A 72,089-nucleotide genomic window follows, 5' to 3' on the forward strand; every position below is an offset into this window, starting at 1 on the left:
TCCCAAGGAGTCCTACAAACTCTTCTAGAACAGAGAGGTGAACCGTGGATCTCGATCTAAAACAATGGAAACCAGGATGCCATGAAGTCGTACAATCTCTTGCACCTAAAGCTCTGCTAGCTTATTCATAAAATAACTGACTCTAATTGGAACGAAGTGCATAGTCTTCGTCAGCCGATCCACTATTACCCTGATAACATTCTGTCCATGCACCGCTGAAGGCAACCATGATACAAAGTCCATTGAGATATGCTCCCACTTCCACTTAGGGATATTAAGTGGTTGCAGTGGTTCCGCTAGCCTCTGGTGCTCTACTTTTACCTACTGACATGTCAGGCACTGTTCTACAAATTTGGCAATTTCCCTCTTCATACACAATCCGGCATGAAATCTAAGAACTCCATCCTCATAAACATTGAAGTCTGGTTGCTACTCACTTCGTACTTTCTCCAAAATTTCCATTAAGTTTGCGTCTCTCATCTGAGCGGCTTTAATTTTCTCCTATAAGTTTGGTTGAATGATCAAATTAGCCACAATTTCCTATGGATACCCATCCACTAACTCTACACACAACCTCTCTATGTCCATCTTAATTGGATGCTGTGCAACAATAGCTGAAACTGACGCACCCACCGATTTCTGACTCAAAGCATTAGCTACCACATTAGCCTTTCCTAGGTGGTAACTAATGGTACAGTCATAGTCCTTTATCAATTCAAGCCATCTTCTCTACCTCGTGTTCAACTCTTTTTAAGTGAAAAAATATTTAAGGCTCTTATGATTAGTAAAGATCTTGCACTTTTCACCATATAGGTAGTGCCTCCAAATCTTTAATGTAAAAACTACAGTTGCCAGTTTGAAGTCGTGCATTGGATAGTTATTCTCATACTCCTTGAGTTGGTGAGAAGCGTACGCAATAACCTTTCCTTGCTGTATCAATACACACCCAAGTCCTTTCTAAGATGCGTCATTGTAGATAAAAAATCCACCCTCTCCTAATGAAATGGTTGACACTAGGGTAATGACTAGTTGTTGCTTCAACTCTTGAAAACTATGCTCGTATTCATAAGTCCACTCAAACTTCATATTCTTCCTTATAAGCTGCGTTATAGGACGTGATAGCCTAAAAAACCCCTCAATGAATCGGTGATAGTATCCTGCAAAACCCAAGAAACTTCTAACCTTGTGCACGTTCTTCGGTCTCGCCCAGTCAACTACTCCCTCTACTTTGCTCAGATCCACTGAAATTCCCACCCTGGACACTACATGTCCCAGAAATTCAACCTGTTCTAGCTAGTACTCGCATTTATTAAATTTAGCGAATAGTTTCTTTTCCCTAAGTACTTAAAGTACTAGTCTCAAATAAGCTTCATGCTCTATAGGGCTCCTCGAATAAACTAAGATGTCGTTGATGAACACTACCACGAACTGATCTAAGTACTCATAGAACACCCTATTCATCAGGTCCATGAATAATGCAAGTTCCTTCGTCAAACTGAATGACATAACCAAAAACTCATAATGACCATATCTAATACGGAAAGCCATCTTTGGTACATTCTCTGATTTCATCTTCACCGGATAAAACCCAGATCGCAAATCGATCTTAGAGAAAACCCATGTGCCCTTTAGCTGGTCAAACAGATCGTCAATATGGGGTAACAGGTACTTGTTCTTCACTGTCATCTTATAAATTTCTCGGTAGTCGATGCACATCCTCATCGAACCATCCTTCTTTTTTAAAAATCAAAACGGTGCTCCCTAGGGTGATAAGCTCGGTCTGATGAACCCCTTTGTCAAGAAGTTCCTGCAGCTACTCCTTTAGCTCCTTTAATTCAGTTGGATTCATTCTGTATGGAGCCTTAGAAATGGGTGTTGTCCCTAGTTTTAATTCAATGGTAAACACCACCTCATGATCAGAAGCAAATCCCCGTAAGTCCTCAGGAAAAACATTCGAGAACTCCCTTATCTCTGGGATATCCTCCTGGTTAAGTCTCTCCTTCGGTGCTTCTTTTACAAATGCAAGATACCCCTGGCTACCCTCCATAGGTAACCTCTTTTCCTGAATTATTGAAAGAGTTTATGGTGCAGAGCGTACACATGACCCGATGAATTTAAACTCTTGCTCCCCTGGAGGTTTGAACACTATCTCCTTCCTATCGCAATCGATACTCTCATTGCTGGATGCTAGCTAGTTCATCCCTAAAATGACATCGAACCTATGCATGTCCAAAACAATTAAGCTAGTAGGTAGCATTCTCCCCTGAATCTCCACTAGGTAGTCTCTGATCACCTTACTACACACCACAAGTGACCCTGTCGGCGTGACCACACTTAACTCGGCATCTAACAAGTGAGTCTCTACCCTGCACAATTTAACCAATCCCCGAGATACGAAAAAGTGCATTGCACCTAAATCAAACAACACTACAACACTATTTGGAAAAATGAAAATAGTACCTATCACCACATCACCGACATTCTCCATATCTCCCAACATAAGCGAGTACACCTGCACCTGGGCGGTGCCCCTCTGGTGACCACCTCGGGGTGCCTGGTTACCTCCTTGATACTGATGCTGTGGAGGAGTGTGAGGCAACGCCGTGCGGAAGTTTTACGACATATGTCCGTCCCCACTACACTGGTAGCAGCCAACTAGTCCACCCTTACACTCACCCCAATGTCTCTAATGGCATCAGAGATAGGCAGGATGTGGTGGATTCCCCCGATGGGCTCGATATCCCATCTCCTGCCGCTGGCCTGTAAAATTTCCAGGCCTTCTCCATGAACCCTGGTTGGTGCTAATCTGAAATCCCTAATGCAAGGGCCTTTTCTTCTAGTTTACTGCTCTCTCACCCTCTCAAATATTGGCCTTAACTGCCATGGCCTTGTCCACCAACTCAGAAAAACTCTGAGTCAACAACGCCACCACTTGTGCATGTATTCCTTATCTTAAACCCTTCTTAAACCTCCGAGCCTTCTTTGGCTCATCTGGGATCATGTATGGAGCGAAGTAGGATAGCTCCACAAACTTGGCTACTTACTGTTATACGGTCAAGTGTCCTAAAGTCAGATTTAGGAACTCCTATGCCTTAGCCTCCCAGGTAGCAATAGGGAAGTACCTGTCAAAGAAAAACCTCCCTGAAACGGCTTCAGGTTATAGCCGCACATCCTGGCCGCTGTTCCTTCACTAGTTTTTCCGATCTCCACCACTTCTTCGCTTCCCCCTCTAATATAAAAGTGGCATACCGCACATTCTGCTCCTTCGTGCACTCTAGCACACCCAATAGTTCCTCAATCTCCTGAACCCAATCTTCCGTTGTGATCGAGTTCGCTCCTCCTACAAATGTTTGTGGAATCTTCCTCATAAACTACTAAAAAGTGCAGCCCCAACCAACTGATGGTTGATCTTGCTTTATAGAGTCCCTCCGGTTCTCCTTTCTAGCCTGTCGTACTATACTTTGCAGCACTGCCGAGGCATCGACACCATCCTCACTGGAGGTATCCACGTGATTATCCCCTCCAGCCACGGTGTCCTTTTCCCTGGAATCCATCTTGAAGATAGGACAAAAACTGACTTAGAAATTCCACATTTATCATGGTTGATGCAAGTATGGAATGGAGAAACAATATAACACGCGAATTTGTAGCTAAAAGGAATTATTTACACAATCTTGCCTTAAAACCATCGATGGTTTTTCTAGGGGGTCTCAAAACCATCAACAAAAAACTTGAATTACATAGACCTTTTTTGAAGAAAACTTGTGACGATTTTATATTCCCTCATAAAATCGTCAACAATTTGCCTCCAACAAACCAAATTATCCTCTGTTGCTCATATAAACTTAGTCAAATTAACGTATCGACCTCTAATCACAACACCGGGACGAATACATACTCGACCTAACATTCCTACTTAATTATCCAAGTTCCAGTCTCTCAAGCTAGAAACGAAACAATCGATGGATTTGTCATGGTTTTCCTGAAATCGTCATTCCAAGAAAAACATAAAATACCATCAAATGATCACCGTCTTTAAGCTTCCATACCCAAACTAACCTAATCTATCCATTCTTTTCCTTTTCTTATCTTAACCTATACTCTGGTAATCATCCACTAACAAAGTCTGCATAACCTAGAAAACCTAGGCTCTGATACAACCTGTTATGCCCTGACCGACCATGTGGGGCCCAAGGTGCTACTTTAGTGATGCCTGTGTACCTGATTCCATATTCATTATATAAATGTAGTTAAAATAAATGATACATTCTCCCAAAGTACATTACCAGAGTTCTAAACTACCTTTAAAAACAAATGTCTCCAAGTATCCAAATTACAGACCATAATACAATTCAAAACCCAACTTAGTCCATACGACCATATTGCATATCCAAGGACATCAAATATAACTTAAATACATTAGAGTTCTTATAGACACTCACAAAAACTAAACTAGCTATCACCCCACCTCAGAGTTCACTAAGCACGATCGCAAGATGGTCCTGACAAAATGATTTGTATATTGGGGTGAGACACTTCTCAGTAAGGCAGATTAAGTTAATATTAGTTTGTTGCCAACATGAGTTTTAGTGTATACAAAATATCATTAGTTGTTAATTAATCATAGTTATAAAATTATTCTCAAACCATACTCTCTCTCTCTCTCTCTCTCTCACACACACACACACACACACACCCACACACACACACAGACATATTTATAAGCGAAAGTTCCCGACGATAGGGGAGATTACATGCCCATACATGTAGCTCTCCTTTGTTCTAATACGTTATGCAACCTGGTGTGGCAACAATTAATACTTATCAGGGTACACACTCGTCTTTCTCAGTAACCCCTCGGGCATAGAGTTTACTTCTTCATAAACATTCATGCATTTTAATTCATATACAAATATTCACACCTTTATAGTTGAAAAATATGCATTTGCTTCCTCAATATAAGCCAATTCAATAAATAATAACACCATTTACATAAATTAACATATATGCGTAAAAGACACTCTTTAAGACTAACACACCATTTACTTCCCTCGTGACCTGGGTTGTGCAGCCTGAAGGCTGGACTTATGCCCTAGGGGATCAACCCAGACAGAGTCAAAGTAACCATTTACAAGTGCGTCTGTAGGCATCCACAACCCGGTCCGATAGCCTTACCACATCTTGGTCTGGTCCCCAAGAAAGGTACTTCATCCTTACGTAGGCTAAACAACTGAGACCACCCTACACCTCTCAGTACAGTGTGGGCGCACATGGTCTCATAATAATTCCCTAGCAACGGTACCGTGCTCACAATACAACTATTCCTCAGGGTTCTTAAACCATATCATGCAATTTCGATAATAAAAACTATAGTATAAATCTCATTTCATATAGAACCTGCCATTTAATAAAATCCGGCCCCCAACCGTTATATCAGATCCTAGTATTTTGCAAAGGCAGTTCCAGTTTGTTTCACAAACAGTTCAGTATTTTCACAACTATACCCAAATTCGGTTATACAATAAACCATACAGATTATTCATCTGTAGTACAATTTTAGTATTTTGAACATAACCGTTTAAACAACCAAGAGAACACAGTATGCAGTTCGTAAGATAAAACCCGATTTTTCACCGTTCTTTTTATCCAAAATACCATATCATATATCTTATATTTATAAAGTTCATTTTGAACAGTCGGTTTTCGAAATAACCTTTGAAATCAAGTGTATATATATATAAAGCAGTTTAATCGGTTCAAACTAAATAAAAACTTGACTTAACTTAATCCCTTTACCTATTCCTGAGAAAGAAACCGATTCCATTCAAAAAATGAAAAACCTTAGCTTTTCGATCCCACCGCCAAAAATGAACCGGCAAGCTGAGAAAAGGGAGGAGAGTGATCGAAGTGCCAGAACGGGCTCTAGGTGAGCCTACAGGAGAGGGAGAGTCACAAAAGAGTGAGAGTAGAGAGAGAGAGTCCAAAAACCCTAAGAGAGAGAAAGAGTCCAAAAACCCTAAGAGAGAGAGAGAGAAAGAGAGAGAGAGAATTTTTAAGTTATGAAAAATAATGTGTTGCTTAACCCTTAAGTAAGCAAACTTGCAGGAAAACCCTGCACTCACAAAACCATCAACGGTTTGGCAGTTGATTGAAAACAGGCAACGATTTTTCCCAAGCTCTATAAAACCGTCGACGGTTTGGGTTCTGCCAAACCAATTTCCTTCATTTTCCTTTCTTTTCCTTTATTTCTCTCTTTTATATATATTTTATTTTATTTTTTGGGTTCAGGTTTTTACAACAACCCTCATTCAAACCTGTTAGCTTTACTGTGATCCCAAGAGGGGGGGTGAATTGGTATTTTTGAAATTTATCTCCTAGGTATTCCTCCTAACAGCAGTATGTTCACAAGCCTATGGTCAATCTAGTGTAAATAATGTAAATATACCAGAAATTAAATAAAGCAGTTTAAACAATCACACAAGCACTAGAAAGCAGTAAAGAGAGGATGACACGTAGATATGTTATCAAGGTTCGGCCAACTGCCTACGTCCCTGCCTTGGCTAATGAGCACAAGGATTATCACAATAACTTGCTCACTTAAACGGGTGGAGCGGCACCTATACAAACTAGGTCAAATTATCACAGGGTTGACCTCAACCTTTACCAATCCTTACCGAGCTGGATTACCGCCCCCTCAGGCCACGCCTGGAATCTCTCAGATATACAAACAAAAGGTACAATGTATGGGTGCTTTCACGTAAAGCAAATTTGTACCACAAATGCGCACAATATCACATACACCACAGATGATTTAATAATGTAAGCTTAGTGTGGTCTAAGTAGTTTAACTCTCAAAGATGTTTTCTATTAGTGTAGTGAGTACGTGAGAGTATCAATAATAATTTTTGTATTTCAAAATATTCAGTCAAACGTGTTCACACAAAATATCAAACAAGCCTCAAGAATATCAATCAATAGAATATCTCAATCATATGAATATGTATATGCTTGGATTGCAAGATATATGTAATCTTTGTATTTAAGCAAATGATATAGACTTGAATGGATATTGCCACAAAGATTAATATAACACTCACAAATATCTTTTCACAAATATATCAATAGGAATACGACAAGATATTTGAGTACTTTTGAAAATATTTTTGCAAGCCAAAACAAATACAACCTTCTTAAGTTATTGCAATGAGAATGCAACACTCGGAAGTTTAACAAGTCTTCTTAGGATAAGCTTATTAGCAAAGCTTCCTAAGAATACTTAGGTTATGCTCTCGTTAGAAAAATCGATTCACACACTCACCAAATGAGAGAGCAAACCTCTAACCAATAACACTCAAATACACTTACAAATGATATTGAGATGAAGTAGGTAAGTTTAAGTGGATTTGGAAGTAGTATAAACAGTAGGGAGTATTTAGTTTGAGAGAGAAATATGATTTTTGATTTTTTCTAATCACTGCTTAATTCTCCCAAATGAAACAGTATATATAGACATACCAAAATATTTGACCATTGGGGACCTATTAGGGATTGTTGGAAAAGTTAAATGACATTTTAACCAATTTAACCCTGTTTAAAAACCTTTAACCCGCGGTAAAAATGATGGCAACTTGAGAGGTCCGGTCGACCAGATCAGTTTCGGTTGACCAAGTCTCATATGGTTCGGTCAACCAGGGGAATATTGAACTAAGGGCTCGGTCGACCAAGAGAGGGCGATTTCCCAAATTTCTGAGGTTTGGTCGACTAAACCATTTTGAACTGCCTAGTTCGGTCGACCAGACCGCTGGGAATTCTCCCGAGGACCCTCAAGTCGACCAGGTAGTTAGAGTACAAAGGGTCGGTCGACCAGATGGTCAAATTTTTGACCCAAGGAGGTTTCGGTCGACCAGGGCCTTTTGAACTACCTGGTTCGGTCGACCAGGTGGTCAAAATGTTGACCAAAAAGGGTTTCGGTCGACCGGGGCTTTTTGACCTATTTTGGTTCGGTCGACCAAGGCCTTGGTCAACTGTTGACCGAGGCCTGATTTTGATCGATCAGGTCCAAATGAACTGAATGTGCTGGTTGACCGAAAGTGCACCATGTGTGCATTTCGGTCCAATCTGGAAGTATATAAACCCTATTCAAGTGCCTAATAAACAAATGTGTATATGTGTGTGTCCTAGGGTCACTTGAGGTCCAATTTGAAGACACCGAAAAAGTCCGGTGTCGGTCGACCGAAGTTCATGCTAAGGTCATTTTGCATTATGATTTGATTTGAACTTACAACATAAACCATGCATGTGTTGTGTGTGCTTATTACAAACCAAATGTCCTAGTTACTATTATAGACCAAATAGACCACTAAATATGTTACAACTGACTGTACGAACTGGTTTTCAAACTTTGAGCTTTCTCGTGCCATTGATGATATCCTAATATGATCCTGCACATGAGCTAAATATTTATTAAATACAGGAGTATTTGTCATTATCAAAACCAGGCATGACCTATAAGGTCAACAAAACCTTTTCTGAAATTAGGAATAGCTTCCCAAGAGGGGGGGGTGAATTGTCTTTTAAAACTTTCTTTTTAGTTCTTTTTTAAAGTCCTTAACTTCTTTTAATATTTAACCAATTTTTTGACTTGTTTATCTATTTTTTCAATCAAACAATAACTTGGTTTCTCTTAAACAATAAACAAGATGACTAATAAAACATTCAATCTTCAACCACACAAATAACTAAGCTAGTCAAGCCTATCAACCACAATGCTCAAACCAACAACCAATTTGATTGCCAAATATAAATTCACTTCAGCACTATTAGATTGATGAAATTATTCAAGATTTAGCACTTTCTGAAATATAAACACAGTTCACTCAATCTCAAGTTTTATACCATACAATCACAATATATTAATGGTATATGTAACTTTCAACTTTTCTATTGTTTTCAGCCATGTAGTAAATGCAAGTTTGAACAAAGCCCTGTATATATGAAAATGCTTCTTCAATGTGATGTTCAATATAAAATCCAATTGGTCTTTCCAAACTTCAGAATTCAAATAAACTCTTAAGTTAGTTTATCTTTGGGATGTTTAGCCAAGTAACGTACTCCCGTATGGTTTCCGCAAAGAATGGTTCAACCAATGTACTCTCTTTCGGTTTCCGCAACCCAAATCAAAATCAAACTTTAAGATTTACTTGATTTCCAAATATACGTAGTTTATATGATTTTCAAATTTAAACCATCCACGCAATTTAAATATGTACTGAAAATAAAGAATAGGGAAAGAGAGAGTGAGACAGAGATTTTTACAAGGTTTGGCTTATACCCAGCCTATGTCCTCGCCTTTGGCAAACCACCAAAGGATTCACTAAACCTGTTCCGTTGACGGGTGGAACAAAACCTTTACAAACGATACCCCACGCTCAAACACTCTTTCACTAGTCTAGAGCCCGCCTTTCCAAACAATGTCCCCTCGTCCAGTCACTCCTTTAGGCTAGAGCCCGCCTCTCTAAGCAATATCCCCTTGCTTAGCCAACGATCCAAACAATCCTTGGAACGTCAAAGAACTACAAGAAATAAGATATAATATGCGTACAATATACTCTCACAAAGAGCAAGTTAGTACAAGTTCAGCACTATATACTTCAATGTAAAATATCAATATGAAATTGAATGAAGCTCAAATGTAGAATTCACCAATATCCTTCTTAGATGAGGAATAGTAGTAGAAATCAAAATGAAGAATTAGCACTTTAGAATATCTCAGCAAAAGAGATTTGCAATGAGTGAACAAGAGAGCTTTCGAAGAACAAGAGCGCTTTCAGCTTCTAAAACAAAATTTTCAATTCATTGTTTTTAATTTGCAAAACCATATATTTATAGGCTTTCAAACTTGTTTCCTTGTTGCTAAAGTTTCCTTAGATAATTTCCCAAGTTTTTTTAAAGTTTGGAACCCAAGCAATATAAGTTTGAATTTTAAAACTTTTGAAAAATATGCCCGTTAACAGTGTTTAGATGACTGAACTTTCGGGTTCAGTCGTCTGAGGAGGTTCTGTCTCTTTAGAAAATTCAACAAAAAATCTTCAGAACTGAACTTAATCTTCAGTCATCTGAAGTTATTCTTTAGACGTCTGAAGTTACACTTCGGTCGTTTGAAGTGGTTTTGTGTGCTGTTCAGTCAACTGAAGTTCCTCTCATGAACAGTATTCGGTTGGCTGATAGCTGTGACCCTACTTCAATATTTTGGCCCTAAAGTTTTCGGTATAACTCCAAATTAGGTGTTCTTGGTGTCAAAATACAGTTAAAATAAAATCCTATAACGTTCATGTTGAAAACTTTTTAAAATAAGGAGGTTTTGATAGTGAACAATGCACCTCAATGCGGATGTATAAAAACTTACAGCATTTGGAAAAGCCTCCTTTTGGTGCTTTTCATTCCAAAAATAATTTTAACCTTTTTGAAATATCTTTTGACCTTATAAAAATATTTTCCAAGTATTTTAAAAGGTATCTAGGTCCAAGAAGTTAACTTAAGAGTTTCATAATATTTCAAACGATATTTAAACATTAAAGTACTTACACAAAGACTTCTAAGACTTTTCTCATTCTAGGTTCTTGAGTCTTCATGCTTTGTCCTTGGATTGAGTCCATCTTTTCTTTAAGCTTTCATTTTCTTTGAGCTTTCTCACTTTGCCTTTCTTTGACTCTTTTGACTTTAATATTCCTTGACTTTCAACAACTCATTCATGTCCTCATATTCTTCAAGGTTTAATATATCATCTTTAAATCCGTGCTTTGACTCTTTTAAGTTTCATTTGATCATTGTGAGCACTTTGACCTTGCTTTCTCATATATGAGCCCTGAGACAACATTACTCACACAAATATGTTAAATTCCATTTGTTTGTTAGCATCAAAATAAGATAACAAGATTTTAAATCTTGTAAGGCCAACATTTTCTCCAAGTTAGAATGTGAGAATAGCATGCACTATTATAACAAGTCAAACTCATTTAGGATCTTATGCTTACTTATCATATGGCATCTTTGTGCATATTGTAACATCATGCAAATATTATTACAGGGTTTATTTTTTGTCAGCACATTGGAAAATATTTTTTCTAATAAAAACAAAAAGGAGTACTGACTCCTTGGATATATTGAGTTTACTTGTGACATACTAACAATGACATAGAGAGCACTTCATGGAAAGGTAATAGTTCATCGATATTTGTACAATTCACTAGCTAAGCAAAAGTGTGAAAGGTATTTAGTCAACTTTTTCCCCTTGCTAAACATACATTACTTGATAAGATTAATGAATTGTGTTGCCTCACTATTTATAATATGACTTTTGTGTTCACTCCATGTTTGCTTTCTGCTTACTGCATATTTTGTACTCAATGGTGTGAATATGTTTGTAATTTACTTTCGACTGATTGGTTAAACTTATGTGTCATAACTACTATTATGCGATCTTTAATTTACAAGGTGTGAAATATTCAATTATTAATAACTATTCATTAGGGCGTTTTCCAGATGAATAATCTCTCTTTCTATGCTCTATGTTATGCACTAGTCAGCCTTCATAAAAAATGTTCATTCACTATGTTTCTCTTTTGCAAAGGGCTTATTAGAATGTAATCGTTTTTTAGGTAACCTGCCAATCATGTCAAATATGTGCACGTGGCACAAACTTGTGAACATATCAGGTCCAAGTTAAACATTAAATGCAAGAAGAACAAAAAATGGGCAAAGAAAACAGTGAATGTCACAATAATTTTTTACCACAAAAATTAAAGTACCTGTTAAAAGAAAGTGACAATATTTTTAGATGTCGCATGATGGAGGGTTTCATCACTACCATCATAAATTTTTTCTTTGACAAACATGAAGCTTTTTTTATGCATTTTCCATCAAAATTTTCTAAGAAATTAACTACACTAAGATTTTTTATTTTTTTTACCTGAAAAAACATCTATTTGCATCCTCATTTCAATATTTTCAACTGTCATTTTGCGAGTATCCTCATTTTTAAATACGTGCAGTCTCCCATTCACACCTGATATATTTTTTCTTAATCCATTATATAATACATTCACAACATAGAAAAAAAAACTTACTAAATAATAGAATGCCAAAGCACCTAATGCTCAGGTTAAACTAACAGTTGCAAGATCAATGAAAAAATTTTAAATGAAAATATCTATGTTTATAACAGTATCAAATTATATGGACAATCCATTATCATACTTCAGCCAGAACAAAAAAAAAAAAAAAAGACACACGAGTATACGCACACAAACACTAAAAACTATTTTCTGAGCTTGTCCTGTCAATCAAACAAGCTTTTTCTACCCAAAATTTAAAAATAAAATAAAATGACATGCATGCATAATAATATATGCATAAATATATATACACAGACACACATAGCACACATTCTGGAAACTATTTTTCTGGACTTTGTTCCAAGAAGCTTTTCTTATCAGAACATTTTTACCTTCCCCTTCATCTGTATGTACTGGTATTTTACATTTAACTTCTCATTAATATCATAGTAAAAATATCAACACACGGTGAGATTATTACTTATCATGATTTTAATTAAACTGCTTATCCTTCTCCTTGAATCATCATTAACAGTCAACCAAGGCTCAGTCTAGCATCCCTCTAATCAGTTCATGCCAAAAATAAAAAATAAAAAATCTTTACAGAGTCTTAAAAAACCTAGAACCAGAGTCACCTGATGCACAAAGAAAATCAGAAAAGGTATTTGAAACATGAGTGGAATGCAAATATTATAATCTTCAGGTTTTTTGTAATTTATCCATTCGTTCCTATATTGATTATTGGCTAGCATTATAGTGAAATGGAAGAGTCTATATTGGAGAACAAATTTTTATCAACTTCTAAAAATAATGTTTCAAATATGTCTCTTTCAAACTTTAAACTTAAGAAGAAGTCCTCATGCACAAACTAAAGGTAATTGAAGTCGATATACATATTGATAAGCTTCTAATAAATAATAAAACTTGAGTGATATAGAAGTTAGGGATGGTATGGAGGTTTAACTCAAAACAAACAACAAGGATAAATTACTAATAATTTCTTCATTTCATTTCAAGTTGGGACATAATCACTTGGTAATTCTTTAGAAAAATAATCATGTTTCTTTCTTAGTGAACCAAAATGGTCACTTTCTCCTGAAACATTTTTATAAATAGAAAAGTTCAATGACAGTAGAATTCAATTAATTATTCATAATACTGCAACTAGTTTTGAAACTAGCCAGAGATTTACAAGGGAATGAGTATTAATTATTTCAAAACCAAAAATATTAGGGTTAGCCCTAGTTCAAATATCTATCTATATATATATAGTGGTTGTCAGTCAAATGAGGAACCAAATATAGATGCCCCACTCAATGCACAGCAGAGCGAAACCGTTCCTTTCAATATATAGCCTCAATTTGTTGCCTAGCTAGTTACCAGGTACACGGGGAAGATGTCCCATTCGTATGGTAGGGCACCAAGCCAAGCACGCCCATTTGTATTTAGGCAGCAGCGACAGTCACGTCATGCCCAATAATGAGCTTTGCGTTGCTCGGTCAAATTGCCATCTGGCGAATTGAAGCACAGGAGACAACCACGGGGATGACTGTGACATCCAAACAGCGACTTGGCAGGATCAAATTAACCCCCATCTACCTAGAGAATGAGATCACACCCCAAGTTAATAAAAAATGCAGCACTCAAAGATAGAGAAAATGCAAAGGGAACAGGCCAGGAAGCGCATGTGGCATGTGCCAGACCTCCATCCTCATCTCTATTATATATGCACATAGGTAAGCTTGCGTCTCTTTATGGATGACAAGGACCCATCCTTGCTTTGTTTGAGAAATTGGTCATGGTTTCAAATATTAGTTCTTTTGAAATAACTAATTCTAGTTGGGAAGGGACCAAGGATGTAATGCTGGAATGATATGGGGAGAAAGAAAATCTAACTTTTTAGGTCAACAATTTTGCGCACGCACACACATACATTTGTGTGAGAGAGCTAGAGAGAGAGTAATATATTAGATATGACATCAAACTAAGTGAATTTCATATTTAAAATTTCACTTATAAGTTTGTCTCACATCAGAAAAAATATATTAGAAAATGGGGCTTTATATACATGTTTGGACTGAAGATCTAATAGATTAAATTTTTAAATCAAGTTGGTGCTCTTATATATATCGAGTCCACCTATGAAGACTTCCTTGATCCTAACACTCCATACAAGTAGTAAATGCATTATATTGTTCCATTACGACACTTAAAAGTTTAAGAAACAATCAAAATTAGAAACCTATTGCAATATCTCTGCATGCCCCATGATATGCATGAAAGTCAATTGTCGATATCTAGTTAACATAATGAACGTTTATAATGGGCATCATAGATCAAGAAAGAGAGTATGAGCTCCTCACAGTATTAAGGGGTGGATCCTAAATTTGCCACTTGGGGACTTATTTGGCACCCCATAAAGATTGGAAAAGGAGGCTACAAGCAAGATAAGTATACTCTAAAATCCTAGTGCGAATGTTCTCTTACCTCTCTTTTGATTACCTCACGAATAATATGGGAGAGATTTTGGAGAGTATCGTGATCCCACATCAGATGTATACTAGGGAGGTCTTGGCATTATAAGGTTAGTTCGGGCTCCAACTATGGGAGAGGCCTTTTGTAGGACTAAACAATTAGTCTAATATGCTAATAAAAATAATACTTTACTGAAATTGGATTAAGAGCGTCACATTTGGTATACGAGCCACCCTAGGTGTTGACCTTTTGAGTCCTATCCTGTTTTGATAATGACAAAGCACAACATCTTATTTGTGCGTTAAGTGTTTGAACATGTTTATGTTTCTATGAACAGAAATAACAGATGCAAAATGGAAGCCGTGAATCACTTACACGCTCATATACCTTGGCGCATTACATGGAGATCTAAAGAGCAAAGCTTGAAGACTTGTTTGTATTTTTTCAGTTCTATTGTACTTAGGTTCAATTGTGCATGCATATCATCTGATTAAAATTGAAACTCTCATATGACCTTACACTGACCTTAGGCACTCTATATTTCATATAAAATCATTTTACAAATGTACGAAAAATATTTCAAGTATAAAAATCATTTTTGGAATGAAAAACTCCAAAACAAGATTTTCAAAATCCCCTTCGTGTTTCTTCCATCTCATTGATAAGTACTTTTCTCAATTAATGCGTTCTCATCCTAAACAATGTTCAAAATGAAAGTTATGGGATTTTTTCTTAACTTTCTTTTGATACCAAGAAAAGTCTCATTTGGAGTTTTATAGAAAAAGTAATGCCCAAAATACTGAAAGGTATCCGTAGTAGAAAAATTTCCTTCTTGTTTCTGCCGTCACATTGATGAGCGATTGTCTTAATCAATAACTTCTCATATTAAAAATTGTTCAACATGAAAGTTGTGGGAGTTTTTTGCAGCTTTCATTTGATTGTCTTTGAAGTATAAGCTTTCTCTTTTAATAAGGCTTTTGAGCATTCTGAGCACTCGATCTTGAACTTATTTGTTTGTTTCTTGAAACATTGTCACTTAACCAAAACATGTTAAATTTTCTTGATTTGTTATCATCAAAATAAGATTCAAAAGCCTTGTTAGGCCAACACACTCCCCTCTTGGGATAACACCAATCCTCATAGTTGGTATTAGAGCCTTGTTACAAAAAGTTTAAATGTTTTTGTTAAAGATCACATGGCTCATATTTGTAACGACCTGAAAATTCATATTTCTTTTATTATAATATAGACTGTAAATTACCTTACTATGATACCGCTGTAATGACTACTGAAATACCTATGCAACGAAAAACACAAAATTGTACAACCATATACATAATACCAGAATTCAGTATCTCACAAAAATATACATACATAATTACACATCATCCCAGTATCATCTACCCAAAAACTGCTGAATGCTACTAAAAAATACAACCTCCTGATAACACTTACCCTACAGACAGGGTAGTGTTGACGACCTCTTAATGTGCGAGCCTGATCTACTCGCCTAGCTAGATAACCTGAAAAATGATAATTCAATGGGATGAGACAACGCTCATTAAAATAAATATGTTATTACTAGTGTATGGCAACTGAGTTTACATAAATAATTTACTAATAAATAATTAAACTGAGATGCCATGTAAAATATAATACTGTGTAACTCCAACCTATGTGGCTTAAAATACATCTATGATATCTGAGTTTTCTATTTAATCATACTGCTAGTATTTTAATATATCTACTATGATTCTGTAAATCTGTATATATATAAAACTGTGAAAAACTACCCTAGAAATATGTATGTCATGATTTAACCCCTCATGACAGGGTTGTGCGGCCCGTATGCGAGACTTATCTGGCATCCCTCCAAAGGCTCGGAACTAGCATCCCCCTCGTCAAACTGGCCACCTCTACCCAGAATAATGGGGAGCTTGCAATCCCTCAAAAAGCTTGGTTGATGGAAATCCACACACTATCTGAGATATGTGGTTCCACTCTGATGTGAAATAGCTACAGTACCGTGCTTTACTGACTGAATCTGATTGAAATAATTAATTTGACTAAAATATTTCATCAGGTTATGATATTATATAATACTAATATATATTTATCTTACTTTTTTATCATGATTCCAAAATAACCATAACACTGTGAATCTGATCTATAAATACTGTAATATCTGACTGAAATATATGTATATCTAATATGTATTATTTGACGGAATAAACTGTAATATCTGAGTGTTATGGTTCTGTAATTATGAAAATCATGGTATTCTGTGAATACTGTAAAATATATCTCTGTAAAATATCTGTCTGTATAATATTTATCTGTAAAATGTTTGTCTGTAAAATATCTGTCTGTATAATATCTGTTTGTATATACATTGTAATTTATAATTCTAAAAAATCTGGTAAAACATATATTTGTGCCAGAAATATTGTAAATCATGGTATTCTGAAAAAAAAAAAAAAAAAAAAAAAAAACTATATAAACTCTCTACTGACAAATATCTACTCAGGTCACACAATTAATAAAACTCATATTCTAAAATCTATAAAACTGTATAATTTATACCTCGCATCTTAATAAACAAATACTATAATTTACTGATAAAATTTCTGAATTTACTAGCATAGCATATTTCCCTTACTGGGCTAACTAAGCTCATCTGCTAACTTGCTAACTTACGCCCATCGCGTTCATAATTCTATAATCCTAAAATTATACACACACACACACACACACACACACACACATTTTCCTATTAATTAACTGAATTCAAAGGACAATTTTCATACTCACTTTTCCTGAATCATAAACTACTTATCATTTACCTGGGTCCCTGGGGAAAGACACCCACTGAAAACCTAGCATGCTTGTCGTGTATATACCAACCCTGAATTATACAAAATCCCAATTTCTCAATTTAACCTAAGAAATATATTCACATCTAAGCTTATACCTTCATTATAATTTTTCCCTAAAGCATTTAAGGAGTTTATTATGTGAGTAAACCTAGTATGCATGCTAGTGATCGTTTCATCCGGGTTCATCCTAAAGGCCTCATACTCGCATGTGAGCATGTCGATTTTACTATCTCTAACATCGACTGTTCTTTCATAGGTTACCTCTCTAACTTATCCCAAATTTCTTTGGCTGACTTACATTCCATGACCTTATTAAACTCATTTGCATTTAAGGCACAATATAGTGCATTCATGGCACTAGAATAAACTTGCAGCGCCTTAAAATCATTATCAGTCATGTTTTTTTTTTCTCTAGGTACTTCTTTGCCATCAACTAATTTAGTGGGGATGTGGTCACCATGTGTGACAACTTTCCATGTCTTCCAATCCATGGTTTGTAGATAAATTATCATTCTTTGTTTCCAAAAAGTATAGTTTACACCACAGAAAATAGGGGGTTTAGTTAAGGATTAACCCTCAACAAAAGGGGATACACCTAGGTGTGCCATAGAGATCTTTATATAACTTCTAATTAAGATTTGCTACAACCCTACTCCGATACCAATTGAAAAGGAATGTGTATTCCCAAGAGGAGGTGAATTGAGATTTTAAAATTTTCTTTATACCCTTGTTAATTTACTTTTTCTTGACTCTTTTCGGTTTCAGCAAATGCACATACAAAGTTGATTTACAAAAAAAAGTTCAGCGAAAAATTTACTTGATTATAAATATTTATGAATGAATATACCAATTTAAATATCCCTTTGGTAATTTAATTCAATACAACCAAGATAACCAAAACACAATCCACAATATAGAATGAATTCAGCACTGCTTCCAAGATTCAACAATTTAGTAACTCAAAGTAAAGTTTAAGTATGTAGCAATTTGATTTCTCAATATAAAGCACAATTGAAATTTCCAACACTCTTCCAAAAGCTCAGAATTTAAATAAACTTTCAATTAATGAGTCTTGGGTGTTAATCAATCCATGTACTCCCTTATGGTTTCCACAATATATATTGATCAACTAATGTACTCTCTTTTTGGTTTCCACAATCCCAAAGTTAAATTAATTTTTAGTTTATTTGTAATCCAATCTACGTAGTTTATATGAACAGAAAAATTAAATTCCAACCACGCAATTTATATGAGCTAAAAATTAAATTAGAGTGGGGAAGACAGTGAGACGCGAGTTTTACGAGGTTTGGCTATACCCACCTACGTCCTTGCCTTAGGCAAACCCACCCAAGGATTCCACTATACCACTCCTTTATGAGTAGGAGCAACCTTGCACACTCCTTTGACAGGAAGGAGCAACCTTACAATCTCTCCTTCAGTTAGCTAGAGTTCGCCTCTCCAAATGATACCCCACGTTGGGTTCAAAAATGATTCAAAAACCTGAACCGTCTACAAAAAAATATAAGCAAATTTGGTGAACAAAGGCACTCTCAACAAAAGTTGATTAGTACAACAATTAAGCACTACAATATACTTCAATTCAAAATAATAATTGAAAGAATTTGAAGCCTTAGAAGTATATCACCGCGACCTTTCTTTCTTGATTGAAAGAATTCATAATATGCTAATAATTTATGAGAGTTTCACAACAAAACTCAGTAGAAAACTTCAAAGAATTTGAGAGCAAGAGAGCTTTGAGAGTTTTGAGAGCAGGAGAGCTTGTTTGCTGTGTATTGCTTGGTGTGTGAATCCTTAGCCTTGGGGGGTATTTATAGATGTTTAAACAAGAGTATTTTGTGTTCCCCAAGCGACTTGGAGTGTTTCCCAAGTTTTCATAATGTTTAGAATTCAAGAACTCAAATTTGGAAACTTCCTGTTGTGTTTTAAATTTTGAAATCTCGAATAGTCCGTTGACTGGAAACAAGGAGTCAGTCATCTGGATGATTAAAACACTAAGACTTTCAAAGGTAGCATGAAGTCAGTCGACTGGGTCATTATGAGTTAGTCGCCTGGGTCCTCTCAAGATCTCTTAAAATCAATCTATTTTCATGTCAGTCGCCTAGGTAAGCTTTGTCAGTCGCCTGGACAGAACAAAAACTGATTTTTCATTTTGATTCCAGCTTATTTTTGCTCTTTTGTTTTCCCCAAATTGATTTAATACTTTTGAAAAATATTTTTCGGGGTCTTTCAAAATAAGGACTCTAAGTCAATGAGTTTCCTAATGATCTTCAAATCTAATCAAATCATCATTTGAATGAAGTACTTATATAGTGACTCTCTTAAGACTTTAAACACATTCTAAGTTTAGAGTTTTCATGCTTTCCATTTTTTTGAGTCCATCTACCCTTTGAGCTTCAATTCTCTAAGTTTTCATCAAATCATTTTTAGACTTCATGCTCTTATGTTCTTTAAGCTTATAGTCATTGCAGTGAGCTTCATGTTTATTTGAACTTAAGTTTAAAAGCCTGATTCCTGAAGTATCATCACTTTCAACAAAACATGTTAAATTACCTTTTATTTTTTATCATCAACGCAAAATTAGTAAGCCATATTAGGCCAACTGTTACCTCGTGCACTCTTCAATGCACCCTTTGAAATCTTCCATTCATTGCCAATGAATGTTGTGATGTATCCCTCATCTGCCAATTTTCTTACACCCTTCAGCTTCCATATGGACCCGTTCATCTTGATCTTCACAATTCCTTTACTAGTTATGTCGCAAGGTTGATCATTGCCAAGGTACACCTTACTGAAATTACCTGGTGTATATTCCTTTAGGAAATCTCTGCTGCAAATGGCATGAAATGAGGTTTTGAAGTCTAAGACCTAAGACTCCTACTTGCTCTCGAAAGAGCATAACAGTGTATCTCATTCTCATGAAGAAGAGGCAAGATTTGCTTCTGTCTTTGCCTCAAATTATTTTCTTGAACCTTTGCATTGGTTTCTATAATGCCTGATCTTTCCACAGTTCCAGCATTCAATGTTCTTCGTGCCTTGAAAACCTCTAGGGTTTCTGGATCTAGACCGTCTAGTCATTGATATGCCACAATTGTTTGATCACCTATGCCCGCTTCCTTTCCCCTGGTCTTCCACGTTCAAGGCTGAACTTGAAGTGGAAGCATCATTTGACTGCATCCTGATCTCTTCTATCAAAATCATGCTGATGACCTCGTCATACTTCAGCTTCAATTTTCCTGCAGAGCTATTGATCTTAGTAACAATACCTTTCCAACTCTCACGCAACTGACTAAGAATAAGTAAGGCACGAATTTCACTGTCAAACATAATTCCAACTGAGGTGAGTTGATCTGATAGCTCGTTGAAATTATTCAAATGTCTACTAAATCTTTCACATGTAGACATGTTCGTGGTAAATAACCTTTTCATTAAGTGTACCTTATTTGCGACTGATGGCTGCTTGTACAAGTTGGAGAGTGCATCCATAAGATACTTGGTGGTTGTCATGTGCTTGATATTGAAGGCAACAAACTTTGCCAGCGTTATCCGAGAGCTTTTCGATCAAGCAATTCCCACTCACCCTCCTTCATGGATTTTGGATTTGACTTCAATGCTAGGTAAACCTCCTTACCAAATAAGTAGTCCTCAATCTGCATCTTCTAGAAACCAAAATTGGTGCTGTCAAAACATCTCGATATTTGAGCTCTTTTCATTCGACATCTCAATTCTCTTATATAGAGATGAAATCAGATCAAACGAACAATACGATTGTGTTGACTCTATGAGTCTAATCCTATTTTGATTATGACAAAACCCATGTTTCTCACCTGTGCACTGAGCTTCTTGAACAGGTTCATCCTTAGCATGCATTGATGGTAGGAACTCAAGGAGGCTATACGGACTGCAAAGATCATGCCTCATATATATGGCATCTGAAGAAGCAAAAGAATGAAGACCTATTTGCTATTGTATTTGCATTCATTTTTTGCTTTGTAATAATTTATATGGTCTGTAATAACTGCATCACATGCATGATAGGATTATGTGCTTAAGATCGTAGAATGACCTTAGGGATCACCCTTCAGTCGATCAACACTAGGCTTTTGGGACTAACTCAAAAAGGCCTTAGAAAAGACCTTAGGTCCTTGCACTAGCACTTAAGAAAGTCCCCATAATCACATATGCTATCAAGGGAATTTATTGAATTGAAGCAGGACTTATAGGGCTAATATAGTGAGGTTTTAGGCAACCAAACCTTGGTGTTCAAAACACCTCGATCGATCGAATCATCGAATGAGTCAGCGTGTTGACCTGACTTCGGGCGACCGAACCAAAAAGGACTTCACTGTCCTCGGTCAACCAAACGTGTACCCTTACCTTTTCTAACAACTCGGAAGCCCGAACTTCATGTTCAAAATTGCCCCGGTTGACCGAATGTTCAAGTTCGGCAGACCGAACTTGAGTCCAGGCAACTGAACCTTGGAAAGAGTGGAAAATCACTTCGGGCAGTGAACCGAACCCCCATTCAGGCACCTGAATTTCAAATTCAAATTTTCCTGTTGTGTCTGTTCGAGCGACCGAACCTATGGTTCGGTCTGACTGAAACTCTCGAGTTGGCCAAATTTTTACCACAATTAATTAGGGTAAAACAGGGTTAATTTCCTAAACTCATTTAAAAATTTTTTAATAGTTCCCTGTATGTCCCAAACGGTTATATTTTTTGCCTTCTCTATATATATGGGTTCATTTGCGAAAATTAAGGGTGATTAGCATTTTCAATTAGCAAAAAATCCTCTGAATTTCCTAGAGCATATTTTTTCATACACCTAGCCCATATAATCTTTGTTCGTCATTCCTTTGATAAATCCAACTCCCTAAAAGTGTTCTTGAGCGATTTTAGTAGCTTAAAATCCTTGTTATTGATTGCATTATTGTTTTTGATTGAGATTTTTAGTTAGGATTTTCCCTCGATTTAACTAATAAATCTTTGTGTGGGAAAACCCTCGTAGCTAGTGAGTCTTTGCATCATTGTTGCAAGACTCGTCAAGCTTGTGATTTTTTATAGAGACCCGAATAATTATCATAATTTAATAATAGAAGGAAGAGAGGGAGGAAGAATTAAAGGAAAAATATAACAGGGTCTTGTCGACGAACACAGCGGATTTGTCGACGAGCACACATGAGGGGCTTGTCGACGAGAAGATACCGAGGTACTATATGTTAGTTCCTAAACTTCGTCTACGAGGAGTAGATATTCATCGATGAACGTCCTTCATGGCCTCGTCGACGAAGCCCAGGGTATAAATAGTCTAAAACTTGGATTTTTACACAGAATTATCAACCAAATCCTCTCTCTCTCTCTCTCTTTCTCTCTCTCTCTCTCTCTCTCTCTCTCTCTCTATGGTTCTTCCCTCTTTTTTCTTCAATCTCGGCCCCATTTTTCACTGGATTGACGATTTGAGGCCATCACGACGCTCCTGGAAAAGTTCTCTCAAAGTGTGCCGGAGCGGATCGTTGATGTGGCTGGATTGAATTTCATCCCAATCACAGGGTAAGACATTTTATTCAGTATATGCCTTTTCCACAATTATAAGAAACGTAATATACGAAGAAATAATGATATTTTGTTATGAGAAATGTTGTTTTCAGGGAGTTGAGTGGGGAACCCTACGAATGTAAGACTAGTCACAGTAGAGGGGCTTTTCCAGTAATTAGGTAAAGGAAATATGCTATGCTAGTTAAAATAGAAATTTTTACCACTATAATATAGTATATGTTCATGGGTTTTCAGAGTAGGAATTTATACAGCTTATAAATTATGTTTAATGAATTTTAATTGTGTGGCATGAAAATATTGATATAATACAAAATTATATACAATTTCTTACAGAACCATGTTTTACTGTATTTATGCAGAAAGATGTTTTCTAGTATTTTCAGGATCGTGTTTACGGTATATACAGAGAGGGGAATGCTTTTACAGCTTTCATAGTACCATGATTATATAGTTTTACAGAACCATGACATACATATATACAGTTTATTACATAAATACAGTTGATTCAGATACAGTTTATTACAACGTCCTGGTAAATATAGTTAATACAGAATCGTGGTAAAACAGATAGATTATATATAGAAATATATTATATAGTATATGACCCCGGTGGACCATTACAGATCAGTTTATAGAGCATGGTACCGTAGCTAATTAAAGTTCAGAGTGCAACCACATAACTCGGATAGTATGTGGATTTATAGCAGTTGATCGTGCCTATAAAGTGGACAGGCTCCCCGTCAGTTAGGGTTAAGGAGGCCGATTTGACTTTCGTAGAATAGTGATTTATCCTGGTAGGCCAGCTAGTGATAAGTTCTGCCCACGAGCCGCACAACCTTGTCATAAGAGGTTAAATCATGACATACAACCATCCAGGGAATTTTTCTCAGTTATTATATGTATATACAAATTTACAGAAACAGTGAATGTATCAACGTATATTAGAAGTATTATGAATAGAAAATTTATAAAGACAGATATGTTAAGCAACGTAGATAGAAGCTATATTGTATGTATTTATACCTGTATTCTCAGATTCTGATTTCATGATATAATTAAATCAAATATTCACAGAAATGGAACTCATTTGCCACACACTAGAAATAACATATTTTTTCTTACTAGGCGTTGTCTCAGCCTAGCGATTTAATATTTTTCAGGTGATCCAGCTAGGCGAGCAGATCAGGCTCGCAGGTAGAGGGGCTGCAGTGGTGCCCTATCTGTGGGTGAGTTTTTGGGAAGTTATTTTGTAAAGCCCTAGCTTCAGTTGAGAGTATTTTTGGGGAATGGTTGTGTAAGTACAGTTTGGAGAATACTCTGATACTTTGGTATTGTAAATATATATATAGATATGTTTATATGTATACAACTTCTAGCTACTTAGGTTGATGGTTTGATTTAAATCAAAAGGTATTAGAGCAGTGGAATTTCATAGTATTTATTATAAGAAAATATATATATATATATATATATATATATATATCATAAAATAAGAAAGTCACTACAATTTGGTATCAAAGCCTAGGTTGCTAGGTTCCGTATAATTTAGAGTGCAGTGGAAGCAATACCAGAGTATAGGAAAGGATTGAGGTTTTGTTCTGTGGTATGGGTACAGGATTTCCGTGATGGTTTCTGTGTCTTTCCTAGGGTGACAATTTCAAAAAAGCCATAGTAAACTTTCGTCAGGTCATGTGCCTGGGTTATAGGATTTAATTTTGAAATTTAGTATGAGGGAAGATAGTTAAGTGTGAATATGGGATTTCAGTTAAATGGAATAGTATAGGTTTGCACGGGAGATAAGGTCTTTAAAGGGTGTTCTTTGTTTTTTCAGGATGGACCCAGGAAGCAGTGGCACAAACGCTAGGGAAGATAGACCAGGACCACGCCTCAAGGCTTTCAGGCAGGTTCCAGTCAGGGCCCATGGAGAGGAGGCCGTGAAAGGGGAGATCAGAGACAGACGGCAGGACCCGGTGAGAATTAGGGTGTGCAAACTTACCTGGTATGTCAGACATGCAGGAGACGACATTTGGGGGAGTGCTGGGTAGGGAGCGATGTATGCTATTGTTGTGGGTGACCCGGCCATATGGCACATGCATGCCTAGGTCTGCCGATCTAGGTTCCAGCTCCCAAACCTTATCAGAGAGGTTATCGGGTGGTTCGTAAAGGCCAGTAGAGGAATGTAGCCTCAGCGAGGGTTTACGCTTTGATGTCAGGTGATGCTGAGACTGCAATGGATGTGGTGAGAGGTACTTTTACCATTCTATCAAATCTAGTTATTGTTTTATTTGATTCAAGTGCTATCCATTCTGTCGCGACGTACCGGCACGCGTGTGCCCCGGGCGGCGAAATAAAAATCAATTTGCAATGTTTAGGGGAAACAAGGAATATTGGAGTCGCCACTAACCTTTTAGTGTGGTTAGAACACATGATTACTACCCCGTTAGGGGTAGAATGGGTCTATGTTACCAGAGTTAGGCTCGGGAGTTCGGTTACGCGAAGGGAAGGTACAAGCACCCCCTATGCGCCCGTTCTTACGAACGGTACCTAATTAATTTGAAATTATCCCTAAGTTAATCTAATAAGTCTTTAAATTACTCCTTTTTATAAATTTATAAATACATATGAAAAATAAATAAATAAATATACATATATATTCCCTCAGAGCTTAAGGTATGTGATGCCTGAAGGCTCATACCCCCGCACTAAAATCATAGGGATTATAATTAAGAAAATACACTCTTAAAATTTGGAAATTGTATATAAAATTTTATAGAAAAATACTAGTATGGGAGGTTTTACTATATATTAATAAGATAATAAACTAAGAAATTAAATTACCATAATACATGTAATAATAATAGGGATACATATATGCTAAAATATTACAAATATCAGTAAGTAATGAAATACCATGATACTATATATATTAAGACACTGAAGATACCATAAAAAATAATAATAATAATTAATACTAAATATATCACGATACTAACAGTAATTAATACTAAATATGTTAAGATACAAAAAATAATTAATATTAAATGTATTAAGATATTAAATATAATTAATACTAAATATATTAAGATACAAAAATGATTAGTACTAAACATTTAAGATAAAACACAAAACATAACTATAATACCATAATAACTACATGTAATAAAGGAAACCCTAAAAATACCTAAAACAATGTAAACTGATCAAAACCCTGAAATATATATACATGGAAACACGTAAAGCCCTAAAATTAATATATAAATATACAATATTACATATGGAAACAAATCAATCCTAAAATTAATATACCAAATACAATAATAAGTATGGGAGCAACTAATGCAATTAAGGAGACAAATCAACCCTAAAACCAATATGCAAAACCACTAATGAAATTGGGAAACAATCCAATCCTACAATTAACGGACAAACTATACAATATGAAGACAAATCAATTCTAAAATTAGTAGAAACTTACACGATTATGAAGATGACATCAAGATAATGAAATTATGGAAACACTTAAGATCAATATACATGTAATCTCTAAAGTTAGTATATAGGCCATATGGAAATAAATTATATCTTAGACGCAGAAACCAATGGAAACTCTAAACATGCTTAAATAAAAATAAAACATAATTACAACCCTAAATAATATACAATAACTATGAATAATATGAAGATAATGAGAGTTTGAATAATACAATTGCAAATCTAGAACTTTGAATAATATAACAAGAAGTGAAAATATAAACATGTATACTAGTCATTAAAAAATATAAAAAGTTTACACATATATAAAACATGATGTCAATACTAAAGTTAATTTATAACAATAAATCATAAACACCATAAAAAAGCAAAACAAAATAAAATAAGACCATAATAATAATACACATATAATGTGAAAAACACCTTAACAATAAATACTTTACAACATGACAGTAATGATTTTATATAAACAATGATACAACAGAGGAAAAAAATAAAAATAAAAAATTAATATGGATATTAACATTAAAACCTTTAAACTCATATGATAACAATATAAACCTCAAGATTGCAATAAATATCACAAAATATGAACATGGACATTAAATTCTGAGACACATGTTGCAGGAAAAAAAAAATAAAACCTACAAAAAAAAAAAAAAAACTGATCATGGATTATCACAAGAGGTATACAAGCATTTAATAAAATATAATAAAAAAGGTATATGTGCTGCGTGTGGGTCGGAGACATGCATGGAGTGTGTGCGTGTGATCGGGATGCAAAAGGAAGCACTTACAGTGGGGACTCACCGAGGAGATCTTGGACTGTCTGGTGTGTGGCCGAAAGGGAGGGGCATGGTTCTGCTGTGGTGCAACTGGTGTTGGTGGCGTGAGGTGCAGGTTCGGCGAGTAGGCGGTGGTGATTGGCAACGAGAGATGGTGGTCGGATCTGCGGCGTGGAGTTAAGATTCAGCGAGGCTTGGGCTGGTATTTGGAGTAGCAGAGTTGCTGTGCGGGTGGTTGGTGCAGCAGGGGAGGCCACCGGTGGCTGGTGTCGTGGCTTGATGGAGTTGTGGTCGTTGCTGCGGTGAGATGGTGATCGCTGGCAGAGGGCGGTGATGGCCCCGTGCGACGTCGCCAGTCGTGGGGCTGATGAAGTTGGGCTCGGGGTGGTGAGGCTTGCCGGAGCAAGGATGGTGGCCGGAGATGGGGGCAGACGTCTCTTCTATGGCTGCTATGGGTGGAAACGAATGTGGCAGCGTGGGGGATGGGGGTCCCTCGTCGTGGAGTCGCCTGAGATGGAGAAGGTGCTGCAGGTGGCTTCTCACGGCTGAGCGTGAAGGAGGGTTATGAGGAAGGTGGTTCTACGGGAGTGAGGAGCAACCGTCGAGGTTGCGGCTGCGTGTGTTGACCAGAGAGAAGTAAAGAGATGATGAGGTTGAGGGACTTAGGTTTTTTTTTGTTTTCCTCCTCCGCTGCGCTGCTACGCGCCCCCCCCCCCCCCCCCCTGCTGTTGTGCGCTGCCCCCTCTTTTTATAAAAAAAATTTGTGAAAACCCTAAAAAACTTCCTTTTTGATTTTATTTTTCTTTTTATTTTTTTTATGCTTTTATTCTTATGGTAATAATGAAAATGGAAATAATAATGATAATAATTATCATAATAATATAAGTATCAATAAGGTAATAATAATAATAATACTACTACTAATAGTAAATAATAAATAATTATGGTAAAAATAAAAATAATAAAGATATTATCAGTAAAATAATAATAATAATAATAATACTAATAAAAATAAAGTAATAATACAAAAAGTAATAATTAATAATAATAATAATAATAACATTACTAATAAAGATACAGATAATAAAAATAATAATACCCAAAATAAGATACTAATGCTAATAATAATAATAATAATAATAAAATAACAATAATAATAATAATTATAATAATAATAAGGTAATAGAGATAATTAACAATAATAGTAATAATAATCCAGAATAATTATAGTAAATTAATAATAATAATAATAATAATAATAAGTAATAATAAAATAACGAAAATAAAAATACTACTAATAATAAAATAACAAAAAGGAACCCCTTGTTCTATTTGGTTAGGGTAAAAATAGGGTGTCTACACATTCCTTTGTTTCTGTGACCTATGTCAAAATGTAAAGATATGAGACCCAATTATTAGATGTGGAATTGTCAGTAGCTATACCGTCAGGGTCAGTAATGAGGTGCCAAAGGGTACTTAGGAGCCATCCAATAGAAATTTAGGGGAGAGTGTAAGTAGGTGATCTAATTGTATTGGATATGTGTGGATTTGATGTAATACTGGGCCTGGATTGGTTGGCAGTTAATCATGCCAGTATTGATTCTCATCAGAAAGAAGTGATTTTTAGACCCCCTGGTGAATAATAATTCAGATTTGTTGGTTCACGTGTGCATGCTTCGTCACAGTAAGTGACAACCATGCAGGCGAGCATATTGCTCTTGGGCGGAAGTCAGGGGTTTGTGGTTTTTGTAAAGGAAGTGTTAGAAAATGAATCAAAACTTGACAGTACACTAGTAGTACGAGAATTTTCAGATGTTTTTCTAGAGGAGCTACCTGAGTTGCCTCCGACACGCGAGGTAGATTTTGCTATAGATTTACCTCGAGGGATAACGCCGATCTCCAAGATTCCTTATCGTATGACTTTAGCTTAATTGGGAGAATTAAAGGATCAGTTGCAAGAATGACTGGATAAGGGATTTATACGACCCAGTGTATCATCGTGGGGAGCTCTAGTGTTGTTCGTAAAGAATAAAGGCGGGTCTATGAGGATGCGTATTGATTATAGGGAGATAAGTAAGGTAACTATTAAGAACAAATATCCTCTACCCCATATAGACGATCTATTTGATCAGCTCCAGAGCACACAAGTGTATTCCAAGATTGACCTCAGATCAAGTTGTCATCATGTAAGGGTAAAAGCAGAGGATGTTTCGAAGACAGCCTTCAGGACTGTATGGGCACTATGAATTCCTTGTTATGCCATTTGGTCTAACGAATGCCCTAGGTAATTTCATGGACTTGATGAATAGAGTCTTTCACCAGTATCTAGATCAATTTGTAGTGGTTTTTATTAATGATATACTGGTTTACTCAAGGAGTTTTAAGGATCATGAGGTGCATTTGAGATAGGTATTGTAGACGCTCAGGGAGAAAAAGCTTTATGCCAAGTTTAGCAAGTGTGATTTCTAGCTTGAGAAGGTTGCATTTTTGGGCCATGTGATCTCTGGAGATGATATTTCAGTGGATCCCAGCCAGATTGATGCGGTGGTGAATTGGGTCAGGTCAAAGAATGTGCAGGAGATTAGAAGTTTCTTGGGATTGGCAGGCTATTACCGTCAATTTGTTGAGGGATTTTCAGCCTTATCAAGGCCTCTCATGTGTTTGACTAGGAAAAATGCCAAATTTGTGTGGGATGAAGAATGTGAGCAGAGTTTTCAGGAATTAAAGCAGCGACTCTTCACTACACCAGTACTGACAATTCCATCAGGAGGTGATGGTAATATAATTTATAGTGACGCATCTTCGAAAGGGCTCAATTGTGTATTGATGCAGCATGGTAGGGTGGTAGCGTATGCTTTTAGGCAATTGAAAGAGTATGAAAGGATCTACCCTACTCAGGATCTGGAATTGGCTACAGTAGTACACATGAGAAAGATTTGGAGGCACTACTTGTATAGTGAGAGATGTGAAATATTTTCTGATCATAAGAGTTTAAAGTACTTATTTACGCAAAAAGAGTTGAATATGCGGCAAAGGAGATGGCTGGAACTCATCAATGATTACGATTGCACCATTAGCTACCACCTAGGTAAGGCAAATATGGTGGCTGATGCACTGAGCCGTAAATCAGAGGGTACAACGCAGTTAGCAGCAGTAATTTAGCAACCGATTTAGATGGACTTAGAAAAGCTTAGTGTGGAGTTAGTGGAAGATAATCCACGGGTGTTTATTGCCAGCCTGGTTGTACAACCTACACTATATGAAAAGATTAAAGCCGCTCAGGGGGATAATCCAAAATTAGCGGAAGTAATAACTAGAATACAGGATGGTCAAGGAGAGAAATTCAACATTTCTGATTATGGGGCTCTAAGGTTTCGCACCAGATTGTGCATACCTGCAAATGATAGCATTATGAGAATGATTCTAGAGGAGACTCACAGGTCTCTATACACAGTTCATTCCGATAGTACGAAAATGTATAGTGATTTACGAGAGTATTTCTAGTGGAGTGGCATGAAGAGGAAAATTGCAGGACTTGTACAGCTATGCTTGATGTGCCAGCAGGTTAAGGCTAAGCACCAAAGGCCAGTAGGACAGTTGCAGCCACTTTACATACCTGAGTGGAAGTGGGACCACATATCCATGGACTTTGTTACTGGGCTACCGCCAATGCCGCATGGTCAGAATGCTTTTTGGGTAGTGGTTGATAAGCTGATGAAAACGACTCATTTTCAACTCATTAAAGTTAGCTACCCTATGAATAGATTAGTAGAGATTTATATATAGGAGATTGTTCGACCCTATGGAGTGCCGGTATCTATAGTCTCAGACCGTGATCCACGTTTTACATCACGGTTTTGGAAGAGCTTGTAGGAGGCTTTGGGGTCTCAGTTAACTTTCAACATTGTTTTCCATCCTCAGACAGATGGTCAGACAGAGAGAACGTTCCAGGTACTTCAGGATATGTTGTGAGAGTGTGTGTTGAATTTTGGGGGTAGCTGGACCTAGTATTTGCTACTAGTGGAATTTGCCTACAACAACAGCTATCAATCTAGCATAGGCATGGCACCTTTTGAAACGCTTTATGGTAGGAGGTGTCATTCTCCTTTTTATTGGAGTGAGCTAGGTGAGAGGCGAGTTTTGGGGCTAAAAATAGTACAGCAGACATATGATAAAGTCTGACTTATTTGAGATAGAATCAGTGCAACACAGAGTCGGCAGAAAAGCTATACAGACACTCACCACCGAGAATTGAAATTTGAAGTGGGTGACAATGTATTTCTAAAAATAGCACCATTGAAGGGAATCATGAAGTTTTGGAAGAAGGGTAAGTTGAGCCCTAGGTTTATTGGTCCATTTGAGATACTTGAAAAAATTGGGCTAGTTGCCTATTGGCTAGCGCTACCACCATCTCTATTCAGGATACATGACATATTTCATATTTTTATGATAAGGAAATACATCCCAGATCCTTCTCATATTATCAGTTACGCAGAATTGGAACTCACTGATGTTCTAGCGCATGAGGAAGCTCCTATGCAAATTTTGAATAGAGAAGAATAGGAATTGTGTAGTAAGAAGATACCACTAGTAAAAATCCTGTGAAGGAATCATGCGATAGAAGAAGCTTCTTGGGAGCTTGAGATGAGATCAGACAGAAATACCCCTACCAGTTTAGCAAGATATAGCTATAATTTGTAAGCTAAAGTAATGGTAATTTTATTTTAATTTAGTCATGTGTAATTGTAATGTAGAGTATAGGATAGGTAGTGTTTTTTGTTTTGGGAGAATTTTTATTTTACGGTATAATTGTAATCTCCCAGAACTACCTATGTAACCACGGTATTCCTACGCCATAAGTGAGGCTAAGTAATAAAATAAGTAGACCACTTATTTTAAGAGACGATGAATCATATGAATAGCAAATTTCAAGGACGAAATTTTTATAAGGAGGGGAGAATGTAGAGACCCGAATAATTATCATAATTTAATAACAAAAGGAAAAGAGGGAAGAAGAATTAAAGGAAGAATATAACAGGGTCTCATTGACGAACACAGGGGATTCGTCGACGAGCACACATGAGGGGCTCATTGACGAGGACGTGTCTCGTCGACGAGAAGATGCCAAGAGACTATATATCAGTTCCGAAACTTCGTCGACGAGGAGTAGATATTCGTCGATGAATGTCCTTCGTGGCCTCGTTAACAAAGCGACGTGTCTCGTCAACGAAGTCTAGGGTATAAATAGTCCTAAACTTTGATTTTTACACAAAATTATCAGCAAAATCCTCTCTCTCTCTCTCTCTCTCTCTCTCTCTCTCTCTCTCTCTCTATGGTTCTTCCCTCTTCTCTCGTTGATCCCGACCCCATTTTTCATCAGATCGACGATCTGAGGCCACCACGGCGCTCCTAGGAAAGTTCTCTCCAAGTCTGCAAGAGCTGATCATTGATGGGGCTGGATTGAATTTCATCCCAATCTCAGGGTAAGACATTTTATTCAATATATGCCTTTTCCACAATTATAAGAAACGTAGTATACAAATAAATAATGATATTTTGTTCTGAAAAATGTTGTCTTCAAGGAGTTGAGTGGGGAACCCTGTGGGTGTAAGACCAATTATAGTAGGGGTGGCTTTTCCAGTAATCAGTAAGGGAAATATGCTATGCTAGTTAAAATAGAGATTTTTACCACTATAATATAGTATATGTTCATGGGTTTTCAGAGTAGGAAATTTATAATATAGTATATGTTCATGGGTTTCCCGCTGCTTAGGTTGATTGTTTGATTTAAATTAAAAGGTATCAGAGTAGTGAAATTTCATAGTATTTATTATAAGGGAAAAAAAAGAAAAAAAATATATATCGTAAAATAAGCAGGTCGCTACATTTTTTATTTGCAAAATATTTTTCACAAGCATATTTAATTTTCAAATATCTTTTAAGCTATTATTTTGAGAAAATCATTTTTGAGATATTTTGAATACACTTGTTGGACCTCTTTGAAACTTGCTGTGAATGATTTACATTAATACTTAGTTTCAAAGATTGCTTGGAAATAGACTCTAGGACTTGATTGCACAGTAGCATTAGATTGAGTGTTTTGCACAAGTTATTGGCACTGAGCATATTTACCATCATCTGAGCGTGCATACATTATCTGGACTATATTGTGGTACATATTTTCTTGATTAGAAGTACTTCATTTGTATGCAAAAATTTGTATTAATTATTGTATTCCAAGCGTGGGCCTAAAGAGTGAGACTTGCCCTAGAAAAAATCCTGGATTGGCTTTGACCCGGTTAGGAAAGGTAGGTGCACCATCTTGGTAAGGTGTTGTATTAGGTACCGCTCCACCCGTGAAGTGAGTCTTAGTGGAATCCTTGTGCTTGTGAGCCAAGGCAGGGACATAGGCAGTATTGGTCGAACCCTGATATCATATTCGGTGTCACTTACTTTTCCTACATTATATTCTGCGTTGTTCTTGATTTAGTTTCCCTCCTGCATATTATGCATATCTGATTGACACATTACTGTATGTAATTGAGAGATACTAAAATTGTGGTGCGTGTACTGAAAATTGTTTAATATATCATATCAACAATTTCATACATACTTAGACTGTCCGTAGGTTGTGTTGTAATGACCCGAAAAATAATGATTTTTTTAAATAATGAAGAGGGAGGGAAATGGAAACAAAAATAGAACGAGGCAGTAGCGTTCGTTGACAACTTTACACTTTGGATGTAATAACCTGGAAGTAATACACAGGGCCTCGTCGACAAACACAGGGAGTTCGTCGACGAGCGCATAAGGGGATCTCATCGATGAAAGCACGCCTCGTCGATTAGAAGATACTGAGAAGGGTTTTTGGATAGTCTAAATTTCATCGACGAGGGAGGAAGTTCATCGACAAAATTACTAAAGGACTTGTTGACGAGGTAACGTGTCTTGTCGACGAATCTGACTCTATAAATAGTGAAAACCTGAATTTTTGATGAAAAATTGGCACAAGAAACCTACTTTTTCTCTCTCTACGCCCCTCTCCCCTTCTCTCTTTCATTCCGGGTCCGTTCTGTGCCGGATCAACGATCTGAAGCCACCACGACGCTCCTGGCAAAGTTCTTTGCAAGTCTGCTGGAGTTGGTTTGGATTTCGTCCCAATCTTAGGGTAAGGCATTTTATTCGGTATTTGTCTTTCCCTCAGTTATAAGAAATACAATACACGAAAAAATACTGATGTTTTGTTCTGGGGGATGTGGTCTTCAAGGTGTTGAGTGGAGAACCCTGCGAGTATAGGGTTAGAGTATAGTATGGAATTTGCAGAGATAAGGTAAGGGAAATATGCTATGCTAGGAGTTTTACAATATTGTCAGAGATTCTACATATATGTATATGCCAGCTTATTACTCAATTTTTATAGAATGAGTTTTAAATGCTTTTGTGGCCTAAGTAGATATGTATTTGATGAAGAACTTATACAGTTGCTATAGTATATCACATTATATAGAATACACAAATATAGAAAGTATATTACAATTTTACTTAGATCAGTATGTTATAGTTTTATACAGATCAATATATTACAGATGTTTATTCAAAAAAGTATATTACAGTTTTACTCAGATTAGTATGTTATCATTTTATACAAATCAGTATATTACCGATATTTATTCAGAAAAATATAATGCATTTTTACTCAGATCAATATGTTATAGTTTTATACAGATCACTATATTACAGATATTATTCAGAACAGTATATTACAGTTTTACTCAGATTAGTATACTATAGTTTTATTCAGAACAGTATATTCAGCATTTAGAGTATGCCATGTTTCCTATTACCATAACATTCAGAGTATACAAACAGAGTATATAGACATATTATACAGACAAATATATAGAGATAACATCAAGATGCTACAGATATATGATACAGAGATTATAGTATTTACAGTACAGAATGATAGCGTTATGGTAATTTTGGAAACATGATGAAAACAATAAAAGAGTATATATATATATATATATAGTATTAGATCCCTGAGGAATGATTACAGAAAGATACAAACAAAGAATACAAAGCACGGTACCGTTGCTATATATAGAAAAGAGTGCAACCACATATCTCAGATAGTGTGTGGGTACCGTCAAACTATGCTCAGAGAGGATGCAGCTCCCCAGTTCACTGGGTTGAGGGGGCAAGTTTGACAAGGTAGCAGCCAGTCCTGCGCCTAGGAGAGTATGCAGTTTGGCCGGGCTGAGATAGTGTAGAGTATATTGACTTATCTAGAGGGCCAACTAGATTAAGTCCCTCCTACAAGCCGCGCAATCGTGTCATGAGGGGTCAAATCATGATATACAGAGTTCTAGGGATAAAGCACAGTTATGTATATGTATACATTTATACAGTATATGATGAGTATAGTATGATATTAACAGTATGAAAAGTAGAAAATACAGATGATAAAGTTATATTATAAATTGTGAAAATGATGAACATGCTTTACAGATTTACTATTTCATTACAATTCAGTTGTTATTTTAACAGTATGCAAGTTAGTCGCCACACACTAGTAATAGCATATTTTCACTTACTAAACGTTGACTCACCCCATGACTTTAACATTTTTCAGGTGAGCCAGCTGGGTGAGCTGACCATGCTCGCGGATAGAGAGTTTATTTGATTATTCTGGATTAGAGGGTAAGTTTATGCAGGGTTTTGTGTTCTGGGACAAATATTTTGGAGAGAGATGTATTACATAGTATGGTTTGGAAATACAGATCCCTGATATTGTATGATGTGTATGGATGTATGGATTACATTTCCACTGCATATGTATGATTTGATATTTAGATTTACCCCGGTGCCTTCCGAGGCTCAAGTTCCATAGGAGGGGGTATCAGAATAGTATATATATATACAAAAAAATAATAATGAAATGATGTAAATTTTGAGGTCGTCTCATGTGTAATACTACTACTGGATTAGTTGAACCTATGAGGAAATTTTTTAATCTCCAATTCACTCCCCCCCCCACCCTCTCCTTGGGATGGCACCAAAGTCAACAGGTTGGATCCGAAACGGCCAAAAACCTTAGAAAATTGTTTGAAAAATAGACCTGAAATGGTTCCAAAAAGTTTAGTCAAACTAGTCGACCTGTTGACCTTATAAGTCATACCCAATTTTCATAATGACCAATACTCTTAGTATTTAATGTTTTCCAAGTTTGTGTACAGGTTCATATTAGAAAATCAATTGATAGCACACAAAGTAAAGCCTCAAGACCCTGAAGATTATTTATTATTGTAATTCATATTATTTGGGTCTGTAATAATTTATATCTATCTGTAACAATCTCTGCATGTCATGCATGTAGGTTTTGTAGGCTCAAAATGACTCTAGAATGACCATAGGGGCTAAATGACCTTAGGGCACCCTTCGGTCGACTGATGCCGAATTTTTTGGACTATCTCAAAATGGCCATTGAAAAGACCTTTGTGAGACTCTAAGTCCCAACACTCACACATATATCATACAAAATACAAGAGTGTCAAAAATATGCTTAAATTGAATATTATTAGGGATTTTGTGAAAGCTCGGGTGACTAAACCTCAAGAGTTCAAAACTCCTCGGGCGCCCGAACTGTTGAGAAGTCAACAATTCACTTGAGCTTTCGGGCGACTAAACTTATTTATGCATAGTGTCCACGGGCGCCCGAACCCTTCAAAAAGGACATTCCACCAACTCAGGCTACCGAGCGATTTAGTTCAAAAAAAGCCCCGAGTGACCGAACACATGAGTTTGGGCTACTAAACCTATGACTGGGCACCCGAATTTACGAAAAAATGTTTCCAACTTTGTTTCGAGCCACCGAACTTAAACTCAGGCTGCCGAACCCATTTAAGGACCTTTATTTATTGTGTCTGTTCAGGCGACCGAACCTCGGTTTAGCCACTCGAACCTTGTTGGGTTAAAACTATTTTAACTGAGGTAAACACGGGTTAATTTGGTTTAATATTTCCTAAGCATTTTAGACTTTTCTAAGAATACCCAATAGGTCCTAAACGGTTATATTTTTGCCTTGGTCTATACATATGAGTTCATTTGTGAGGATTAAGCAGAGATTAAGAAAAATCATTAGCCAAAATTCTCTCAAACTCAAAATATCATTTTTCTTATAATACTTCCAAAGACTCTCATACCTTCATTCCATTGATTAATCTTAGCTTTTTGAGAGTTCTTGCTTGGGTTATTGCTTAGTATTATTGCTTATACTCCCATTGTTTTTATTGAATGATTGTTATTGTTTTTGGGGAGTCAAGCAAGAGTTTTCCCACAGATTTTTATTTGATAAATCTAGTATTGGGAAAAACTCATTAGCTTAAGGATCTTTGCATTGTCATTACAAAGATTCATATAGCTTGATTTTGTTGTGCAAAAATATTTTTCTACAAGCTATATTATTCTTTCAAGCAACTCTTGAGCATATTACATTGAAGAAAATATTTTGAGTTGTTTTGAATATTTGCAGCATCTTTGAAACCCTAGTTATTAATTGAGATTTGATATATACTGTTTCAAAGAAATAGTTTGATTAAAACACTCTTGAACATTACTGTGATCATATCTTGTTGAGTGTTATCTGCACATATATTCACATCATTGAGCTTACATTTACCTACATTGTTTATGTGTATGTGATTGATTAAGTATACTGCATGTATTGGGTACATATCTGCTTTACATGAAAGTATAATTACTATACCTATTATATTGTGAAAAATACTATTGTATTTCCAAGCGTGGCCTAAGGGGGCGGTAATCTAACCTGGTAAGGATTGTGTAAAAGTTGGGGTCAGCCCTGTGAGTTGACCTAGGGCCTTCTCCGCCCCGCAAGGAGAGTTTGTAAAGGTTGAAGTCAACCCTGTGCTAATTGACTTGGTTGTATTAGGTATCGCTCCACCCGTTAAGTGAACATTAGTAGAATCCTCACTCTTGCGAGTTAGAGGCGGGGATGTAGGCACAGTTGGTCGAACCCCAATAAAATATCATGTGTTTGTTTATATTTCTGCACTTTATATTTTCCACACGTGTATGTTACAATGTGAATGATGCACATGATTTAAATTTTTGCATATTATATTTATCTACGCATTTGGGATTTCATAGAAAGACCCTAAGTTGTGATATTCTGCTAACATCTAGTTTAACTTAAGAATAAGTTTTAAAATTCCAATTCACCCCCACTCTTAGGAATACACCAAAGCTAGCACAACCTTCTATTAAGCGTAAGAGAGTATTCTCCTCTTTAATAGAATATATCTGACACTGTTACTAATGCCATTAGTTGATCCTGTTACTGATGCTGTTAAGTGACGTCGTTTGCTGACGTGGTAATGTGGGGCCCATCTCCTAACGTGTCAGATGATGTGGCAATTGTGGGTCCCATTGTTGACCTGGCATTAGGTCTCGATTCTGACGTGGCAATGGGTCCTACTGCTTACGTGGCGCCTGCCGTGGTAATGAGTCCCGTTGCTTATTAGATGCTAATTGGACCGTTAATTGGACCTTCGATGTGGTGCTGGCGTTTCGGTGACGTTAGCTCTTGTTCAACCTTTCGCTTGCTCACCATGAGCTCGCCGGTGCGTGGGGGCACGTGGGATCACCTGGCGACTACTGGGAGGCCCATGAAGGTACTTGGGGGCGCGTGGCAACTACGACTGACTGCCGGTGGTGTGTTCGCTCTCGTTTGGCCTCCATTCAAGTTCTGGTTTGCACCATTGACTTCGTATCAATGAGAGGAAAATGATGGTGGCCTCAAAACTCAGTTTTGAGATACTGGATAGAGGCTCCAATATGGTGATTTTGCTCTGATCTAACTCTGATATCAATTGTTGAGGATCTACGAACAATAATCACATGCAAGCACAAAATGGAACACCAAGATTTAACGTGATTCGACCGAAATTGACCTATGTCCACGGAGCACACCGATCTCACTATAACTGAGAGAAAAATTACAATGAGGAGGAGCCACTGCTCAGCTCAACTCTCTCTCTCTCTCAACCAACACAATTTCACTCTATTCCTCACACACTCATCCACACAGTTCTTACAACAGATTACACACACACACACACATCTCTTATATATAGTCATGGAGGGGGGGGGGGGGGGAGGAGTAATTGAGAGTGGTTGGTTTAATTTCAGCCATGTTAGGCATGGTTGGTGGAGGTGGCTACTGGTCTCCACCTACTACAACAATTCAGCATAAACAGCTGGGGTTGGTGATTGCCAATCTCCACTGCAACTCAACAGTCTACTACTAACCGAAAAAGAGATATTCAAAGTCTATCTAGATATCCCATCAAACAAGGTCGGTCTCTTAATTAAAAATTCATTAAGTGAAACATTTTCCTTTATGAATTTTGAATGTTGACCGTTGAGTTCGTGATTAAATATTTTTGAAAAAAATAATAATAATAATTTTAGCATCTAGCTATTTATGTTTTTTACAAAATTGTCAATCTCGCGCACTGCACGAGATACAATCAAGCAGTAAAAGAAGACCTGGAATGGTTGGTCTCACACATTAAAGGCCCAAGCATTAAAACGTACGGTTCCATTAAATTTGTGTTTTTACAGTTCCACCAATTCATTTGATTTGAGTTTCAAGTGGATGTCAGAGAAGGGTATGATTTATTTAATGCTGAACAATATGTTTTTTCAGTGCAATCATTGCACAATTTAAATTATTGTGATTTTATATCAATTACTATATTAAATTTATGTGAATAACATAAGTTAGCATGCATAATTAATACGTTAAAAATTATTATGGTTAATATGAAACATTTTCATATCAAATTTAATTAAATATTCAATTTAGGTTGTATTTGATTGGAATATCTAGGCTTTAAAATAGAACAATCATGACATAGGGGTTCCATAAATGTATTTTTTATTTAATAATCCGAAGACTACAGTCACTATCGCACTACTTTGGACACTATGAGGTGACACCGAATTCAGGGGGTGAAAGTTGTTCGCCCATAAACGCACCCCTGGTAATTCACCGACATAATGTCTCAAAAAGTAATCGAACTCGTGACCTTGGGTTTTATAAATGTTATTATAAGTTAAATGATAATATACAAAAGTCATTAAATGTATGATACAAAATAAATTGAATAATTATTTCTAAATTTATCTTAAAATGTCTACCTAATTGAAACAATAAAAATAAAAATTTCATTCATTTCATTCTTTTAGATATTTTACAAATCAAACATGACATTAAAACATCATTATAATAACTCCATTATTTTATTGTAAAGCACATATATGATTTAACTTGTAAATTCAATATATATATATATATATATATATATAAAGTTACAAAATTGAAAAGGGTGAAATCCACCTATGCCCCCTAAATTTTTCAAATATGATACTCCAACCCTTGAGTTTTTAAAAATTATAAAAAAAAAATGCCCTCGGGTTTAGTTTAATTGACCAAAAAAAATGTACACTAAGTTACAATTAATCAACCATTAAATTAGTAAAAAAAATATTATATTTAATAAACTGACAATTTTACAATTTTATTTATTTTTGATAAGATAAATTAAGAAAATAATATTAATTTAATAAAGTAAGTTGGAAAAATTGGTCAATTAAGAATAGTATGTTTTTAAAATTGAACTTATAAGTGAATCGAGTAGCCAATGACTAGTCTGAGTAAATCAATTAACTTAAAAGTGAAATGAACACTTAAGCCAACCAATTGACATAAGTATGCGAACATAACTAAATTAATATTTTTTTAAAATAAAATATATAAAAATTAAATAAACAATACTAATAATTCAAAATAAAACACTTAGATAATTATATTGTTCCAGAATATTTGTTATATATATATATATATATATATATTATATGTATCGATAGTCACTTTTTGACTAAAAAATCCTACCCATAATGAGGATAACAAAAATAATAAATAAATAAAGTGGAAGGCGAAATTTACCCCAAGTGGTGAGTTGACCAATTTTCCCTCTAACTTTATTCCTTAGCGTCCCAAATAGATGGTTGATCGACCTTAACAAATTTTGAATTTTTGGGTTGTCTTCTTATGGGTTGGTTGAAGAATTTGAGTTTGCCACAATTTTACAATTTTATTTAATTTTGATAAGATAAATTAAGAAAATAATATTAATTTAATAAAGTAAGTTGGAAAAATTGGTCAATTAAGTCTAGTATGTTTTTAAAATTGAACTTAAAAGTGAATCGAGTAGCCAACGACCGGTCTGAGTAAATCAATTAACTTAAAAGTGAAATGAACACTTAAGTCAACCAATTGACATAAGTATGCGAACATAACTAAATTAATATTTTTTAAAAATAAAATACATAAAAAATAAATAAATAATACTAATAATTCAAAATAAAACACTTAGATAATTATATTGTTCCAGAATATTTGTTATATATATATATATATATTATATGTATCGATAGTCATTTTTTGACTAAAAAATCCTACCCCTAACGAGGATAACAAAAATAATAAATAAATAAATAAAGTGGAAGGCAAAATTTACACTAGTGGTGAGTTGACCAATCTTCCCTCCAACTTTATTGCTTAGTGTCCCCAATAGATGGTTGATTGACCTTAACAAAATTTGAATTTTTGTGTTGTCTTCTTATGGTTGGTTGAAGAATTTGAGTCTGCCACATACCCTAATGATATTACATGTCTAGCAACAACATTGGTAGTCATGGATAGTTATTTTTAAATTTGAATTTAAAATTTAAAAGAGATTTTCCATGCTTTCATTGGAGGTCTATAAAATGACTTCTTGAAAGAAAAATTAGGGCACATCCAAGTAGGGCAAGGAGAGCATTTTGAGTAAGAAAAAGAGGATTTGAAAGGGAGTTATCTATTTTCCTTTCATCCTTATTGGAAGTATTTTGGGATGTAATTTGAGAGATGGGGGTCTTCACATGATCTACAATGTGATTATCTTTCTAAAGATTAATGACTAACCAATCATGATCTACAATGTGATTATCTTCCTAAAGATTAATGACTAACCAATTTGAGAGAGAGAGAGAGAGAGAGAGAGAGAGAGAGAGAGAGAGAGAGAGAGAGAGAGAGGTCCTCACATGATCTACAATGTGATTATCTTCCTAAAGATTAATGACTAACCAATCATGATCTACAATGTGATTATCTTCCTAAAGATTAATGACTAACCAATTTGAGAGAGAGAGAGAGAGAGAGAGAGAGAGAGAGAGAGAGGGGGGGGAGAGAGGGAGAGAGAGAGAGAGAGAGAGAGGGAGAGAGAGAGAAAGAGAGAGAGAGAGAGAGAGAGAGAGGTCCTCACATGATCTACAATGTGATTATCTTCCTAAAGATTAATGACTAACCCTTCTTCTTTTCAATTTTGTGTTCATTTTCTTAAATGTTTTACAATGTATGTAGATTCTTCCATATTAGTGGTTAATTTTCTTGAATTTTTTTTATGTCTTTCTATGTTGTTTATTACTTGTTAGTGATGTTAGGATCTCTTGCTTACAATTTCCTAAGCAAAAGCATGTTTAAATATAAAAAAATTGCACGTATTGAAAGTTTTGTGTTTTAGGTGGTTGACTAGTCCCATTATTTTTTAAAAGTAGACATTGGCTACCACATGGTCGACCAACCCTCTCTACAAGTGATTGATTGTCGAAGATAGTGCATTTTTTGCACTTTTTTCTTGATTTTTTGCTGGATTCATCAAATATTTTGAGTCTATACACACATTAGAGTGTAATTGGTTGAGTATGTTTGCTGTTTAGATGATGGCTTTGTAGTTTTTTTTTTTTTTAAAAAAAAAAAAAAAGAAATCAAAATTTTCATGTTAAATTATTTTTCAAGTTGTTCAAATTCAAGAGTTTTCACAAAATAACTCAAAAAATATATTTTAAGAACTGATGTGTTCCTAACATATACTATTTTAGCCCTCATTTACCTTTGTTTATCCTCATTTATGTTGTATGTAACCCTTTGTTAATATCGTTTGGAGTTATGTAAGATTTGTTCGTGTTTTAGGAAATATAGGTTAAAACCGAGGAGTTAAACATATGAGAAGCTAAAGGAGTATTTGAAGTACACAAACCTCAAGTTAGACATTCAACCAATCTCCCGAAGCCTCAAAGTATCAAAGGAAAAGAAGACTTTGATTCAACCATGTGGTGCGACCAGTAACACAAAGGGCAACCAAGTCATCCACTGTTAACTCCAAGGTTCAGACTGAGATTGAAATGTTGTAAGGTTCGACCAAGTGCCCAACCATGTGACCTTTAAGGGCGACTAAGGCAAGATGCTGAAGTCTATTGAGTCAAGAAATACCAAGAGCATTGACCATCAACTCAACCAGCAAGACCTTGAAGTGCGACTGTGTCGAAGATGAAAAGGTGTAGTCCCAAGAGGGAGGGGTGAATTGGGTTTTAAAAATTTCTTTTAAATCTTTTTTAAGAATTCTTAATTTGTTATTGATTTTTCAAACTTTCAGCAAAATCTTATTTCTCAATTCAATTCACAGTAACACAATCATTCAACCATCCAAGTAATCAATCATCCAATCAACCAATCACAATTTGAAAACAAACAACCAAACCAAAATTAACACATACAGCACTTTGGTAATATAAAAACTCAAAATTGCTTGTTTGTTTATATAAGCCCTGTATATATGAAATTTTGTACTTGCTGATATAAAGTCTTGTCTTGATGGATTTGCTTCTTCAAAATGATGTGCAATATAACATTTAATCAGCACAATATCTACACTCTTCTCAGTATTCAGAACTCAACTAAACTCTCAGTTAATTTATCTTTGGGATGTTAACCAAGTAACGTACTCCCATATGATTTCTGCAAGATATGGTGTAACCAATGTACTCCCTTTTAGTTTTCGCAACCCAAATCAAAATCAAACTTCAAGTTTACTTGATTTCGTAGTATATATGATTTCAAATTTAAACCATCCACGCAATTTTACGAGGTTCGGCTTATACCCAGCCTATGTCCTCGCCTTTGGTAAACCACCAAAGGATTCACTAAACATGTTCCTTTAATAGGCGGAACAAACATTTCAACACTCCTTGGTTAAGGTTAGAGCCCGCCTTCTCTAAACGATGTACCCTCATTCAGTCACTCCTTACATAGGCTAGAGCCCGCCTCTATAAGCAATATCCCCTTGCTTAGCCGACGATCCAAACAATCCTTGGATTCATCAATCTACAAGATACAAATCAAATATTTGTGTACAAAGAATTTGCCCACACAAAGAGTTGATTAGTACAACAATTTTCAGCACAAATATACTTCAAAGAAAATCAATATAAAGAGATTGAATCTTAATTGAGTTTAGATCACCAAATATATCTTTCAAGTATTGAAAAGTTCAGACTTTGAAGGTTGTACTTTGGAATTCGTATTAGCACCAACTCAGTAGTGGAAGTAGGATGAAAACAAGAGAGATTGAGAGCTTTTAGAGAACTTTGATTGCTGGAAAATTTCTTAGTGTTGAAATTTTTTAAGTTTGGGGCTATTTATAGATGTTTAAAAGGTAATTCCTTGCCCCCCAAGTTTACATGGACTAATCGTCAAGTTTTTCAAAAGAGTAGTGCCAAAGAAATCCATTTAAAAAATCTTCCTATTGAGAATTTTAAAAACTTTGTTGAGTGGCTGTCACCTGCCACGACTTGGCAGTCATCTGCCATAGAGGATACTGAACAACCCAGAAGGCTGGTAGTCGCCTGGCTTGACCACCCAGGAACCTGGCAGTGTTCGGGCAGTTGCCTGGCACCCTAATGCCTCCTATGTTTATTTCTTTTAAAATGTGGTAGTCTACTGCCTATACGGGCAGTCTCCTGGCTCACAAATTTCACTTATATTTAATTTAAAACCTTTCTTCTTTTAAGACCTTCTTTACTTTCATTTCAAAACATATTTTAGGGTTTTTATAAAATTATATTTTTTAGTTTCTTTTGATTTATAAGAGCTTCAATTCAATTTATATTGAAGTTTACATGAAGTACTTACATACAGACATCCTCAAAAATCTATTCTTTTGATCTTCTGGTAAGTCCTTTTTCTTCCATGATCATATATCATCTTTGAGCTTTTGATCATCTTTCTTTCTTGAACCTTTTGTATAGTATATTCATCACTAGCTTTATCATCCATTTGAGCTTGAAATTTCTTTAAGCTTTGCCTTCTTCCTGAAAGAATTTCACTTGAAACAAACCTAATCAAACTTATCGTAATTTTTTATCATCAAAATAAGAATTGTAAGCCTTGTTAGGCCAACAATCTTGCCCTTTTTGATGATGACAAATCTAGAGCAAAATTAGGAAAATACTCCTTAAAGTACTCCCCTTTTTAATAAGAATTACTGCTCATGGCTCCCCCTTTCAATGAGCATGGGTTTTCAAACATATGTATTAAGTATGTGTCAAGTATCATCAAGTGTGCATAAAATATTTATCAAGTATGACCACCAAGTACAAAGCATATCAAGCATATCAAGTACATTCATATTACCAAGCATGATCAAGTACCAAACATATTAAGTACATTCATATTTATTTTTGCTTTCTCTTAAACACTCTCCCCCTTTGGACATCAATCAAAAAGGAAAAGAGGGTCATACAACATAAAGCATAGTGGAGATCTGAAATACAAAGTACTTAAGTTCTTACAAACACAAAAATGCTGTCTAGGGAAATACATAGAGATACTATTACATAAGCTAAGATATGAAAATATCACAAGGATTAATCTAAATTTTCCTTGGATCCACTCCCATCTCCTTCTTCTTCTTGTTCATTAGAATTTTCAACTGATTCTTCATCACTAGATGGAACAGAGCTTATATTTATCGGAGTCGTACCTTTAGAGGAACTAGCCAAGTGCTTCTCAATCTTATCAACACACTGAACCAGATTTGAACAATGAGTTTCCATAGTGGAAACCTTCTCTCAAAGAGTACCCAAACCATATTGCATCCCATCGCTGAAGTTCATATAGTGATTGTAAAATGGTAGGAACCAAGATAGAGTTTTTGGGTCTAGCTGTACTGAAGTGGCTGGTATGGAAGGCTAAGGTGGTGGTTCAGATGTGGTGTGACGATGACCTTTGTGAAACCATCCTTGAGTAGTTTTCTTATATCCCATATGTTTAAGAATTGTGCCAGAATAATATCGTAATGAGTTTTTCTAATGAAGTTGAACGATGGTGTGAGAACGTTAAAATGTGCAAATACCATATTCAATATCCCAGCATATGGTAGAATGCTACGAGGGGCATCAACTTTCATATTTATCCATTTGAGAAGTAAACTTGGAGATCCAACTCTTTCCCTTTAAGAATACACCACATAATAAAACAATCTAAAAAAGAAACATGGTCATGAGAACCAGATCGAGGTAGGATATTGTACATGATGAGTTTATGCAAGATTATAGCTTGGATATGGAGTTGTTTGTAAATGGGTGGATGCCCAAAAGAGGTAGGTGTATCAAATATGACAAGAGGTAAGAATTCCTTTGGAGTGAATCATTGGGCCATTATCCATTGTTTTTTCAGCAATTTGAACTTCGAAATCCCCCGGCTTAACATGAAGAATCTTTCCCAAAGATATGGAAGTAAGATGGATATTCTACCCTAGGAGATTTGATTTTAACCCATTGTCGATTTTCTCCATGTTAGCATAGAAAATCCATACAACATTTGGATAGTACCCTTTGGCTTGATATGAAATAAATCGTTCCCATCTAATTTCCTTAAAAAGCTCTAGGATTTGAGGAAAATCAGAATGGAAGAATGTGACATTGAGTACTTTACCTAGAATCAGTTCCGCTGAAACAATTTGATTTTTATAAAGAGTTTTGGCATGAGGAATTACTAACCACTTTTCTACTTCATCGTTGTTGATTCGTGTGGAGGAAGAGGCACCCTTGTTAGCAACTGATTTGGTTCGAGGCATGTTTGCTTTGAAGGTTGAATCTGGTAAACCCTAGAAATTAGGCGAGATGATGTAGACGTTAGGTTTGAATCAGGATTTTGGACAGATTTGGAGGAGAAATAGATTTGAAGAAGAGTAAGAATGAGATTTTTTAGGGTAAGAAGAGAAGGGGCAAGTGCTTGAGAGTTGTTTAAATGACTAAGAATAGGGTTTTAAGCTTTTACCCGACATGAGGCAATTACCTGCTACGATGAGGCAGGCGCCTATCAACAAAAAAACAAACCAAGTCAGTAGCATGGCAGTCGCTTGTCACCCAGGTGGCAGTGCCTGCTAAGCAGATTTCTTTTCAAATAACTTCTCGAACATGCATCATTCCTAATTCTCGTCTAATGAATATAAATTGATCCTCTTTTTGTATTAATATTTCTTAAGATTTTCTTAAGTTAAGCCTTGTAAAAAATCATCCTATGATTTTGACCATCAATGCCATTTTGAATTCGTTATAATAAGCTCTTAAATTCATCTTTAAGTGTTTCTATTTAGTTACTTTCTCAATTTTTTAAAGGGGGAATGACTTAATCTATGGAGTTTTTCATTTATGAACTAGTCTTTTATCTTGGTACCCATACTTTCTTTGGTCCGCTTGGTTTAATAAAGGATGCTTCCTTAATTTTCCATACTAGTGTAGTTTTCACACCCTTTCTCTTGAATGGACATTCAAACTTTATATGCCCCTTTTTCTTACATTGATAGCATATGGTGTTAGTGTAGGCATTAGAAGATGTACTAGTATGATCCTTGGATTCTTTTGAAAAATAACCCATGTAAAGATTCTTTTTCTTTTTATTTTCAATTCCATTAAATCCAATACCTTCTTTGTTTAAGGACATCCTTTGTAAACCTATCATTTTGTCAAAGTTTGCTTTTTCTTTTGTAAAATTATAGATGATCTTTTCTTTATCTTCAATCTGATTTTTGAGATCATTTATCTTTATCTCTTTCTTGTCGTCAACCTTCTTTAGTGAATTCTCTAATTCTTGAGATAATTTTCTTACTTTATCCTAAAATTCAGAAATATATATATATTTTTCTTATATTCTATATGGGATAGGGATCGAAGGTCTTCTATCATTTTTTTCATTTGTGCATTCTAATTCTTTGATTTTCAAGTCTTTTTCCTTTTCAACAAGATTTTTGGATTCTAACTCCTTTGTCATAGCTTCATTCTTACTTTCAATTTTCTAGATTCTTAAATCCTTTTATCTTTCAGCATTTCTAAGAGTTTCTAGTTCTTTCATCATTCCTTCATTCTTGTTTTTTAATGATGTGTTTTTTTTGGTTACTTTAATTAGCATCTTATGCACTTGGAATAGATCATTCTGTAATTCATCAGAAGATGACATACACTCATCATTGGATTCATCACTTCAAGAATTATTTGAAGATTTAGATAAGGAGCTTTCCTCATCGTCCCAAGCCATAAAGCACATATAAGCAACTTATTGGTCACTTGATTCATTTTCTGAACTACTTGTACTCATCATGTCCCAAGTAGTGACTTTCATAACCTTTTTCTTTTTCTTCTTAGACTCTTTCTTAAGCAGAGGACATTCTGGTTTTAAATGTCTAGCTTTGTTGCAATTATAGCATGTAGGAGTTTTATCCTTTGATTTCTTGCTAATATTTTTTTCTTCTAATTTGGTATCTTGGTTTCTTCTTTTAAATTTGTTTATCCTTCTTATTATCCTTGCTAGCTTTTTAGATATGAAGGCTTCCTCATTTTCATCCATTTCACTACTTGAGTTTTCTTTTGAAGTTTTGAAGGCTACAGATTCTTAGGCTTTAGTTTTTCCACTTCTATCATTCATTGCCATTTCATATGTTAGGAGAGAACCTATAAGTTTATCTAAGGAAGTGGTTTTCAAATTTCTTCCTTCCGTTATGGCAGTGGCTTTTGGTTCCCATATAGTTGGCAACCCTCTAAGAATTTTCCTTATCATCTCATAAGTAGTGTAGGTTTTTCCTAGTGCATTTAGGGAATTGATTATGTGAGTGAACCTAGTAAACATATTAGTTATGGATTCATCCAGGTTCATCTTAAAAGCTTCATATTCACTTGTAAACATATCGATCCTATTATACCTAACATCTATAGTTCCTTCATATGTCACTTCTAGCTTGTCCCATATTTCCTTAGTTGACTTGCAAGCCATTACTCTATTAAATTTATTAGCATCTAAAGTACAATATAGAACATTCATAGCACTAAAGTTTACTTGCAACATTTTATAATCTCTTTCAATCATGTTTTTCTTTTCCTTAGGTATTTGTTTTCCATCTACTAATGTGGTAGGAATTAGATCACTATCTGTGACAACCTCCCAAGCTTTCCAATCCATGGTTTGAAGGTATATTTGCATTCACTTTTTCCAAAATATATAATTGTGTCTACAAAAGATTGGTGGCCTAGTTGAAGATTGTCCCTCTCCAAAGGGAGCTACACCTAATTGAGCCATTATATGATATTTTTGTAGCTACTAATTAAGATTTGCTATAACCCCTCTCTGATACCAATTGAAAAGCAAGGTGTAGTCTCAAAAGGGGGGGTGAATTGGGTTTTAAAAATTTCTTTTAAACCTTTTTAGGAATTCTTAATTTGTTATTGATTTTTCAAACTTTTTCAGTAAAAGCTTATTTCTCAATTCAATTCACAATAACACAATCATTCAACCATGCAAGTAATCAATCATCCAATCAACTAATCACAATTTGAAAACAAACAACCAAACCAAAATTAACACATACAACACTTTGGTAATATAAAAACTTAAAATGGCTTGTTTGTTTATATAAGCCCTTTATATATGAAATTTTTGTACTTGCTGATATAAAGCCTTATATTGATGGATTTGCTTCTTCAATATGATGTGCAATATAACATTTAATCAACACAATATCTACACTCTTCCCAACATTCAGAACTCAACTAAACTCTCAGTTAATTTATCTTTGGGATGCTAACTAAGTAATGTACTCCCGTATGGTTTCAACAAGATATGGTATAACCAACGTACTCTTTTTCAGTTTCCACAACCCAAATCAAAATCAGACTTCAAGTTTACTTGATTTCGTAGTATATATGATTTCCAATTTAAATATGCTAAAAATAAAAAGTAAGGGAAAAATAGAGTGAGATTGAGATTTTTACGAGGTTTGACTTATACCCAACCTACGTCCTCGCCTTTGGTTAACCACCAAAGGATTCATTAAACTTCTTCCTTTAACGGGCGAAACAAACCTTTACAACACTCCTTGGTTAAGGCTAGAGCCCTCCTTCTCCAAACAATGTATCGTTGTTCGGTCACTCCTTACATATGCTAGAGCCCGCCTCTCTAAGCAATTTCCTCTTGCTAAGCCAATGATCTAAACAATCCTTGGATTCGTCAATCTACAAGATACAAATAAAATATTTGTGTAGATAGAATTTGCTCACACAAAGAGCTGATTAGTACAACAATTTTCAACACAAATATACTTCAAAGTAAATCAATATAAAGAGATTGATGCTCAATTGAGTTTAGATCACCAAATACATCTTTCAAGTATTTAAAAATTCAGACTTTGAAGACTCTACTTCGGAATTCATATCAACACCAACTCAGTAGTGGAAGTAGGATGAACACAAGAGAGAATGAGAGCTTTTAGAGAACTTTGATTGTTGGAAAATTTCTGGGTGTTGAAATCTTTGAAGTTTGGGGCTATTTATAGATGTTTAAAAGGTAGTTCCTTGCCTCCCAAGTTTACTTGGAGTAATCCTCAAGTTTTCCAAAAGAGTAGTGCCCAATAAATCCATTTAAAAAATCTTCCCATTGAGAATTTTAAAAACTTTGTCGAGTGACAGTCACCTGCCACGACTTGGCAGTCGCCTGCCATAGAGGAAACTGAACAATCCAGAAGGCTGGAAGTCCCCTGCCATAACCCAGGAAGTCGCTTGACTTGACCACCCAAGCACCTGGCAGTGCTCAGGCAGTCGCCTTGCACTCGACTGCCTCCTATGTTTATTTCTTTTAAAATGTGGCAGTCTACTACCTATATGGGCAGTCACCTGGCTCTCAGATTTCATTTATATTTAATTTAAAAACCTTTCTTCTTTTAAGACCTTCTTTACTTTGATTTCAAAACATATTTTAGGGTTTTTCTAAAATTATATTTCTTAGTTTCTTTTGATTTATAAGAGCTTCAATTGAGTTTATATTGAAGTTTACATGAAGTACTTACATACAGACATCCTCAAAACTTTATTCTTTTGGTCTTCAAGTAAGTCCTTGTTCTTCCATGATCATATATCATATTTGAGCTTTTGATCATCTTTCTTTCTTGAACCTTTTGTATAGTATATTCATCATTAGCTTTATCATCCATTTGAGCTTGAAATTTCTTTAAGCTTTGCCTTCTTCCTGAAAGAATTTCACTTGAAACAAACCATATCAAACTTATTGTAATTTGTTATCATCAAAATAAGAATTGTAAGCCTTGTTAAGCCAACATAAGACATTGAAAATTTGAATCCCTGATTTCCCGCGAGTTTCAACCAGGGTGCGACTTGGTCGACAACAACGATCTTTTTCGCGAAATTTGCTGCAAAGTTTCCTAATTTGAATTTCAAACTTTGTAAACCCTAATGAGTATAAATAATAGCTACAAATATGTTCTCTGAGTTCCTCTTTGGCCGATTTTGGGTTAGTGACAAACTTAAAACACCATTAAGAGCCAACCTTAGAATAGATTTAATTGTTTTCCTTTACATTCTTGTCTTAGTTTTTACTTCTGATCATTAGTGACTGACGATTCGTTTGCAATAAGAAGCCATTTTTACATAGTTTCTTGGTAGATTAGATAATCATCCATTGTAGGGACAAGCATTAGTGACATACGACTCAAATACAAAGGATTGATTTTTACTTGCTTTCTCTTTACCGCTTTCATTTAATCGCTTTCATTTGCATGGTTTGATTTACTACTTTCATTTATTGCTTGATTGTGATTGTGCCCTGAGAGATAGAATAGCACTTCTATAGATTCAGTCAGGTATACATAATTGGCTATGGATTTAATAAGGTTCTCGTGATCGTTGAGTTAAGATATACTACGGTTCCCGACCGTGCTCCAAATGGTTGGTGTACCCTTCCTACCCCATGCCCTCGAATGGCTCCTTTCACCGTGTAACCCTATTACGGATAACTGATCAAACATAGATTACAAACATGACATCCTAGGTCAGATTCATGATTGAGCACTGCTTTGTAGGAGTAGGGTTAATTTATATTTACATGCTTTCAAGTAGTTGTTAGAATACATTTGTAAAAATTCCATCTTTACACTTTTTTTTTTATACAAAGCTATAATAAACTAATTTAGAAAAGGTTTATAACTCCACTCTAATCCTCGTGGATCGATACCTGACTTCCCCACTTTCTACAGAACTTGAGATTAAATTAGGTTTATAAATATTATTTTTTGTATTAAAGGATCCAAGCCTTGGCAAGCCTACAAATTTTGGCACTGTTGCAAGGGATTAAGTCACGATTATTAGCCAATTTCTATTTTAGCATGTTATTGCTTTGTTTTTCTTCTTTGCTCTCCTTTTCTTTTATCTTTGCTAATTTTTGTTTTCTTTGTTTTAATACTTTGAAGTTTTGAATTTGTGTGCTATATAGTGTGTATGATGGGTTTACGATCTTTGGATCCAGAGCTAATTCCCATAGACCCCGATATTGAGAGATTCTGTAGGCACCTTAGGAAGCCAATCTCTAATCCTAAGTTTGCTGAGTCATCTGAGCCAAAAGTTATGGCCAAACAAAACCCACTAGTTCACGTTGATCAAATCCCGGAACACCAAGCTCCCCACCTACCTGTGGTGGAAGAGTAACCCCTTCTGCCTCTTTGAGGCTACTTTGTGACAAATACATACACCTCGCCGTCTTGCATCCAGTTCCCAAATGTTTAGGCGGCTCAATTCGAGATCAAAACTTCCATCATCTTGATGCTACCCACTTTCTATGGGAATTCTTTTGAAAATCCTTATCAGCATCTAGATGAACTTCTCAAGATATGGTCCACCATTTGAATTCATAATTTCGATGATGATGCTCTTCACCTAAGGCTTTTTCCATTCTCTCTAAGGGATAAGGCCAAATTTTGGCTGACGTACTTAGAGCCAAACTCAGTGACTACCTGGGCCACCAGGCAGCATGAGTTCTTAAAGAAGTACTTTCCAATTGGGAAGAATAATCAGCTACGGAAAGCTATCACCAGTTTCTCACAATTGAATAGGAAACTAATCTATGAGACCTACGAGCGTTTTAGGGACCTTCTATGTAAATGCCCTCACCATCAGGACTCTAAATGGCAATTGGTCTAAACTTTCTATGAAGGGTTGGCTGAGAGAGATAGGTCCATGGTAGATGCATCGTGCAGAGGTACTTTCCTCAATGAATATAAGAATGAGGCCTAGGTTATCTTCGAGAAGCTCACCGAAAATTTTCTACAGTATATTGTTGTTTCTTGTAGACCCTTCCACTTCCAAACCTAGGGGAGTTCATGAGTTCGCTACAAGCCATGACCTAGCACCTACTCTACACACCATATCCAAAAAACTTGATCAGTTCATATCCCTAAGACAACAACCACAATCGATGGCTTGTGCAGAGGTGTGTGTGATCTGCTTTGACCCCTCCTATACATGCTACCATTACCCAGATGTGCCTACCCAGTCTGAGCTTGTGCAGAAAGAAGTAAAGACCACCCAAAATTGGTATGATAGGCCGTCAAATGACCCATATCCTAACACATACAATCCTAGGTGGAAACAACATCCAAACTTCTCATAGAGGGCGCAAGCTCCAAGTTTTCAATGACCTTAACAATACCTTAATGCTGACCTCCTCACCTATATCATAACTCTCAAACTATCCTACTTTTGCCCTAAGAACTTCATCTTTTCAACAACCACCTCCTTCTCAGCCCAAATATGATACATTTCAGGAGACGGTGCTGAAAGCCCTCAAAGGCATTAAGGCTGATCACCAAGAAGATCAGCTACTCCTTCACTCTCACTCCCAATCAATACCTAAGTTGGAAGCCACCATGGGGCAACTAGCTACCTCCTTGAGTCGAAGAGATGAGGAAAAGTTGCCGAGTCAGCCGTTAGTGAACCCCAAAGGTCAATACTGGGTAGAATATGAACCGAATGCTCGTCCCTTGTCATATCATGAGTAGGCCCAGGCAATAACCACTATTTAGGGTGGTAGGATAGTGAATGAAAGGGTAGAGGAGGAGTTGAGCAAGGAAGAGTATGGGGAGGAGAAGGGAACAATACCTACTATTGCAACTTGTGCCACTTCTTCAACTAGTCTAGTGAAGAGTCCTAAGACTCCCTTATCCTTTGATGGAGGAATGAAGCCTCACTATGTCACTCATAGAGCATTTCAAGTCTCTCTAGCACAATACCCTGCAACTCTACCTACGCCCTCTTCATCTAAGAAAGAGACCACAACGGAGTCCATCTTGGACGCATTCAGACGAATTAAGGTCAACAAGTCTCTCTTAGATAATATTAAGCAAACACTATGTATGCCAAAGTCCTCAAGGACTTATACATGCTACAACAAAAATCGAGGGTACTTATGAGTGAACAAGTGAAGCTGGCCGAGCACATGAGCTCAATGGTATTAGGTCACCTCCCTCTTAAACTAAAAGAGCCTGGCATACCCACCATTTCATGTGTAATTGTCAACTACACGGTTGATGGGGCTCTTGTAGATTTAGGATCGAGTGTAAACATTCTGCCATACTTGGTATACTAGAAATTTAACATAGGAGAGCTAAAGGCCACCCCGACCACTTTGTGTTTTTCAAATCAATTAATAAAAAGACCACGGAGTGTGATTAAGGATGTACTGGTCAAAGTGGCAGAGTTCTATTATCCTATTGATTTCATTATCTTGGAAACAGAACCATCGAAGAGTCTGCTTCTGGTCCTATTAGGATGACCATTCTTAGCCACGGCTAATGCCTGCATTCAATGTCGGACAGGGATTATAGATATTTCATTTGGCCATATACAACATAAGGAAAATGTATTCCATGCGTCTTAGCATCTACCTCAAGCCGTCCAAGTTGTGTATGGTGACATGAATGATAAATATATTGAGGAAGTTGATCCCTCAATTCTGTGGAGGGACCCCATAGAAAATATGCTTATGCTCGAGAGCCCCTTCATTCCTGACCTAGAAGATCCCCATAAGCAAACTCTTACAATTCAGGATTTGGTCTAGTTTAGAGTTCAAGTTGGGGGTATGCAAAATGGGGGTTGATAAGGAAATGAGGGAGGAAAATTTTAACTTCAAACCTGGCTGAGTTCGCTAATGAGCTTTAATGCGTCTGGCTAAAGGTGGTACACTTAGTGCTTCCGGGAGGCAACTCGAGCATTTTTATTTTCTTCTTGAGTTTGTAGGGTGTATATAGTATGGTAAATAGAGTTTAAAATCTTTAGGTAAGTTTTAGGATAGTTAGGGGATTCGACTAAAGGAGCGACCAACACATAAAAGGGCGACCTAGTCCAGTCCCTGATCTCTTCTGAAATTTAAAAATACCGAGAGGTTCGACCATGGTTGCGACCAGCACGGCGTTGGCACGCGACTTGGTTGGGAGTTAATATTCCCCTATTTAAAGTCCAAGGGTGAAAACAAGTGCAACTAGAACATGAGCTAGTGCGACTTGGTCAGGAAGATCAAAGGCCATTTAAAATCCCTATTTCACCCGCGACTCTTTAACTCCCGTCTTCGTTGCTTCTTGGTCAAACCGTTATTGCCTTTGTCGAGCATCTTTTCCTCTTTGTTCCACCCACCCTCCTTATCTTCAAGAATGACCGAGTCCTCTCCTTCACCAAAACTACCCCTGCTCGCATCCCCCTCTATGCCTTAGGCATGGGATAACCTGAGCCTCTTGCACTAGGATTTTGCACTCCTTCATTCCATGATACTTCGTGAGATAGCCACAATGTAAGCAAATAAACAACAAGGTTTTCGAGCATTCTTCGAAATGCTTCGTAACAACTTCCCCAATGTAGCATTAGTCTACTTTCTAGCACTTACACCAGACCTATAGGCACTTCCTTGGATGCCATCTGCTGCCCTCGCTTTACTCAATTCACCAGCTATGTTTGGCAATGTTTCTAGGGAGGAGGAGGCTACCACAAGTGCCCATTCCGATGACGCTTGCCAATCTAAGCTACTCCATCAGACGCATCCGGTGATCTAGGGGGTGGTGATTCTGATGATGCCGCTAGCAGATCCCCTGAGGAGGACTAGGATAGGGTTAAGTATCTAGGATCATTTTTCTCGCTCTCAAGTCATGTAATGTTCTTCAACGGTACATTTTTGTTGTTTTTCTTTTCTTTTCTGTTCTTTCATTATGTTTTTTTGGCATTCCTAGTGCTTGTACTAATTCATATATAGTGTAATGCCTCTTGATTATTAATGCAATGGACATGGTGTTTTTGGTCTATATGTATTTTTTGCCGTAGTGTATTATTGCATGCATGCTAGTTCTGGATTCTATGTGCTTCTAACCTATGTAGGTACACTTGTTGTTTCTATTAGTTCATATAGTGTTCTCCTCACTGCTCCCCATGTCCTTTTTTTCTTTCCACACTTGAGTGAGGACACTGAAGTTTTAAGTTTGGTGCAGGGGTAGTAAAACACTGCATGGCACTTCAAAAACAAAATTAACATAATTTTTGAAACAATTTAGTGATATCATGTGCTTTAGACCATGTTAACATTTTTTATACTATCTACATACTTTTATGTTGGAATTGATGTGATCCCAAGAGGGGGTGAATTGGGGTTTAAAAACTTTCGCTGATTTACCACAAATTATATCCCATTCATAATACAAATGTGTATGTAAATAATAAAATTGTAAGTGCGAATATACACATGCAACATATCTCATTTAAATGAATGTGTGCGTGGAAATAATTATAAATGTAAATGGACAAACATACACATATGGAAATTATAGTGCGGAACATAAATGAGATAGGGAGAGAGGAACACACGATATTTGTTATCGAGGTTCAACCAAACAAGCCTACGTCCCTGCCATGGGCATACCCTCCAAGGATTACACTAAACCTGCTCACTTAAATTGGTGGAGTAGAAGCCATTTACATCCTCTCCTTACGAGGCGAGGAAAACCCGAGTTCAATTTTTGGGCTAAACCGAACTGGTCTTATTTAAGGCATTGAGACTCCACAGTTCAATTTTCGGGTTGAACCGAACCGGTCTCACTTATGGGGTTGAGACTCCCCAATTCAATTCCGGGCTGAACCCAACTAATACACTAAAATAATTTTTTTACATTATAGTGCTTCTGAAAATACAAGCATGGATGTACACATTAAGCTCATAAAACATGCACTCTCTAAAGATATGAAATTATGCTTAGTAGAGAAAGGGTGCTTTTCTAAATAATATTTTGGAAATCTTTGAACAAAATATATATAATGAATATTTCAAAGATTTAACCTAAAATGAATATTTCTCCCAAAAATATTTTCCAATAAAATAATCGGAGAAAACTTCAAGCTTACTCCCAAAAATTGTTTTTGATAAATCAAACTATATATGAGAGTAGGTGATCCAAAAATAAATGCCCAAAACAAATATGCTCTCATTCAAAATAATTTTTGAAATGAATAAAAGGAAAGAGAGTCTTGAAGAGTAAAAAATTTGCCTCAATAAAAGAGTTTTGCAATTAAAATGTGTTTTGGGGGAACTTTGATTAGGATAAAATTAGAGAGAAAAGTTGACTAATCAAAGTTGCTAATTTTGACAAATGAAGGGGTATATATAGTTTTTACGAAAAATATGACCGTTGGGACACGCTGGGTATTATTAAAAATATTTAATCAATTTTTAACTCCAATTACCCTTAATTACCTGCGGTAAATTTTGGCCAACACGAGAGTTTCAGTCGACAGAGCGATAGGTTCAGTTGCTTGAACAAACACATGAGAAAAAGTAACTTTTCCATGTTCGGGTGCCCGAGGATAGGTTCGGGTGACTGAACAAGGTGATTTTTCAAAATGTCCGAGGTTCGGTTGGTTGGACTTAAGTTTGGTTTGCCAAATTGCTCAGTTCGGTCACCCGAGGTCAAAATGAACATCAAGTTCGGGCGCCTGAGGAAGGTGAAAAAAGTTATGGCCAAGGTTCGGTTGACTAAGGAAGTTTAACTCATTTTGGTTTAGTCGCCTGAACTAAGTCAAACTTTTGACCAGTCACCATTTCGGCCGACCGAGGCATTTTTAACTTGCCTAGTTCAGTGGCTCGAATCCCTTTCAAACTTAACATTTTAGGTCCTTTCTGAGTTTAAAGTTATAAGCAGGGACCTAGGGTCTTTCTACGGCCTAGGCTTTTTAAAATAGCCCGAAACTCTGGCATCGGTCGACCAGGTTTGGTTCCCTATGAACACTCAATGGTCATGTCTGAGCATTAAGTCATATTAGCAAGATATATACAGTTATTACAGACCAAAATATAAAAATTAAAAGCTTGTACGAATTAAAATCAAAATGTCTTCTTCTTCTTCTTCTTCTTCTTCTTCTTTTGCTCTTCCGCCTTCATGGAATATGCCAAATGATGTGTTCTTTGAGCTCCGTCTAGCTTCCATCTCAAACCTCTTATATGTGCGTTAAATTATAACATATTCAATCACTAGATAAACACATAAGTAACTTGCGGTTTGTCATTATCAAAACCAGGGATTGGACTCAAAAAGCCAACAATCTCCTCCTTTTTTATGATGATAAACACACTAGAGCAAAATAGGTACAGCCTAAAAAGGCTCCCCCTAAGAATATACATAATTGAAAATATACACAGTAAAGTTCAAGCATATTAAGACAGAAGACAATACAAATGATCATGCATTTAATTTTAACATTAAAGCGCATGCTCAGACAATTTTCCCTATGATTTGCCCTTAAAATTTTCCCTTTCGATCATTATTATTTTTCTAAAAAATTCTCCTCCTTTTATCATCAGCAAAAGGGCTAAACTAAGTAGAAAACATTTTGATCATTTAAAAATAGACTTAGCAAAGAGAACTCCCCATTTTTGAAAAAGTTTTCAATTTTTTTTAGAAAATACTCTCCCTTTTTGTTTGGTATAAGTTTTTCATAAAACAAAAACTGGTCAATTAAAAAAAATGACATGATAACATAATCAAACCAAAAGTATACGCAAACCATTTTATTTTGAACACAACATAAGACCCGCAAAAGATTGGAAATTAAAACATGCGGCATATGATAGCAAGTGAAGGTTTGAGCATAGGATTGGTCAAACAAGTTCACATGTATTTCATGTATCATCAATGAACCAATTATGCAATGCAACATCCTTAAGACAATTTCATGACATAAAATTTTAAAATAAGATATCACAAGTCATGAAGACATCAAAACACACAAGCAAGAAACAAGATGTATTTAATGAAAGTTCATTTCTTGCATTTGAAAGAAAAAAAAAATTGTATATAAATAAATATATGTATAAACTATATATCCCATAATGGTTTTAGATAAGAACTGGGGGCAATGCTTGCTGAAAATGAAACTTAAAAATAACGTTCCAGCAAACAATGTTTTTCTGGTTTGGCATTTAAGAGAATTCCAAGATATAGCAAAAAAAACAACCATATGGATCTAGAGAAATTAAATAAATTTAAAAATAGGGATCATATGGCAAAACAAAGAACTGTGGCCAAGGAACATTTTAATTAAAAAATTTTCAATATAAACATCATATTAAAGCACAAGCCACAAAAAAAAATACAAAAAAATACAAAAAAAAAATCTAAGCCTAAAATGTTGGTGAGCATAACAAGATGGGCAATTAATTTTAGATGCCCCCCCCCCCTTTATCAATTTGAGTTTGTGCTTAGATACTATGGATAACACATGCACCAGAAAATGCAAATATTAAGTTATGTGCAGTGGTTGTGCATACCAGGAACAATCCATATCAAGGATGATTCAGTAAAGACAGGATATGATGTTCGAGGTACCTGAAAAGCTTTGGACTCAAAAAGTAGAAACAATAATAGCGAGAGTCCATGGGGCAGGTGATTAAAATCCTTATCTTAAGGATGGGGCTTAAACTCCATGGTATAATCTCAAGCACGCATAAGTGCATTAAAGGGCAAGGATGAATTTTCATTTAAGCACAGTTAACATATGGTCATCCTTTACAACAAAACTCGGTATACAAGAGACTATTGACATTAAGTACTTATTTATTTTTATTATGAGTGGGGCTTAAGCTTCCCTTGTATATTTGCGTGCACACATACTTAAATTATGGTTCAAGGATGATAGTCATTTAAGACCATTCCTTATATATTCATTCTATCAAGGGATTTCAGTATGCAGCAAATATTAAACATTTAGCAAATAAGCATGACGTATTGCATTTCAATTTGAAATATGATAGCCCATCAAGGCTATATTTAAGATAATGCAATAGGGGTTCAAAGAAATAATGACACAACTCAAACTTAACAATGACTGTGTGTGTGAAATGAAAACTTCGGCTAAGTTATGCAATTCCCCTAGTTTATGGACCATCACTAAAATATGTGATGTTTAATCTCAAGGATGATACTGTACCATTTAGGTCTTGAGTGAGAGTACATAACCTAAAGAATTGGACCAAATGGTGTCCATGAACTAAGTTCATCCTAAGACACAAAGAAAATGTGTACATGACTTCAAAATATATAGCGGTTTGGATTTTACATGTACAGCACTATTTGGTTACTGTGCATCTTAGGAAGAGAAATGTGTTGCTTATACTAATCAAAAATTAATTTCACAAAATAAACCAGATAGTACAAGCACTCCTTTTAACATAACTACACTAGTTTTCTATCAAAGCATTTTATCATATGACTAGTGCAGTCTTTCCCTATATGTTCTTGTGCATGCATTTTCAACTAACAATGAGAATTAATATTCATTTATTATTCACTCATCCTTTCAAAAACATTTTAGAATGTATTAACTTATTATTGAAATACATGGTTTTATTTTTGGGAAAAGTTCTACTGAAATTTCGGTAGCATTTCTTCTGTAAATAGGACATTTCCGAAAACTTTTATGCACAAAAACCTGATAGATTCATGTATACAATTCATAATAATCCTGTTTAAGCATGCGAGAACCTATTTCTAATACCAGCATGCAATTCACATCATTGCATCAACCATGCAAGAGGCATTCAGACCAAGCATGCAATCCAGTAGTATAATCAATATAGACTATCCATTAAATAATAAATTTATCATGCATGCAATGGATAGTGGCATTCAGCTCAAACATTTCATTTCAAAATTATAATCCTTCCATTCAGTATGATCAAACATTTAATCGAAGAATGCATTGTAAGCGTTCAGTTCAGATAGGAATACAGTAGTAGCTCAAATAGTAATTTATGTCATAAATTATCCATCCACAACATAGTCATTCAGCAAAGATGGATATTAGCATTCAGCTCATACAGATCATCCAAAAAGTATAACCACACATTAAAATACTCATTGGATGAATTTTAAAGAACTCCCCTTCAATTAAGTAGTCTAAGCATTATTGTTTTATGCTCTCAATTTTCATCATTTTATGCTTAGCTCTACACTATAAACTTAGGTTATATTCCTATATGTGAAAATGGCATAACTATGTGCATGTATTTTTATAATCAGTGATATGGGTGTTTGTGGGAATCGCCCTGGAAACCCTCACGATACTAGAACCCGTCCACTAGGATCACCCTAGGGGTTTAAAGCCTTGTTGCATCTAGTAAATGCAATCGTGTTTCCCACGAAAGAGGAGCTAGATAGGATTTTCTAGTTTTTCTTAATTTTCTTAGCTTTTGCTTTTCTTGGGGACTAGAAAAGTGTATGTTGTATTTAACCCTTTGTTAACATAGTTCGGAGTTATGCAAGGTTTGTTTATATTTTAGGAAATACAGGTTAAAACTAAGGAGTTAGGCGTACAAGAAGTTAAAAGGAGTATTTGGAGTACATAAAGCTCAAGTTAGACATTCAACCAAGCTTTCGAAGCCTCAAAGTATCAAAGGAAAAGAAAACTTTGATTTAACCATATGGTGCGACTAGTAACACAAAGGGCGACCAAGTCATTCACTGCTGGCTCCAAGGTTCAGACTAAGATCAAAATGCTACAAGGTTTGACCAAGTGCCTGACCATATAACCCTCAAGGGTGACTAAGGTGACATGTTGAAGTCTACTAAGTCAAAAAATGTTGATAGCATCGACCATCAACTCAACCAGCAAGACCCTGAAGTGCAATTGAGTTGATGACATTGAAGATTTGAATCCCAGATTTCCTGCAAGTTTCGACCAGGGCGCAATCGGGAGAAGCATGGGTGCGACTTGGTCGACATCAATGATCTTCTACGCGAGATTTGTTGCAAAGATTCCTAATTCAAATTTCAAACTTTTTAAACCCTAATGGGTATAAATAGTAGCTACAAACATGTTCTTTGGGTTCCTCTTTGGCTGATTTTGGGTTAGTGATAGACCTAAAATGCCATTGAGAGCTAACCTTAGAATAGATTTAATTACTTTCCTTTACATTCCTGGCTTGGTTTTCTTTTGTACTTCCGATCGTTAGTGATAAACGATTCATTTGCCATAAGAATCCATTTTTACATGCTTTCTTTGTAGATTAGATAATCATCCATTGTAGGGACAGGCATTAATGACAGACAACTCAAATACAAAGGATTGATTTTTACTTGCTTTCTCTTTATTGCTTTCATTTAATCGCTTTCATTTACATGCTTTGATTTACTATCATTTATTGCTTGATTGTGATTGTGCCCTGAGAGATAGGATAACACTTCTATAGCTTTAGTCAGGTATATGTAATAGGCTATGGATCTAAAAAGGTTATTGTGATCGTTGAGATTAGGTATACTCCGGTTCCCAATTGTGCTCTGGATGGTCGATGCCCCCTTTCTGCCCTATGCCCTCGAATGTCTCCTTTCACCATGTAACCCTATTATGGATAACTGACCAAACATAGATTGGGCACACAACATCCTAGGTTAGATTCATTATTGAGCACTACTTTGTAGGAGTAGGGTTAATTTAGATTTACATGCTTTCAAGTAGTTGTTAAATACACCTGTAAAAATTCCATCTTTACACTTCTTTTAATACAAAGCTATAATAAACTAATCTAGAAATGGTTGATAGCTGCACTCGCATCTGTGTGGATCGATACCCGACTTTCCCACTTTCTACAAAACTTGGGATTAAGTTAGGTTTATAAATATTATTTTTGGTAGTTAAGGACCGAAGCCTTGGTGAGCCTACCAAGAACTACAGATGACTTGATTCCTCTTTTGAGGATATATAGACAATTTACTTTGTAAACACAATCATTCCAAAAAAAAAAAAAAGGGTCTCTTTCTTTTTTCTATTATAATTTGCTTACATGTTTGTATGTTCGTTTTAAATAAACATTAAGTAGTAAGATTCTCATGAGGTTAAATCCTTTATATAGATCCTACAAATGTCTTTTCAAAGGGGTTAAGGGTTGAAAATTTTCCTTAAATAAATAAATAAAATAGAAGGATTTGTAAAGAGATGGTCGAGTGCCTAATCCAGCAACATCATTTTTCAAATGATTTCATGTTTTCAACCATTTCTTTCAAAAAATTTATTTTCAAAAAGAGGAGATACACACACACACACACACACAAGATAAGTGCAATAACCATTCATAAAATGCATGCTTTAGGGTGCTAATTTTTTAAATTCCAACATAAACGTCTTTTCAAAGGGGTTAAGGGTTGAAAATTTTCCTCAAATAAATAAATAAAAGAGAAGGATTTGTAGAGAGGTGGTCGAGCGCCTAATCCAGCAACATCATTTTTCAAATGATTTCATGTTTTCAACCATTTCTTTCAAAAATTTTATTTTCAAAAAGAGGAGATACACACACACACACACACACATACACACACACAAGATAAGTGCAATAACCATTCATAAAATGCATGCTTTAGGGTGCTAATTTTTTAAATTCCAACATAAAGGAATTTAAGGTTTTACTTTTCCTATTCAAAATGGTACTCTCAAACATTATCTCTTTCCAAAAAAGTTTCCTTTATTTTATCTTTTAAAAATTAAAATATTAGCAACTTCATTTTCTAAAATAAATGGACAACTTAGAGAATCAGTGGTTTGATTGTCAATACTTATTTGATTTGTAAACAGTCACCAAAGTGTTGGCAATGAAAATGGGCCTTCTAAAATCGATGTTGACAATATGTATTAAATGCTAAATATATCTTCTAAAAAGTAAAATAAAGATAAAAATTAGCTCAAATCAGTCGACTGGTCAAATTGTGACTCGCTTTTCGAGTCTAATTGAATAAAATTAGAAAAAATTGAAGAATTTCCTGAACAAAAGTCAACCAATTAATATAAATTTAAGTTTTCTTTTTGTCCATTTAGAGTTCATATTTTACACAGTAGAACTAACATTCAATTTATAATTTTAACTTATAAAGTATGAATTTTGAAATTTTTTAATTTGCATTTTTAACAGTTTGTTTGATAAGTTACTTGGATTTAAAAATATTCAACTATATTTTATTTATTAAACGAGGTATTTAGTTATTAGACTTTTATGAAAATTACATTTAAAAAATATTTTGTAGCATTACAATTACGAGGTATCTTTTATGATTTATTAGTATTTTTACTTTTCATATGTTTTTTTGAAAAAGTTTTGAAATAATAATAGATTTTCTTATCATGTTAATGTCAAGTGATTGATCTAAAGCAAGTGGACTAATTGGATCAGTCAATTCAAGAATCGATTAAGTCTTCAATTCGCTAAGGGTGAGTTTGGTCCCTAGTTGTTGCCCTAACTTAATTTATTAAATTAATTTTATTTTAAAATATCATTTTATTTTGAATAAAATTTATTTTTTCCACATATACTTGAGAGTTGAGGTCAACTCACGGAAGATTTATTTTGTTAATAAAATTAAAACTGGATGATTTTATGATAATTTCTGAAAACTCAATAGTAGAGTATCATATTTAAAAAAAAAAAAAAAAAATTCATGAGGTATTTTTAGATTTTATCCAATTAAAAATGAAAGATTTACAAATAAAATATTTTTCTCTACCAAAATTTATTTTCATGACTACTTATTTTCCAACTCCATGAGAACCATGCATGATAATTTTGCAAAATCACGCGTTCTACAATACCCAATGATGTAGGGTGGGGTGAGGTGACCTAGTCCTATGAGTTTCAACCCTCAACCAACATATGTGAGAAACACTTTGAATTGAGAATTTAATCAACCAAACGTTAAATAAAACAAATCATGCTTTTATCACACTGGTTCAAGGATTTTGAAAAGAATTATAGTGTGATTAAAAATTCAATTCCCAAATGGTTCTTTCACAAAAGCATCAAGTGATATGCTATGAAAATGCTATTCAATCATTCAAGAAAACAAGTCTATGTTATCACAATCATATTCCCACAGTTGACAAGCAAATATCTGTAGAAATGCTGAAGATTTAGAGTTCTGGGTGTCTTCAATCGACTGGGGGTTGAAGATCAGTCGCCTGACTGAGATTTTGGGTGAGATATCGAGAGATGTAAAGGGTCAGTCAATTGATCTAATGGGGTCAGTCGAATGACTAGATTTTGGTAAATTATCGAGAGCAAAAATGGGCCAATCAAGTGATATCTGTGGGGTCAGTCGCCTGACCTACGACGGGTTTGAAATAAAAAGTTGGTTTTTTTTTAGGGTTTTGCGAAACTGAGGCTTACAGGATCTTAAAAAAGGATTTTAAACCAAGTTAAGGAGGGACCAGGATAGATATTACCATGTGGAATGGTTGGATATCTTACCAATGATCAACGAACTTGTATCAAACCAGGAAATCCTTAAGATCACGGTGAACCAGTGTAAGTGTTGTTGTTGTGGTTCATATGTGAATGGTGTGAGTATATGAGATGGTGAAGACGTGATGGATAGCTCCAAGTAGAACGTCATAGCCTCTCACCATACAATCTCAAGGATCGGAACAAAGCTTCAAAAGCTTCATAAAGGAGGAACCTTTTTCATTCAACAATAATACGTCATTGTCTTTCAAATTTTACAATAGCAATATATATAGACAAAAGAAAACAAAGCAATAATTGACCTACACGTCCCATACATGCATGGGAGACAACTCACTTAATGTTCACAAATTAACTCACACAATTCTCTCACAAAATAAATAACTCACAATAAAACATAAGGCAATTAATTACATGTAAACAAAGTGAAAAGGGTGGCCCAATCCTATGCGGGGCCTAGAGGAGCCGTGTGGGGCCCAATGAGTCCATGTGGGGACCACAAGGGTCTTGAGCTTAGAAGCACAACTCAGGCTTCTTTATGCTAAAAAGTCTTCAAATATTTCCATGAGTTCCTGCAATGGTTAGCAAGCATTGTAGGCATTCGGGCCCATCCAAGTGTCACCAAGTCAGTGAACGAAAGGGGGAGTGGTTGTTGATCCCCATCACCCAAAGTCAACAATGATTAGGGACACATCATGTTGAGTCATATCTTCAACTCAGTGGACCCCACAGATGTGGTATTCCACCGTATGTATTGTCAGCCCAATCTAATTTTGAATCATCCCCTTTTAATCAACCGCCATCACCTAACTCCACCTCCTATATAGTTTTTCACATATTAAATGACAAAATTAATCTCTTAGTTTTCATTTTACAAGTGAAAATAAAAAATAAGAAAGAGGAAGCCATTTTATTATGAAGGGTAAATTTGTCATTTAGTGCATGATAAATATTGAGGTTTGATGATATTTTTCGAAGTATCAATAAGATCTACCCAATGAATATTTGGTTTTGACTTTTTTCTCTTCACTACACTCAAGAAAGTATTCTTTTTCCTTCTCGCTTAAATTATTTGCACATAATTTACATTAATATCCAATTAAATGACAAGTATATAAATATGTAAAGTATAAGTGCTTTGTGTCATAGGGTGACGACGTAAACAACCAATAGGGGGAGAGATAACAATCATATATCTAGATCTTTAGAAATTTATATGTAGTTTAAAATATTTACGGGAATCCATGTATTATTGTTATATTGAATGAATGATATAAGTAGACTTATGATAATGTGTCATGTGATACTGATTATTGCATGTGCTATTGTTTGATGGCTATTTGTTATGTTTGCAACTCTTGTTCTTAAGGGCTTTTGGTTGTGTATGATGTTATTGCCTTTGCAACCATCATGGCCACATGACTTATGTGATGCTCGTGTACGCATGCTTGGGTGTGTAAGCATTGGTTGACATGGTTGAAAATAATTCTCTACAAATGCCACATAGACCTTGCAAAAAGGAAGAAACCTTGTAGTTTATAACAATTAGTATCATAGCATAATGTCATGTGAGAACCACTGTGCCGGAAAAACACAAAGTGTTTCAAGGAACTTGAGGCAAATGTGGCTAAATTGGAATACTAGAGATGAGATTTATTAAACTCCATGCAATAGTGACAAAGTTGTCAAACTTTAAAGACATGCTAATGGAGCTTGAGAAGGCCACCGATAATCATGAAACTAGAAGGATCTTTAAAAATGATAGTGATTTTGAGGAAAAGATCAATGAGCTAAAAAAAAAAAAAATTCCCCTAAGTTAAATCCCTAAATAGCAGGTTAGTAGAGTTCAATGCCTTCTAGAGGAATGTTAAATAGATGAAATCTATCAAAATTAGGCTAAAAGAGTTTGAGGACATGATGTTGATTTTGATTTCCTTGGGTGGAGGACTAATGTCACTTGAGTCCTCCCAAAATTTTTTGGAAATTTTTATTTTCTTATTGATCATATCAAGGGCTCAATAGATGTCATTAATGCGAGACACAATGAAGTTAGCAGAATTATTACTAAAATTGGTGAGATTGAGGACTCCATGCCTCATGCAAGAGTTAAACTCAAAATTGAATGTGATTATGCAAAGGTTATCCACTTGGAAAAAAGCTTTGTTGACTCAAATTGAAAGAAACTACTAGAGCCTAATTATTATGGTTGAGCCCGAGATGTTAAGGAATTGGATGACAATTTTCTTTTAGATTTAGTGTAGTGTTTTAAAGCCTCTTGAATTGAATAAGAGGAGCCATAAGTAATGGTAGAAATATGAATTTGACTAATGATGTAAAGTTGTGGTAGAGAGAAAAATATAAGGAAAACCAAAACCAGTGCTACCACATTAATATGGGGAGGGCTTGAAGTGGCCACTCAAGACCTAGTTTTATCCAAAAAAAAAAGTGGAAGAACCATCTCATTTTATGTTATATTTTATCTACATCAAAATGACTCGATTCAAGAATACATAAAGAATTCCTAGAAGTGATGCTTGATATTAAGAACACGATAAAAAAAAATTATGGATGTCAATCAAAAAAATTGTGTTCCATTTTTAGATGTAGATTAGTTTTTTTTTTTTTTTTTAATTTCTTAAAGATATTCTACAATTAATGAAGGCACTTTTGAGATTGCTATAGGACAGCAAGCAATTTTATTAGACACCCTTGATATCCCATCTAATTGAAAGAACTAGAAAGAATACCTATTTATATTTAAAAAAAAAATGGGAACCAAAATGTTGAAATTGCTTGAGCATATTTGAAAAAAAGCTTGAAGAGTGTATGAAGAAATAAGCAGACAAAGTAGATGTCTATAACAACTTAAAGTTGCTGACCTTGTACTTGTTAGAGATGCTTCATTTTATTCATAACAAGAAGGAAGATTTTTACATAAGAATGAAAGTCAAATTCAAGTTGTAGAAGATCCCATGATGAGCATCATAATGAATCAAATCACTTGAGTGGATGTGGTCCACCTTATTTTTCATATAATAGAAGAAGATCCCAATTGATAGACAATAAGGACACCACCCATTTTTAGGTAGTAGGTTACAACTAAAGATATTGAAGGAATCATCATTGATAGAGCCATCAAGGAAGCATGTTGTTAACAACAACTACTAGTCAAATAGAAGACATGGAGAGAAGAAGAAATCAATTAAGAAAAAACCAAAGTCCTTTAGCACGTAACATAGTAGATTTAAGACTTATTGGATTCCAATCAATCAAGAAAAGCGAAATAGTAATCACATTATAGATAAAAGATTGAAAACTTCCCAAACTGCAAATTGACAAGGATGTCGACCATGAGTGGGGGGAGAATGTGTCATGAGGTGAAAATGTAAACAACCATCAAAGAGGGAAATAAAAATCATTTATGTCATTCTTCAAGGATTTTTACTATAATGTAAACTCTTTATGAGAATCTATGCATTGTTGCCTTGTTGAATGAATGAGTAAACCTTTCATAATGTGCACTATGATGCTTTCTTGTTATGTGTTATTATTTGATAGTCATTTTTTACATTACATTTATAACTCTTTCCCTTATGTACCCATAGCACGTCACTAGCAAAGCTTGTTCAGGGCATTATGCTTGCCTATGACCACTTGTTTTGTGCATTTGGAATGGGTTTCTATCATGTAAATACTAGTGTAGATTTATTTTCTACTAGTCGTTTCTCTGTATGCCAAATAAGGTAGCATGACTCCTCGATCACTTTGATGTTTCCTAGTGCTAGGATGATATTTGCACATAAAGATCTTTAGGGGAGAGTGAGTGTTCATCAATCTTGTAAAACTCACTAGCTATTATCAACGTATTTAGCTTACTTGCCTCCCTTGCTAAACACACCATGTTAACAGAGGTGTTGTTGTTGGCCTTACAAGGCTTAACATCCTGTTTTGATGCTAACAAAAAAGTGAAACTTAACATATTTGGTTCAGTAATGATATTTCAGGATTTAAGAATGAGAATACAAAGTAAAATGATCACAAATATGAATCAAAGCATCGATGCAAAGATGATCATATCTATTAAAGATTGATTATCATGAGAGTGTGGATGTTAAAGAGAATGTGCTAAAGGCTTAAGGCTATTGAAGTACTTAAAGAGATCCAAAGGAAGCTCAAAGCAACACCAAAATGATCAAAGGCTAAGGAATCTAAAGTTGACTTAAGCTAAAGTCCAACGAAACTCAAAGTGACCATATCATGGAAGGCTTCAAGCTTAGAGTGTAGGGTTTTAGGAAATGCAATGTAAGTACTTCATATTAAAAATACCATGAGAAAATATTTTGAAGCTTATTAGGGGTATTATGGACTTAGAGACATAATTTTCAAAACCCCGGAAAATGTTTTATAAAGCAATTAAAGTAAGAGAGCAAGGAGTGTTTGAAAATTAAATTCAAAAATTATATTTTTGTCTGTCCAGACGACTGAAGGTTCACTTCAGACGTCTGAAGAATTTCCTCAGACGGCTTAAGATTTTATTCAGATGGCTGAAGAATTTCCTGAACAGATTCTGAAGAGGCAGTATACCTTTAGACGTCTGAACTAGTTCCTCAGAAAACTGAAGTGTCACCTTAGATGTCATGATCTTCAAACGGCTGACCCTGTATCAGTTCAAATTCTTTGGGCTTCTTGAATTGTTCAGATGACTGAACCCAAAGGCCCAAACGACTGAACACTGTTAACGGCTAGATTTTTTAAATATTATGATTTCAAATTTAAACATCTTGCACCCCCAATCTTTCTAAAACCTTGAGGGACACTCCAAGTAAACTTGGGTAGCTCGAATGAGAGTATTTCTAAGCCTATAAATACATCGTTTATGAAAATCAAACTTGCCAAGAATTGAAAACTCTCAAAGCTCTCTAAATTCTGTCTTGCTTTCACTCTTGCTGATTTGATTTGCTGAGAATCCCTGAAGTACTGATCATCCTTCTCTAGTGTTCTGAGTTCTTAATTCTCATTTGAAGGAGATATTGGTGAAATCACTCCTCAGCTTCAATCTAAATTCTTTTGATATTTTACACTGAAGTATATAGTGTTGAACTTGTACTGACCTGCTCTTGTTCGAGAGTGTTCTTGTATGCAGTGTTTACTTCATATCTTTTTGGATGGTTCGAGGTGTTCAGATTATTGACCAAGCATGGGGTATCGCTTGGAGAGGTGTAGCTTTTGCCTATTGAAGGAGTGCCCAAGCGTGAGGTATCGCTTGGAGAGGCTGGCTCTAGCCTATTGAAAGAGTGTGTAATGGTTTTGTTCCACCTGAAAATGAACTGATTTAGTGAATCCCTTTGTGGTTTTCCAAAGGCGAGGACATAGGCTGGGGATAAGCCAAACCTCGTAAAAACCTGGTCTCACCCTCTTTCCCTTACTTTCTTTAATTTGCAGCATACATATAAACTGCATGGATGTTTTAAACTCTTAATCATAAAAACTACAAAGTTTGGAAATTAAGTAAATTGTAGTTTAAATTGTTTTTGGGCTTGTGGAAATCGAAAGGGAGTATGTTGGTTGATCAATACTTTATGGAAACCATAAGGAAGTACGTTAATTGGTTAACACCCAAAGACTCTTTAATTGAAATTTTATTTAAAGTCTAAACTTTTGGAAAGAGTTTTGGATTTTATATTGCACTTCATTTTGAGAAAGCAAATCCATTAGTATAGG

The sequence above is a fragment of the Malania oleifera genome, chromosome 5 (genome assembly GCF_029873635.1).
Source record: "Malania oleifera isolate guangnan ecotype guangnan chromosome 5, ASM2987363v1, whole genome shotgun sequence".
NCBI classification, from domain to species: Eukaryota; Viridiplantae; Streptophyta; class Magnoliopsida; order Santalales; family Ximeniaceae; genus Malania; species Malania oleifera.